At 42.1% G+C, this 72,089-nt stretch overlaps 1 protein-coding gene and 1 long non-coding RNA gene across 2 annotated transcripts; both read left to right on the top strand.

Moving 5' to 3' along the window:
- The first annotated feature begins 13,155 nt into the window (after positions 1–13,155).
- On the top strand, positions 13,156–24,309 carry LOC117523835 (cadherin-8-like). The gene is given in 4 exon segments (XM_034185453.1): positions 13,156–13,332; positions 13,335–13,441; positions 13,443–13,473; positions 22,247–24,309. Coding segments are annotated over 4 exon segments (807 nt in total). The 5' UTR covers positions 13,156–13,157; the 3' UTR covers positions 22,741–24,309.
- A 25,969-nt stretch (positions 24,310–50,278) lies between these two features.
- Positions 50,279–54,916, top strand: LOC117502124. The gene is made up of 3 exons (XR_004558189.1): positions 50,279–50,291; positions 54,238–54,251; positions 54,796–54,916. It is a non-coding gene; the product is annotated as an uncharacterized LOC117502124 (long non-coding RNA).
- The last annotated feature ends 17,173 nt before the right edge of the window (positions 54,917–72,089 follow it).

Below are 72,089 nucleotides of genomic sequence, written 5' to 3'. Positions count from 1 at the left end.
CATTAACCACTGCTTTGCTCAGAGGTAGGTTCATCTATATCAATCAAATGTATGAATTGAATCCATGAAGCATCCTGTATTGGTTCAACTGCTCCTGCAGAAAGAGAGCAACATCCAGCGTGTCAGACTGAGCTTTCTGCATAAATAATCCAATGACTTTGAAATGCCTGTGATTGTTGACATTGTTGACTAATATTAATGCCATCTTCATTTTCAAGAAAAATCAGTCTTTCCAGTGTCTCAAACCGAGAAGCTAGTAATAGCAGATACTGTGATGGTGCCATCACTGTCCACTGATTTGCAAGGATTACATGCGACAATAACTTTTGCTTCATCTTATCTTGTAATTATGAGATCCTGATCTCATATTACAAGGTCTTGTTCTCATAATTACAGATCCCGATCTCACAATTGTGAGGCTTTTCTCGTAATTACGAGATGAGGTGTCTATTTTTATTTTTGTCCAGTGCATGGCTTCCGTATCATGTAATTTCTCTTTGTAAATTGTACAGCTTTATACAGAAAAATATACAGATTGTTGTATAAAGGGATTTACATTTTTTTTTTTTTTTACTGTATTTTTTAACAGAATTATTCTGGTCACCACAGCTGCCAGATTTTTACAGTAAAACAAAAGATTTTGTTTTGGTTTTTTTACAGTGTATGGGTGTTTTCCATATCACTCAAAAGTGGAATTGTATTGGCCATTGTTTAATGTGACGGCATTTACATTGTACATTGTCACTTTGTGGTGAGTTAACTGTTCATGTGGCTCTTTGGGCCTCTTCAACAAACTCTTCAAAATGTTATCCTAATTACAGCTTCATTGCAGAGTGAAACAAAGAAGGATCTTTTTTAAGCCTAAACACATTAGATATAGCCTTGATTCTTCTCTCTACCTTCTGGCAAACTGTAGTTAAATTTTCATGTCAAATTTTTTTAAACAAAGCTTTTTTGCTGATGAAGCAACATGCACAAGTTGCACAATTCCTACTTTCTCCAATCACAGCTCCCTACAGTTGTAACTGCTTTAAATATGTCAGTTGCCTTGAAACTTCACTCACTGGTCAATTACTTTTTATAATTTTTTTTTTTATTACTATTACTCTGTTTTTGAAATGAGCCTATTCTAAGGGCCCCTTCACACATAGTGCAAATACGTATAATTCGGGCGACTCACAGCGGTAGAGCTAGTATGAGCGCACCATGAAACATCGTGCCGACGGGCAGGTGTGCACAATGCCGGTACGGCGGTGTCTTTCAAGCAGGAACACAGTGCGAGCAGCTGCAGCTGCTCGCACTGTGTTCCATGGAATGAGGTGCACCACATTGCGCTACTGATGTGGAGGAAAAATAAAATAAAAAAACAGTTCTTTCATTAGTGAATATCACTGGGTTGATATAAATAATACATGAAAGTGGACACAATACGAGAACCCCGCGACTAAATAACCCTGGTTAGAATTAAAAAAAATGCCAGTCACAGGATTTGAAACCCGCATGCTCTGATCGCTGGACAAAAACTTTACCAATGCACTACAATCACTGTCTTGTAAGAGGAGTGTGAAATGGTCAAAATCAACAAGCGTACTTTCTAAAAAAAAGAAAATGTGCTGTGATAACTGACCAAACTGCCTTTAGTATGGAGTATTTCTGCTGATATGTGACTGAAAGTGGCACACTGTTGTTGCAACTGTTGGGTTGTCCGGGTCCTGAGGTGCATTGCTCACAGCCCTCACAGCCTGACGTGTGTCTTGTCAAACGTGACATTCAGATCGCCTGCTGCATGTCCAAAATAGACTGACGGTCCATTTTTATGTATTACCACACAAGCACACACACGCGCGTGTCCATCAAAACACGGGACATGTGCTGCAGCTGGTGATGTCCAGAACTGGAGAGGTCCTCAACAGCTGTGGGCAGCCAGTCACGCCCCCTGCCCTATCAGTGCACAGACCAAGATGTCAGTTTGTGATCAGATGCGAGATTCCTCGCCTACGGGGGGTGCGAACCACACGTACACATGTTGGGGAGGCGTGAAACACACACACGTGTTGTCGGGCAGAGTGTCGGGCGCCGACACTCTGGCACACCACGTGCAACTTCACAGTCATGGAGCACTTAGACAAATTTCACAATCCAGCTCGACAATGACTGTCTGCTGACTGTTGACGGGTAAATAGTATAAATGGCCACACATTTTCTAAGTGCCAGACGAGCAGTGTTAGATGTTTTGTGTGGTCCACCTGGAATTTGGTCGACACACTAGCTGCGAGAGGGTTCAATGGCTCTCACAGGGCACCTCTGTCCTTTCAGCTGCTGGTGTGCACAAATAGTTCTAGCAACAGTGGTATGAGGCAGCTACGATTTTACATGTTTTGCACACGAATTCCTGCTTCATGCGCATTTTGTGCTCAAATCGACCACATTTGCACTATGTCTAAATATGTCACCATGTGACACTATGTCACCATAAAAGAGAATTACTGTTTTAATTGGATGTATTTGATTGAGTTGCGTGTTAACAATTGAAGTAATTTTTTTAGGGTCTTCAACAATTCTCTTTTCAGTGCCTACACTATGACAATGCTTCTACTTATTAATGACTGATATAGTAAATAATTCCAAGACAGATTAAAGAATATGCAAATGTGCTTTTTCCATTGTAATTTTTATAAAAAAACATAAATAAAGGAAGCAAAACAAACCACCTATAAAAGTGTAGTAGTGTTATATTAAAATGTATACAAGTAGTTGCAGGGAGTTTTGTTGGACTGAGGTTTCTATTTTCACAATGTTTTTAACATAGTCTTCTAAGGGCATTTGCTTTTGATTGCACAAAACAGAAACATTTACCTGTATATTTAGATAGAATCAACTATTGAGAGATGAAACATTTTCTGAATATTTCACAAAGTATATTGCACGCAGGCATACTTGCATCTCTTGAATACTGTAGGTTTATTTGCTTTATTTGTTGCTCCATTTTTGTTTTTTGTTTGTTTTTTTCAATGATGATTGATCAGTTCATTCCTTTGAGGCTTGATTACTAACAAGTTTTCAATTTAACTGAAATTCTATTTTAAAAATCTGAATTTATATTTTAGTGTTATCTCTGTGACCATAAAGGATGCAATCACAGTATTAATAAAATACAACGAATTGTTTCCTTTGTCAGAAATGGGACATAATGGGTTATAATGGGTGGTTGACCTCCTGTAGTACTGAGTCACAGCACAGCATTCCACAAACATTTTACCGAAATCCATACAGCCCTGAGTGATTCTGCCATGCGTGCGCTACAGTACATGAACCGTAGCTCCTGCAAGCAACCACAAGACAGCTTCAGCTGCTAGTGAGAAGGTGTAGGCTGAGGAAGGGATTTCACAGCTGCCATTACAGCCCTGGAGTCAGTCGTTACTGTAATACACATCACTAGTGCAGTTTGATTATGTTGGTGAATAGGATTGAAGGTGGTGAGTCAGGAGATATTCATGCATTCATTCATTATCTAAAACTAACTTTGTCCAGTTCAGGGTCATGATGAGGGCAGCAGCCTATGCCAGTGGAACATGGGCAAGAGATGGGGTACACCACGGACAGCCTGCCAATCTACTATAGGACTGAAACAATATAGACAATCACATTCAAGCACTCACACCTCGGGTCACTTTACCATACATCACATTAGCTACAAGGCAACAGCAAGTGACAGAGGCAATGTGACGACTTGCCAATTCATTTCAATCAAAGTGGACGTTCTTCATTTATTTATTAACCGTTATTTAACCAGGATAAACTCACTGAGATTAAGAATCTCTTTTCAAGAGTGTCCTGGCCAAGAGGCAGATCAGAGTTACATACACAGTTACATTTACACTGAAAACAAATACTTGAATGAGATAATACAAGCAGGTAAAACATCTACAGGTCAGAGACTTTGTTTCAAGATCCATCAAGAGTGATTTAAAAGTATTTATTGGCACTAGCTCTTTCAGCCTAAACTCATTTTGGAGTTCATTCCAAGAGTGCAGTGCTGCAAACTTAAAGGCCTTATTCCCCCATCTCTGTGTGTACTCTGGGCACAGAGAGCAAGAGAATGTCCTGGGAATGCAGCCATAGCTCCTCTGTTCAATGAGGTACCAATGTTTTAGTGTACGAAATGCCAGAGATGGCTACCCCAACCGGGCGTACATGACACAATGGTGAGTCAATGACCTCATGTTTGTAATAAAACACAGTGCCCCATGAAAAATAGTGTCCAAAGCATGCAAAGATTCAGTGGAGGTATTCATATAAATAACATCGCCATAATCAAGAACAAACATAAAGTTGCAGTGACAAGTTTCTTGCAGGCTTCAAAGATGAACAACGATTTAATATGAAAGTAAAAACCAAGTTTTAATTTCAATCTTTCAAAGCTCTCAAAGTCAATTTTTGTATGTGGAGCTTAAAAGATAAACCATCATCCATTAAAATGCCAAGATATTTATATTGTGTTACCAACTCAATTTGATGCCCAATCATGCAACGTAATGGGAGGCAAATGATTGAGAGTTGCTTTACTTTTGGAAAAAATCATGTATTTTGTTATTTTCTAATTAAAACCAATTTTAAAATGATAAAAAAATGTTCGTAGGCAATTAAAAGAACTTTGAAGTTGGTGCATGCCAGTTCTGCCTTGGGCGTTGACACATATAACACAGTGTCATCTGCATACATGTGCAGATTTACATTTGAGACCACCTTATCCAAATCATTTATATAAATATTAAAAGCAGAGGACCAAGAATTGAATCCTGCGGTACACCAGAATAGACGGTTTGAAATGTAGATTTTTGGCCCAGGACCTTTACACATTGTGTCCTTTGCATTAGCTAATTATCAAACCACCCAACAGTGTGGTTTGACAGACCAATACAGGCAATTTCTGCTTCAGCCCTGTGTGATCCACAGTGTCAAGGCTTTAGAAAGATCAATAAAGAGGGCAGCACAATATTGTTTTTCATCCAATGATTCCAGAACATCCAGTGGCCAGAACACACAATTTTGAGATTGGACGGTAATTATTTAAGTTTGAAGGGTCGCCTCCCTTCAACAAAGGTGAGACATAAGCTGATTTCCACACTTTAGGAACAGTGTTTGTGGACAAAGACAGATTAAATAAATGGGTTAATGGCGGGGGCAATTAAATGTGCCACAAGCTTTAAAAAATAAAGGTCCAACTCATCAGGGACCCGCTGATTTCGTTGGATCTAAAAGTTTAAGAGCCCTTAACACTTCTGAAATTGTAAACGGGCAAAGAGAAAAGTCTGAAGATGAGCTTTCCTTACTTACAGACTTGGGAATGTTAGGATATATTGAATACTTTGTGGGATCAACAAAGATCTAGAAATGAAAATGGTCATTAAAGCAAGAAAGCACTTTTCGTTATACAGGGCGAAGCTCAGCGCCTGTATAATTCTCGGACATGGACTTTAATTGTCTTCCAGAATTTCGCTGGATTATTCAAGTTATCTGTATTTGTTTGAGAAAATGTTCTGATTTAGCTTTCCTTACTGCCACGGTGCGTCCATAGTTTCCTATATGATAGCCAATCTGCTGCATTATCAAATTTTCTAGCTTTGGCCCATACTAATTCCTCTCGGGTAACAGGTTATCCAGGTCAGAGCTAAACCATCGATTGTTTCGACCTTTCACTTTGAAATGCCTGATTGGAGCATACTTGTTAAGCAGATTCGACATCACTTATTAAAGACATCCATTGCCAGTCAAATTCATGTAGGTCATGACAGAACACTTGCTCAGAGAATTGTTTTAAATTACATTTTATGATAACACGTGGTTTCATTTTGGGAATCTTCACATTTCTTGATGGAGCAGTGACACAATGGTCACTAATATCATTGCAAACGCAGAAGCTGCAGAATATTTGGTTGGAGCATTATGACGAATTACATCAATCAGTGGTTGATCTTTCTGGAAATTTAAGATTTGCTCTTGTGGGCACATTAACTAATTGAAAAAAGGTTAAAAGTGTCAGGATTCCGTGAACTTGTGCCACAGAAGGTGCAGGACACAAATGCAGACCCACAGACAGAGATGATGGAATAAAAAAAAAAAAAAAAAACTTTATCTGGAGGCAAATGAAGATGAGATATACTTTTATTATGCAGTGGTTCGGTACACAAGTTGGCAGGCAGCAAATGCAGAGGTACAGGCAAGCGTAAGATAAAAGGCGTGGTCAAAAAAACGAGCAGACATGTCACAACGAGCGACATTACAGTCATAAGCCGATGCAGAGAAAACGGCGCATGGTTTCAGGATATTGACAAAATAAATGTGTGCAAGAAACTTAAAATTTTAGTCCGTCTTTTACGTCCGTCTGGATCTCTTTTCTGTGGGCGAAATTGTGTAGAATGAACAGAGGTTTACAACCACATTCTTCTTTCTTTCCGTCTTTGTGTGGACTCGGCGGAGCTTGCAATAGTGTGTTTCAGCCAACTTTCAAGCCTATAAATTCTGTTCGAGCATTTGAAAACAGCACAATGCGCCCCTGTCATTATTGTATGCGTCGCTTAAGGCTTAAAGGCTTATGGTTGGATGTTAGAGACATGGGACCCGGATGTATCCGCAGTGAAAGCTAGGAGCTGGAGCTTCACTGCAGCGGGGCTGATGACTTTGAGGATTTTGTATGGTCCGATGAACCAGTCAGTAAGCTTCGGGAGTCCGTGTGCAGAGGTATGTTCTTTGTCGACAGCCAACCTCCTGCCCGGGCTGATAAGCTGGGGCCTGGGCTGGTACCCCCAAACAGACCTCAAATGACGTGATCTGGCTGTTGTGGGCGTACTCGATCCAGGCCAATGTTGACTCCAGGCCATCGGGTGCATGGAGGTAACACACTTAAAGCCTGTTCCAAGTCCTGGTTGGCCCGCTCTGCTGGACCGTTGGTCTGGGGTGGTACCCGGACAACAGGCTCTCCATGGCCCCCAGCTCCCTACAGAAACTCCTCCAGACTTGCGAGGAGAACTGAGGACCACAGTCCAATACGATGTCAGTGGGGATACCATGGAGATGCACGACGTGGTAGACCAGGAGGTCTGCAGTCTCCTGGGCAGTCGGGAGCTTCGGGAGGGCCACAAAGTGGGCCGCCTTGGAAAACCGGTCCACTATCATCAAGATGACAGTCTTCCCCTGGGACGCAGGGAGGCCCGTGATGAAGTCCAGGCTGATGTGGGACCAGGGACGATGAGGCACGGGCAACGGCTGGAGGAGCCCCTTCTCAGGTTGGTGAGCTGCCTTGCCCCTGGCACAGATGGTACAGGCCCAGACGTAGTCCCTGGTGTTGGCTTTGACTGACGCCCAACAGAACCGCTGCCGGACCACTGCCACGGTTCTTCGCACCCCCGGATGGCAGGAGAGCTTGGAACCGTGACAGAAGTCCAATACGGCAGTCCGAGCGTCTGGTGGGATGTACAGCCTGTTGGGTGGTCCACCTCCGGGATCTGGGTGTCACGTCAGGGACTCCCTGACCACTTCCTCCACGTCCCACGTGAGGGTGGCGATGACAGTGGAATCCGGAATGATGGTGTCTGGTGGATCCAACAGCCTTGCTCCAATTTCCTCTTCATGCACCCGGGACAGGGTGTCAGACCGAAGGTTTTTGGTCCCGCGATACGTGATCTTGAAATTGAAACGTCCAAAGAACAGTGACCATCGGGCTTGTCTGGGGTTCAGCCGCTTAGCGGTTTGGATGTATTCCAGGTTCCGATGGTCAGTGAGAACCACAAATGGGACCACAGCTCCCTCCAACAGATGTCTCCACTCCTCAAGGGCCTCTTTCACCGCCAGGAGTTCCCGATTGCCAACGTCATAGTTCTGCTCAGCGGGGGTTAACCTGTGGGAGAAGTAAGCACAAGGGTGGAGAACATTATCGGACTCCCTGCTCTGGGACATCACGGCTCCTATCCCTGAGTCAGAGGCATCCACTTCAACAATAAACTGGTGACTAGGATCGGGCTGCACCAGAAGTGGTGCAGTCGAAAACCGGTGTTTCAACTCCCTAAACGCGGCTTCGCACCGATCCGACCAGGTGAAGGGGACTTTTGTGACGGTCACGGCTGTAAGGGGACCAACTACCTGACTATAGCCCTTAATGAACCTCCTGTAAAAATTGGTGAACCCTAGGAACTGTTGCAGCTTCCTATGGTTTACCGGTTGGGGCCAATCTCTCACCGCCGCTACCTTAGCCGGATCAGGTGCGACGGAGTTGGAGGAGATGATAAACCCCAGGAAGGACAAAGAAGTGCGGTGGAACTCACACTTCTTGCCCTTCACACAGCCGGTTCTCCAACAACCGCTGCAGGACCTGACGGACGTGCTTAACATGAGTCTGAGAGTCCGGGGAGAAGATGAGGATATCGTCTAGATATACAAAGACGAATCGGTGCAGGAAGTCCCGCAGAACATCATTAACCAAAGCTTGGAACGTCGGGGGGCGTTGGTGAGGCCGAACGGCATGACCAGGTACTCAAAGTGACCTAAAGGGGTGTTAAATGCAGTTTTCCATTTGCCTCCCTTCCGTATCCGAACCAGATGATAAGCATTTCTGAGATCCAGTTTTGTGAAAATTTTGGCTCCATGCAGGGGCGTGAACACTGAATCCAATAGAGGTAATGGGTATCGGTTGCGAACCGTGATCTCGTTCAGCCCTCTATAATCAATGCATGGACGGAGTCCGCTGTCCTTCTTGTCCACAAAAAAGAAACCTGCACCTAACGGGGATGAAGAATTTCGGATTAGCCCGGCAGCTAAAGAGTCCCAGATGTAGGTCTCCATTGATTCGCGCTCAGGACGTGAGAGGTTGTACAGCCTGCTGGACGGATACTCAGCGCCTGGAACCAACTCAATGGCACAATCATACGGTAGGTGCGGGGCAGGGTGAGTGCCAGATCTTTGCTGAAAAAGATCATGATACTCAGCCGGCACCGTCGTGAGATTGGGGGGGACTCGGACCTTCTTTAACAGCATCGCCAGGTGGCACCGAGGATCTTAAACACTCCCGGTGGCAGGTTTCGCTCCATTGAGACGGCCAATCGATCCGGGGATTGTGCTTCACCATCCATGAAAATCCCCAAATAATCCTGGAAGTAGAAGGTGTTACAAAGAACACAATCTCCTCCCTGTGATTTCCAGAGACAACCAAAGTTAAAGGCTATGTCTGGTGTGTGATTTCTGGTAGTAGGGTGCCATCTAGTGCCCGCACCTTCAATGGTGAAGGAAAGGCCACCAGAGGGAGCCCTACCTCCTTAGCCCACCTACTGTCCAGTAGGTTCCCTTCCGACCCCGTGTCGATCAGTGCTGGAGCGGTAAGGGTTAAATCCCCACAGAGGATTGTGACTGGGAGTCGTGCGCATTTCCGTGGAATGCCCGCGTGTGTATTATGGCTCACCCTTAACCCAGTCTGTAAGGGTGAGCGTTAGAGTTTAACCATTTGGGGCAGTTTCTCTGCACATGCTCACTCAAGCCACAGTAAAAACACTCTCCATGGGCCTGTCTATCATTAGATTTCACTTTAGCCCTGCTTGTGTACATAGCTTCATCCATATGGTTTTGAAAAATAATAAGGTCGGATACTTTTCTAATAGACCTCGTATATATATATATATATATATATATATCTTGACCCCTGGGTTCAAAGGGAACCCTGATATAGATATATATATATATATAATATATATATATATATATATATATATATATATATATACGAGGTCTATTAGAAAAGAAACTGACCTTTTTATTTTTTTCAAAAACATATAATTTGAATCACATGCGATTACATCAGACATGCTTGAACCCTTGTGTGCATGCAGAGTTTTTTCACGCCTGTCGGTTGCATCATTCGCCTGTGGGCAGGCTTTGAGTGAGCACTGGTCCACCCCTCCCGTCGGAATTCCTTTGTCTGAGAACTTCCTGAGAGACTGGCGCTTTGCTTGATCAAACTTTTTTCAGAAACTGTAAGGCACATCCAAATGGACACCATTCGAGAAATTCAGACGGTTTTCGGTGAAATTTTAACGGCTGATGAGATTAAGGAGTGTTACTATCGCTTTAAGGACAGCCCATGGCGCCGGACCCACCGCGCCCGGAGCCGCCGTCGTCAGCTTGTTAGAGCTGAAAACTTCCAAATTTAAGCCTCTGTTGACCCAGGACGTCGTAAGAGCAGCAGAAGTTTCAGAAGAGGTCGGGATCAGCAGTTTATCCAGACATTCCACTGTTAAAGGAGATTTTGTAATGAAAGACGTGCGGACGGATTCACGTGTCGGCACGCAGCCGCTCATTGCACGGCGCCACAGAAAACACCTCCGTGTTGATAACCATTCGTAAGATTCAGGCGGTTTTCGATGGCTTTCAGTCAAGTGAGTATCCGAGAAATTGTTTAACAGCTGGGCATGTTCAAACTTGTCCTGTGAGACTTCCAACGGAGGTGTTTTGCTGTGGCGCTGCGCCATGAGTGGCTGGGTGCCGACGCGCAAATCCGTCCACACTCCTTTAACAGTGGAATGTCCGGATAAACTGCTGATCCCGACCTCTTGTGAAACTTCTCTGCTCTCTCACGACGTCCTGGGTCAACAGAGGCTTAAATTTGGACGTTTTCAGCTCGAAACAGGCTGACGACGGCAGCTCGGGGCGCGGCGCGCAGTCCGGCGCCGTGGGCTGTCCTTAAAGCGATAGTAACACTCCTTAATCTCTCATCAGCCATTAAAATTTTCACTGAAAACTGTCTGAATTTCTAGAATGGTGTCCACTTGGATGTGAACTACAGTTTCTGAAAAAAGTTTGATCAAGCAAAGCGGCAGTCTCTCGGGAAGTTCTCAGACAAAGGAATTCCGATGGGAGGGGTGGACCAGTGTTCACTCAAAGCCTGCCCACAGGCGAATGACGCAACACGCAGGCAATCAATCAATCAATCAATTTTTTATATAGCGCCAAATCACAACAAACAGTTGCCCCAAGGCGCTTTATATTGTAAGGCAAGGCCATACAATAATTATAAAAACCCCAACGGTCAAAACGACCCCCTGTGAGCAAGCACTTGGCTACAGTGGGAAGGAAAAACTCCCTTTTAACAGGAAAAACCTCCAGCAGAACCAGGCTCAGGGAGGGGCAGTCTTCTGCTGGGACTGGTTGGGGCTGAGGGAGAGGCATGAAAAAACTCACGCATGCGCACGAGGGTTCAAGGTTGTCTGACGCAATCACATGTGATTCAAATCCATATAGTTTTTGAAAAAAATAATAAGGTCGGATACTTTTGTAATAGACCTCATATATATATATAATATATAATATTATATATATATATATATATATATCTATATATATATATATATATATATATTATATATATATATATATTATATATATATAGTTATCTATCTTTCTTAGGTTTCAAGGCATTAAAACATAATATACTCCAATAATAATTGCCAGTAAGAAAGAGGACACTACAACAATGCACAAAAATCCCAAATAGAGGAGCGGATAATGCAGACAAAGGTATGAATTATACTCCAGTGGAACCTATTGTCTGGAAAATATAGACAATGAAATTCGGCTGACGGCAAGTTTTCAGTTTTCATTTTGCAGACAAAGTGAAGTTCTGTCAACAACAACATGTTCCAACTGTTGGTTCTTGCTGTTCATTAGATTTTTTTTTTGTATGTTTTTATAAAGTGATGTGATGAGCTGCTGCTGTTTCCAGCTGCTCGCCACTGTCTTTCGAGAATTCAGGTGTTCAGGAAATTTTCAGTCTGTTAAGTGTTACTGCTACTGTCACAACTGACATTTGTGACTCCCACATGTTAAGGTAGTTTTAATGAACATACATTAAATATAACAGTTATAACAGCATTCTTATACTCTACGAGTTCAATCTGTTTGAAGGTTATTGTCGCAACTGTCTTTCTCAGCAAGTAGCAGTTTCCTTATGTGAACAGGCTGACAGGCATGAAATCTATTTTTACCATCAAATAGTTGCCAACGAGAGTGAAACTGACCTGCATAGAGGATGAGTGCTGATATTTTGCTACTGTATAGAAAGTGGCTGAATGCTTGGGGTGCACTCTTGAATGATAAGAATGGAATTAAGTAGACATGTCAGTGCTCACAAAGCTAAATGCACTACATTGCAGATGCAACAACAAAAATTGGACGATATATATCAAGTCTGGGAGCAGCACTGGTATGACACGTTGGTGCATTCACCATAGCATGGACAGCAACCTGGATAGGAACCAACCAGATGGACACTGTTCCATCCCCACCTATCAAAAGTAACCATCTAAGTGCCATAACCAGGTGAAATGTGGGTGACTTCCTTGGCCTTTTCTAGTCACTGGGGTCCTCTGCACTAGGGCACCTACATACTGGACCATGCACTAATCATAATGGCCAGATGTCATAGCTGACATTCCCTCACAATGTAAGTGATACTTCTCATCTACATCTCCGTAGTAACGACTTGCTTGAAACAAAGTCATACCTAGTACCAAAGACATCCATCTTCCAAATACAATGTGTGCAAAGCAAATATTTCTATCATGGCACACGGCATATTTTAAGTTTACTCCAGTGTGACATTGCAACATGGCTTATTCATCTGTGCCATGTAGCTGCAGATCTGTTTCCCTATCTCTCTTTATGAACACTCAATGAGGCAAGGTTAGACACTCAGATCCGTGTATGTTTTCCATAAGATCAGCGGGAGTGGATTCTTATGGGAACGTAAGTGTTTGAGAATGTGAGTTGGGTAAGAGAGCCAGCTAATGAGCAGGCAGCTTCACAGAGGTGGCATCAAAGAACAGCTGGCACCTTTCAGGGTCGACATGTGCCATCGTCTAAGTCAGCATCACCCTGTCATGGCCCCTTCATTTCTTCAGTTTTGAAAGGGGCTGATAAAACTCAGGTTTGCCTTTCTCCTTCAGAATTCAGAAATTGAGCTGCCGAGAAATAGGAACCAGACTGAAAAACAACTTCAGTTTTATATTGTGAGATTGCTAAAAAGCCTTGTGATGACAGATGTAAAATTAGTTCACCCTCATGCCGCATCGATCTTCATGCACTGCAATAAAAGATGTTTAGTCCACTTTGACACCATGAATAATAATGTTTGGTGTGTCTTTGGAAAAATTCAAGTCTGCCTTTGCTGTTCTGTGACAGACAATTCAATCAGCGTTGTAGCCAAGCATGACACCTTCCGACGACAGAAACAAAAGATGTACTTCCTGCCAATAATTGTGACGGACAACGGCAACCCACCAATGAGCAGCACAATACCTTGACAATCCGAGTCTGTGGATGCAGCAAGGAAGGCACCGTCCAGTCCTGCAATGTGGAAGCATACGTGCTTCCAATTGGACTCAGTATGGGGGCTCTCATCCGCCATTCTGGCCTGCATTATACTACTGTTAGGTGAGGTGTTCATGGTTTGTTTTGTAACACTCTTAGCGAGCACCTCACACTAAAAACTGGCAATATAAATTTATGGAAAGAATTGAAGCTTTTTTGTTATTGTGTTTTAATGTGGAGCTAATCATCTAAAAAAAAGATATTTTATAAGACAAACATTTGGAATAATTACTACTGGCGAAGCCATCTAAGATTAACTAAAGAATATAGGATCAGCATATATTATTTACTCACAAAGAAGTGCTTTTTCAAGCTGCCCACATGCTATCCTGTCAAAATGGCTGGTTTTGCCAGACACTACAGTGATTTGGCAAGCACAGCAAGCTTGCTAGCCAAAGCAGTTGTGGCCTAGATAATAATACAAGTGTCAGCTGAAAAATTCCGCCTCCTACATGATTATTTCAATAACAAGCAAGATAATCGCATATCTGCTTAAAGTCTGGAATGGAGTCAGGTAGTGTAATTACTTTTTCACATAGTCACCTTCCATTTCCACACACATACACAAACGTCTTCCATTTGTTGCATCTTTGTGAGAAAATCGGGTGTCTTCTCGTGGTACCACTGATGCAAAGCTGCTTGCACCTCTGCATCATTAGTGTAACAGTGTCCCTTCAGGTGTTCTATTATCCTAGGAGAAAGGAAAAAGTCACAGAGTGCAAGCACCAAGCTATGGTGGTTTGAGAAGATTTTGTCAAATTTGAGCAGCTGCAGTGCATCCTGTGTTTGTCTACTTGCGTGTGGATGAGCAGTGTCATGCTGAAGAATCAAATCAATTTTATTTATATAGCGCCAAATCACAACAACCAGTTGCCCCAAGGCGCTTTATATTGCCATGCAAAGCCATACAATAATTACGGAAAAACCCCAACGGTCAAAACGACCCCCTGTGAGCAAGCACTTGGAGACAGTGGGAAGGAAAAACTCCCTTTTAACAGGAAGAAACCTCCAGCAGAACCAGGCTCAGGGAGGGGCAGTCTTCTGCTGGGACTGGTTGGGGCTGAGGGAGAGAACCAGGAAAAAGACATGCTGTGGAGGGGAGCAGAGATCAATCACTAATGATTAATGCAGAGTGGTGCATACAGAGCAAAAAGTGAAAGAAACACTCAGTGCATCATGGGAACCCCCCAGCAGTCTAAGTCTATAGCAGCATAACTAAGGGATGGTTCAGGGTCACCTGATCCAGCCCTAACTATCAGCTTTAGCAAAAAGGAAAGTTTTAAGCCTAATCTTAAAAGTAGAGAGGGTGTCTGTCTCCCTGACCTGAATTGGGAGCTGGTTCCACAGGAGAGGAGCCTGAAAGCTGAAGGCTCTGCCTCCCATTCTACTCTTACAAACCCTAGGAACTACAAGTAAGCCTGCAGTCTGAGAGCGAAGTGCTCTATTGGGGTGATATGGTACTATGAGGTCCCTAAGATAAGATGGGACCTGATTATTCAAAACCGTATAAGTATGAAGAAGAATTTTAAATTCTATTCTAGAATTAACAGGAAGCCAATGAAGAGAGGCCAATATGGGTGAGATGTGCTCTCTCCTTCTAGTCCCTGTCAGTACTCTAGCTGCAGCATTTTGAATTAACTGAAGGCTTTTCATGGAACTTTAGGACAACCTGATAATAATGAATTACAATAGTCCAGCCTAGAGGAAATAAATGCATGAATTAGTTTTTCAGCATCACTCTGAGACAAGACTTTTCTAATTTTAGAGATATTGCGCAAATGCAAAAAAGCAGTCCTACATATTTGTTTAATATGCGCATTGATGACATATCCTGATCAAAATGACTCCAAGATTTCTCACAGTATTACTGTATTACAGTAGTATTACAGTTTAAAAGCAGGAAATTAGAGGTCATCCATGTCTTTGTCTGTAAGACAATCCTGCAGTTTAGCTAATTGGTGTGTGTCCTCTGGCTTCATGGATAGATAAAGCTGGGTATCATCTGCGTAACAATGAAAATTTAAGCAATGCTGTCTAATAATACTGCCTAAGGGAAGCATGTATAAAGTGAATAAAATTGGTCCTAACACAGAACCTTGTGGAACTCCATAATTAACCTTAGTCTGTGAAGAAGATTCCCCATTTACATGAACAAATTGTAATCTATTAGATAAATATGACTCAAACCACCGCAGCGCAGTGCCTTTAATACCTATGGCATGCTCTAATCTCTGTAATAAAATTTTATGGTCAACAGTATCAAAAGCAGCACTGAGGTCTAACAGAACAAGCACAGAGATGAGTCCACTGTCTGAGGCCATAAGAAGATCATTTGTAACCTTCACTAATGCTGTTTCTGTACTATGATGAATTCTAAACCCTGACTGAAACTCTTCAAATAGACCATTCCTCTGCAGATGATCAGTTAGCTGTTTTACAACTACCCTTTCAAGAATTTTTGAGAGAAAAGGAAGGTTGGAGATTGGCCTATAATTAGCTAAGATAGCTGGGTCAAGTGATGGCTTTTTAAGTAATGGTTTAATTACTGCCACCTTAAAAGCCTGTGGTACATAGCCAACTAATAAAGATAGATTGATCATATTTAAGATCGAAGCATTAATTAATGGTAGGGCTTCCTTGAGCAGCCTGGTAGCATCTTTTCCAGGCTGAACCTGCTTCAGGCATGCCTGCAGCTTTAGCAGAGAGTCCATATATTGGTCAGAGTTTACAGTGTCGCCTTGTTCCAAAAATTCTGCTGGGACAATGCCATCACACCCACACTTGGTGCTGTGCATTTGTAACGGTTATGGATTGCCCACTATGGGCCTGGTCATGCAGCCTTGTTGTGACTGGGTTTTCTTCTTTAAAACTCTTGCCCACCTTCTGACCTCTAACATCCAGACTTTCGTTGCCATTGACAACTCTGATTCCTCAGTGAATGTCCATGTACATTATTTCAAATGCATATTCATGTACTTCACACATTTTTTTACAGACTACTGTGCACGTCTTAGGTTGAAGGCAGTTCTGTGGGTGCCTGAAATTCCAGCTAAAAAACATTTTGTGTAGTGATAGTCAACAAGTAAAAGATTTTTCTGGTACCAATTTCCCGTTAATAATTTCCTTGTTATCGAAATAATCACACAGGAGGCAGATATTTTCAGCCAACCCTTAAGAAATGTATATGTACAGTTGTGGTCAGATGTGTAAATATACTCATCTCACCATAATGTTGCACTTTCATAGATTTATATTTCTGGGGCAGAATGACTGGATAGCACACCTCACTCACTCATCTTCAACCGCTTAGTCCAATTAAGGGTCACGGTGGGCTGCTGGAGCCTATCCCAGCAGTTGACTGGATAGATTGAGCTTCAATTAAAAAAAAAATAATTGCATACACACACACACACACACACACACACACACACACACACACGTATATATGTATATACTCTCTCTCTCTCTCTCTCTCTCTCTCTCTATATATATATATATATAGTCAAAATTATACATGCAGGATCAAGAATAAATGGGTATCCATTTAAATATTGGTTAGTGGTGCTGAAAGTTCTGACTGGTCTTATAACTTGCACAGTCCTCATAACTTCATATTCGTGGTTATGATTGGCAACAGCTGGTAGCTTGTCTGTGACAACAAAACAGTTTTTTTTTTGTTGTTGTTTGTTTTTTTGACAGCACTCATTGGACTGACGCAATACACAAATTTATTGGGAAACTCCAAGTTGTTCAGTGCATATGTGAATGAACACCCTAGTTGTCCACAAGTCAGGAATGTATCTTGGAGCCTTTTCTAAATAACTGCAGATTGCAAGATTATCATTTCAACAAAAGTTCAGATTATCACTAGGTGTATCCACATAACATCTACAAGATCTCCTAAGAACTGCAGAAGACATGTTTTCAACCTCAGATGTAAATGAGTTGGTTTGGATGGTCAGGAGAAACACTGGAGCCATGAAGGCAGGCCAGATAGCATCACGCTGAGTCATTGCACAAAGCGAGTGAGATAATAAATATTATATAAACAAGGGTTAACTCAGAATTCTTCAGCAAAACCTCAAATCATCAGCTAGATAGTTGAAATGTAGAGAATACTGCCCCCCCCCCCCCCCCCCCCCACACACACACACACACACACACACACACAAACAAGACAGCTGGTTGTACAATGCATAAAATAGGCTAACATTAAGTTTTTTGAATACCTCGCCAAAGTCCAGACCTCAACCCTATTGATATCTGGGTTGTATTTAAAGTCAGGCTCATGCCAGGAAGCCAATACATTTAACTGAACTCTGCTAATTCTGCCAAGAACAGAGGTCAAACATTGAACTAGAATTATGCCAGAAGCTTGTTGATTGCTGTTATAAGCATCTGGTCAAGGTGATACCTGCTAAGGGTAGTCAACCAAATATTTAATGTGCTATATCCATTTCTATCATGATTGGAAAGGTTACATTGAGCATGAGTGAGAGTATAGAATGAGTTTGTCTGTCTACAATGTAATGACCCTATGATGGACCTATCTAGGGCATAGCCTGCCTCTCTTCAAGTGACTGCTGGGATTTGCTATACCCCCCTGCCCTGACCCTTAACTGGATTAAGTGGGTTTAGAAAATGACTGGATTGTATGTGTGGGAGCAAACAATGTTGAAAATAGTAATGATAGTAATCATACTACATAGCAGTCACACATAGACCATTTGGAAGAAATCTACTTGACTGAAGTAGAGAAGCTTGAAGTGCCTGTGGACCTCAGTCTGCAGTTCATCTCCACCTTAAAGACACTAACCACACGTTTGAGGACAAGGAAGTTAAAATCTTAGCCAGAGAAAAGAAATGGTTTGAGAGGGAGTGAAGGAGCATTGTATGTGAAACAGTTGAAACCGAGCCTTAACCGGCTGGTCCCCTGTTTACAATAGGGGTACTCAGGTCTAAAGCAGTTTCAGGTCTTTTGTTCATGGTAATGAGTCATTCACGTCATCAGGAGAGTTGTCAGGAGAGCCGTCAGGAGAGTTGTCAGTCCCATCGTTAGGAGGGACAGCTACCCTGTCATTAGGAGGGTGCTAACTAGTGCACAATAGCTGCTAATTAGAGCAATTGTTTAGTCACTAGCCAATAGCAGTCTACCTCTCGGTAGGAGGGGTCTGGTTAGGTTTAATACTCCAGCTTTTGTAGCTTCTGTTATTCTTCTCTACAAGAGTCAAGACAGAAGTCAGACTACCAGAGCAAGAATTTTAGCTGAGGAAGCTTCTGTGATTTGAAAAATGTCCTCATGTCAAGCAACCCAGTCCATTCGAAGATTCAAGCTTCTCTACTATGGAAACCACCTGGACAACTGAGAGCCTTCACAGAAATACTTGACTGTAGCCTACAATATTGAGAAAACAAGTTGAAATATTTTGCATTCTTCGTAAGACTGGGCTTGTTAGTACAGTTACACTCAGTCATCATGGATATTAATGTCATGGCAGTCTTGGGCTTTCTGTGGTTTCTGTGCATATGCAGTCAGAAAAACCTTACTCCCCCAATGCCAAGACACTCTAGCAACAGATGCTAGGGCCCATGGGTTTTACGCTTATGGTTAGAGTGCCTGCCTCACATCTGGAAAACTGTGAGTTTGCACCCCAAGGGGTAACACAGTGCAGAGGTTAAACCTACAGTGTTCTTTTTCTTGGGCAGTATGACTGCACATCATACTGTTGAGGAAATTTTTCTCTTGATGCCAGCTGTGAAAATGAGACCAGCAATGACATAACTGCAGACACTGGGTGGCTGGACACAAATGCAGGACTACCAGACACATGTATAGGGTGGGCCAATAAAATGTTACCACTTTTTGATTGTACACAAGTTTTTGAATTGAGAACTTATTCAAAAATTTTATTCGAAAATTTTATTTACAGACTTTACAGAAGCATCAAATTAACAATTGATACCAGAGGTTTCCCACTTTGTCTCTTGTTTTCCACACAGTTCAGTAACTGATGACATGTTCAATCCACACACCTCCTCTTTGGATTACAGCTGCAACACGCACACTGAAGTTTGTGATGACATTGCCACACATCTCAAGAGGGATTCTCTGAATTTCCTGACAGATGTTGAAAATGTTGAAAATGAAAAAGAAATCTTTGTTATTTTGGAAATTGTACAAATTAAAAAAGTGGTAACATTTTATTGGCCCACCCTGTATATAAGAAAAAAGGCTTTATCCAAAAATCACTGATTAAGGTACAGTACACAGATAGGCAGTCAGTGTGGCAATGGTACAGACAATGATGAGCAGGCTGGGACGTGGTCATTCAACAAGCAAAGGTCATCAAAACATGGCGTCACGGTGGTCAGAGGGCAAGACAAAGGCTAGGTCTAAAAAACGAAGCAGAGTCAAACACAGGCTGGCAATCAGGCAAAGCAAAAACAGAGCTGGGCAAGATAAGGAGGGACAACACAAGGTGGAGTGATGACAAGACAGAGATATATGAACAGGTGCCAAGAGAGTGAGTGAAGGAAAAACAAAGCAGAGAGCATAAAGGTGGGAGACAAAGACACGAGGCAGGTGCAGTGAGAACATAACGGATGGACGGATAGTGAACACAAACAAATGGGATGCGGGAAACTGAGCACAAGGAGGGAAACAGAAAGCGAGGATGGAATAAAAGTTACTAGAACCACACATGAGAACTAAAAAGCAACCATCAGTTAATAAGTATTAAAGAAAACTACATAAGAACAGCTCAGAGAGCAATGAGAGAATAAACACTAAAGCACTACTAACTGGAACTGAGAAAGAAAACAAAGCGGTTAAACAAACTATAAGTAAAACAGATTACATGATACCAGAAAACAAAACCCGACATTAAAGCCAACAGATAATTACAAATGAAAAAAAGCAAAATAAACTAGAAGCGCTGGGAGAGCGCAAACCTCCGCCAAGGCCATAGCGTCACTGATGTCACATGGAATACCCTTTGGCAAAGAGACTTATTCACGTCATTTCACGCATCTACCGTCATGTCTCAGATTCAGTGGTTAACCCTCTGGGGTCCGAGGGCAATTTTTTGGACAGTTCACTCGCCTGGCATAAATGTTTTTATTATTGCTGTTAACAGCTCTCCCTGCATCCCACAATCAAGTTTTATGTTTCTATTTTTTTTCCAGGACAACCTGTACTTTCAAAATATATATGCTATAGTTGTGTTTTATAAGTGTAATAAAAGTTTACAATCAGAAATAAGAAAGGAAAAAGTAAAGCGGGAAATTACTTTCCACGCACATTTATTCAAACACACAACAAACTATAATAAAATAGTAACACATCACTCCTAACAACAATCTTTGGTGTGTCACTGAGGTGAATCTGCCCTACAATTGGATTTTGAAAACCATGTGACGGTGAACCAATTCCGATTGGACACTCACATTGCTCAGATCATCACACAGCTTCTATGAGGAGTACAAAGATGGTGGACGGTGGATCGAAAGGTCCGCGGAGTTAACTTTTCAGCAAAAAAAGTACGTTTCTATCTCATATCATTAAAAAGTTATTTATAATTAGTAAAGCTTGGTCTCAGTCGTTGTATACGACGGCGTCGGCCCCGAGGGTTAAACCTGTAGATCTTCAGCAAATGTATTTATAAGGAAACGCATGAACTACATGTTTTTTTAAATTTTCTAATAAGTTTATTCAATGAGGAGAAACAAATGCTAAATTATTGTTGTGTCGTACCTTAATTTTGTTCATCCTTTGTGACCCATCTTCATGAAGTTAGATGCAAAATGTTGAAATTGCCCTATCCTGCAATAATAAAGAATCCTTAAAAAATTACTGGATCCGATTGTGTTCCGGATGATTACCAAAATTTAATGACTTCTAAGTTAGGCCAAGATACACCCCTGGTCAAAATGTCTTTGAAATCTGTTGAGGATTTTTTGAGTAATCGTGCTAACAACCAATCAACCAACCAAGAAACAAACGGACGCGACCGAAAACATAACCTCCTTGGCGGTGGTAATAAGTGATAAACTAATGATCAACAGTGAACACACAAACCGACAAACAAACCTAGAATGGAACAACTGCCAAAATAACAAAGCAAAATGGAATAGGAAATAAGCACATGATGAAAATAAAATAACTAGTAAATCAAAGCTGGAGCAGAATTGGTGGAAAAACGAAAGATGGAAAAAAATGGAATTGAAGCCCCAGTTAGGGCCAAATCCTGAAAGCAAAAGCAAGGAGCACCAGGATTCAGTTCATACGATGCAGAGAAATTTACTCACAGTTGAAGCAGAAAACAGGTGCCCCTATAGGAGGAGGAGTCTGGGCCATGATCAGATGATTAGTCACAAAGACAAGCAGGCAAGGGATGAACCCTAGCCCAGCATGCTGTCCCTTCAGACATGGGGAAACAGCATTTTTTTTTTCACCCACCTTTTATTGTGGCCAGCCTAAGGCACACCTGTGCAATAATGCGGTTGAATCAGCATTTGATATGCCACACTTGTGAGGTGGGATGGATTATCTCTGCAAAAGAGAAGTGCTCACTAATTCAGATTTATACAGATTTATGAACAACATTGGAGAGAAATAAGTCTTTTGGTGCAAATAGAAAATGTTTTTAGATCTTTGAGTTCAGCTCATTAAAAATGGGAGCAAAAACAAGTGTTGCTTTCATATTTTTCTTCGGTTGTGCAAAAAGATTTATCAAAGCATTGACCGAGCCACTCTCTCCTCTCTCCTTCTTTCTGTCTGTCTGTCTGTCTGTCTATCTATCTATCTATCTATCATTTCTGTCTTGTTTTTGTCTAGTAATAGTAGTACTGTTTGTGACATTGAGGAGACACAAGAATGAGCCTCTGATTATCAAGGATGATGAAGATGTGAGGGAGAACATAATCCGTTACGATGATGAGGGAGGTGGTGAAGAGGACACTGAAGCTTTTGACATCGCCACGCTGCAGAACCCTGATGGCATCAATGGCTACCTGCCACGCAAGGACATCAAGCCTGACCTACAGTTTATGCCCAGGGCAGGCCAGCATTCAGGCCCCAATGGTGTGGACGTGGATGAATTCATCAATGTACGTCTCCATGAGGCAGACAATGATCCCACAGCACCACCTTATGACTCCATCCAGATCTATGGATACGAGGGCCGGGGCTCGATTGCTGGCTCTCTGAGCTCACTGGAGACAGCATCATCAGACTCGGATCAGAACTATGACTATCTCAGTGAGTGGGGCCCACGCTTCAGAAGACTTGGGGAGCTTTACTCTGTGGGTGAGAGTGATCGCGAGACCTGACCTTTGGTTTGTTATATAAAAGACCTTTGATTTTTTTTTGTTTGCTCTCCGCATACTTGTGTTTTAAATACTAGGAGGGCGAGGGGTTCGTTGGCTTTTAGAAACAGGTGTTTTAAAAATAAAAAGTGAATAAAAATGGATTCCACCTTTTTGTATTCTTCTTAGAGTCATCATCCACTATGTCAATCGCATTGTAATCGTCAAGCCAAACAATGTTTTTGTTAGGAGATCTGATTCTTGTGGAGTGTTACTTAGATTCTGTTGTGGAGTGTCTAGCAGTACTTTGGGTGTTAGTCATTTGCTGTGACTGCCAGTGGTAATGTTGCTGGTAGTTGCCCAGTGAAAGGAAACAATGTTGTTGTTGGGTTCTCTGAAGCTTGAATGGACATCATACTCCATGGACAACAAGATGGACTGCAGAAGCTGCAGACAGGCTCTTGTTTCTTATCTCCTTAAGCCACCAAGCTACCCGATGATCTGAAACAACATGGAAATGTAAAAGCAATATATGGTCTACGTTACAATGATGAATGTATTGTATGATTAAAAAAAAAATTGCAAAAAGATGAACTACTCTTGGCATTAAGGTGAATTTGTTATCATTTGATATGGTCTCTGGTGGCCACATTTGTAAACTATCTGAAGCCCAGAAGGCTCGCTTTATACAACTCTTTGTATTTACATGCTACAGGTGTGGGTCGCAAGTGTTATTAGCCTATAAAAGACTGAAGACAAAAAAGAAAAATGTAGAAACTCTGAGGCCTTCTTTTTACAGAAGCAACATTAAATACAGTTGTAATCAGTTGTTTTCTTTACTTTTTTGACAAGAAACCTGTTGATTCATCATTGCTTTGAGTTTTTTGGAAATCTGCTTTTAAAACCATCCTTTCTCTGTGCTGACAATTTGAAGTGAATGTGTGTAGATTTTTCACTTGCAGCTGTTTTATTAAACCACTTGCACATTGTTGCATATCAGCCAAACCTTAACATAACTTTACTGCAGTTGATGACCTAGACTAGATGTGAGCAGGAAAGCTCAAAGTCACCATGTAGTAACAATAATGATATAATAATCAGGAGTACAGCAATGTGAAACATGCTAATTCTGTGTAAAATATATCTCATAATATGTTTTGAGGAGCACAATAGTTCCCTCAAAATGTCAAATTTCATTTAGGAAGTACAGCTCGCATTAGCCCAGGAAGCTCAACTCAAGAAATCCAGATCGTGTGTCTCGTGCTTACACTGTATGATAAATAATTTTAAAAAAGTAATGTACATAGAGTTACTGCTAACATCATTAGCTTTCAATGAGGTGTAGGTTTTGTCTCTGCACGTTAGCTCTTGCACATTAAGAGAAATTCAATGGGACTACAGCTGCGTGCATAGTGTTATGGCAGTTATCGGTAGACTAAACAATATATATGGAATAGTCCTACATGCAGACCATATTTTTTACTGTGCTTTAATGCTTATAAATGTGTATGTTCAATTATTTACTCTCTGTACTGTAATCTAAGAAACCCTGTATTGTTTCCTACTTTGTGAAATATATTTTTATAAATATCACTGAATGGGTGTGGTTTTCTTATGTTCATGAGAGATTATTGATAATAAGCCAACAGCAAAAAGCAGCTATGTCACTAACGGGGGTTGGCAAAGGATGGTTGAACTCTGAGGAATAAAGAGGAGTAAACTGGGAGGTGATGGTCTAGTGGTTAAGCAGGGTTGCCAACTTTGTGATTTTGGCTGGAGAGAGACTCTGCGTGTGTGCTGAAAATTTTTGGTAGCCCTAATCCCAATTAAAAAAAACAAACAAACAAAAAAAAAAAACAGTCCTTTGTTTACCAATAAGATAATAAAAAGGGCACTCGGCTTGATTTGCCTCCTCTCCACATCCATTCTCCTTCATTTTTCAGCAAGGTCATCTCCATGTATGTGAGAGGGAAAAAAGGGGATAAAATAGCTGGGGCCAAGAGGACCGTGGCTAGAGGGTTTTAGCCATGCCAATGCTCCCCAGAACCATTTTCTGCAGTGAATCTGCAAGGACATATAGGGGGAATGGAGACAGTTGTTAATCCAATTCTTTACAAGCTGGAAAAAAAATCTATCTTCATATGCCACCAACTTCTGTGCCGTGTGACAGGGGCTTCTCCAAAACTGGGGAGAAAAAGAACAGATTTCAGCCTAACACCACTGAAATGATCTTATTTTCAAATAAAAACCATTGAAGCCCCCAAATCCCCTCCATTTTGTACAACTATGGTTATAACAGTCCCTAGTTGCACAAGCATTTCACAATTTATATCTCTATTACATACAGTATGTCATGATGGCACAATCACATTATAACACAAGTATATAATTAATATCTTTAAATGAAAATCTAGCCAAAAATTTTAAGACGCACATAGAACCTGTACTATTTAATATACATAACAGTGACTGACTGTTTTATTGTTCCTTGCAAGTCCTAAGTTAAAGATTTGCCAGCAGATCTCACCATATTTAATTGTATGAAATGCTTCGAAACACTGAACCATTTCAACACATTTGCTTCATATTGATTCAGTGGTTCAAAACGCTTTGGTTTATCCATCACAAATAATTACCAATAACATGCATAAGCGGCCCCTAATTTTTAGTGCATGCACACGGCTAGTCTGACAATCAATTTTTCAATTCATTTTCAATTAAATCAGCTTATAAAGCACCAAATCACAACAAAAGCTGTTGCAAGGTGCCTCACACAGAACAGTTCAACATAAAAATTTGAATAAATAAATAAAATTAAAAAAATTCAAATACATAATTAAAAACAGAGGAAAAAGAATAAAACAGATAAAAAAATATTCATAAGAAAGAGAATAAAAATAGGTTTTAATGTATTTAATGTAATTTCATCTATTTTCTTCTCAAAGTAATCTAAAAAAAAATCTTGGGCTGTATTGCTACCATGTCCAACAGGAACTTTGAATTATGCCTGTTTTTACTGATCAAATCATAGCAGTAGGCCTGCTTTGTAGCCAGTAGTGCATGCTTATAGTCTGCAATCACATCGTGACATATGAGGTGGAATATTTCTAGTTTTGAACTACAACCTCAATTCAAATGAAGTTGGGACATTGTGTAAAACGTAAATAAAAACTGAATAAAATGATTTGTAAATCCTCTTCAACCTATATTCAATTGAATACACCACAAAGACAAGATATTTAATGCTCAAACTGATAAACTTTATTGTTTTTGTGCAAATATTTGCTCATTTTGAAATGGATGCCTGCAACACGTTTCAAAAAAGCTGGGACAGTAGTATGTTTACCACTGTGTTACATCACCTTTCCTCCTAACAACACTCAATAAGTGTTTGGGAACTGAGGACACTCATGAATGGGTATAAAAGGAGCATCTCCAAAAGTCTCAGCCATTCACAAGCAATGATGGGGTGAGGATCACCACTTTGTGAACAAATGCATGGAAAAATAGTCCAACAGTTTAAGAACAATGTTTCTCAACGTTTAATTGTAAGGAATTTAGGGATTCCATCATCTACAGTCCATAATATAATCAGAAAATTCAGAGAATCCGGAGAACTTTCTACACGTAAGTGGCAAGACCAAAAACCAACATTGAATGCCCGTGACCTTTGATCCCTCAGGTGGCACTGCATTAAAAACCAACATCATTGTGTAAAGGCTCTTACCGCATGGGCTCAGGAACACTTCAGAAAACTGTTGTCAACAGACAGAAACGCCGCTGCCTTCTCTGGGCCCGAGCTCATTTGAAATGGACAGATGCAAAGTGGAAAAGTGTGCTATGGTCTGATGAGTCCACATTTCAAATTGTTTTTGGATATCATGGACCTCGTGTCCTCCAGACAAAAGAGGACTAAGACCATCCAGATTGTTACCAGTGAAAAGTTCAAAGCCAGCATCTGTGATGGTATGGGGGTGTGTTTGTGCCCATGACATGGGCAACTTACACATCTGTGACGCCACCATCAATGCTGAAAGGTACATCCAGGTTTTGGAGCAACACATGCTGCCATCCAAGCAATGTGTTTTCCAGCAAGATAATGCCAAGCCACAACAGCATGGCTTCATAGCAATGATGAGCAATGATTCATGAAAAATAATTATTTAAAAATCATACAATGTGATTTTTTTTTAGATTCTGTCTCTCACAGTTGAAGTGTACCTACGATAAAAATACAGACCTCTCCATTCTTTGTTGGTGGAAAAACCTGCAAAATTGTCAGTGGATCAAATACTTATTTCCCCCACTGTATGCTCGAACTCTCTCTGAACTTTTTATGTGCAGCTGACATAACAAATGCAAGGTTTTCAATGAATCAGTGATGAGAATACTGCAGTAAGAACGTTGTAAACAGATGTTAACAGCTGCTTCGGGTATAAGACTTAAACTCCTCTCCTTTCATGAAGAAATAATGCGCTGCGGTCTGGTCTGGTCTAATCTAGACATCAACAGAAAATTAATGGGATACATTTTTATTTTGCTGTGACATTTCTTGCTTGTGCATGAGAGCATGAGATTCATGCTGAAAGCATGAGTGTCACACCAGATGCATGAGAGCTGGCATCCCTGGTTTAAGCGGTGGGCTTGAGACCAGATGATCCGCAGTTCAAACCCTTGTCAGGCTGGAAAATGACTACAGTAAAAGCCTTTGGGGCAGGGTTTTAATCCCCAAATTGCTCCCAGTGTGTAGTGAGCACCTTGGATAGCAACACCCTGACATTAGTGAATGGGTGAATATAAGGCATCAATGTAAACCACTTTGAGCTTCTATTTCAAATGGAAAAGCACTATATTAATGCAGCTGATTTACCCTTGAAATGTAGTTTTTGAGTATATTACACCTTAAAATTAGTTTAATATTCAGGGACTAACTTTTTCTGATTCCTAGAGGGAGTCAGCGTCTTTGTAGAAACAGAAAATATACACTTTACATTGTGAAAAACAAACAAACAAATAAATAAATAAATCTCTTGGTTTATGGAAAAGAAATGACAGCTGTAGTTGCCAGTATAATTCTGTAGAACAAATAGTCAAAAATATGTAAATACTTTTGCAGTAAATACTGAAATGTTTGCTGTATAAATGTGTAATAATTAAATAAAAAAATTAATAAGGAGGAGGTAAAAGCAGCCTTGAGATGGGAATATTCTGTTTTGGAAACACACAAACTAACTAGTGCGTGACTATTTTACCGCATGATGTGAGTTAATCTGAAAATGTAATGAACTGTGTAATTTGTTTTATCTGTTTAGAAATTCAGCCTGCTCAGTTCTACTCAGACGTGATTTTTCAGAACTCCTCATGTATTAACATACTTTGTATAAATGCAGTCAAAATATGTAAATATGCCATTGTGACATACATTTCATTATATTTTCAGAGTACCGTATTTTCCGGACTATAAGTCGCACCGGAGTATAAGTCGCACCAGCCACTTTATCCATTATAAAGAAAAACAAACCATAAATAAGTCGCACCGGAGTATAAGTCGCACCAGCCACTTTATCCATTATAAAGAAAAATAAACCATAAATAAGGTCCACTGGACTATAAGTCCCATGGACATACAGGTATGTTAACATGAAAAGTTCAGATGATAATATTGTGACGGCTACCATTTTCGGATGCATATTTCACCAGTCGCAACTTGTAATCTGCAGAGTATGATTTTCTTTTTGGTGGCATTTTTTCGGGCCTTCTCCGTTGTTTTGTTAAGTTATCAGTAACGTTAAAATTTTTATATTTCTATGGTAGTCAGAAGTCGCAGGAACAGTCACACAAGCCTCGAGTGCCCTCTCGTGAGCTGCATTTTACCTACGGATATGTTTGTATTTTGCGGACCACATTGCGAGCCGAACCATGCAGCGCCTACCTGCGCAGCTCATGACCTCCCAGCGGTGTCGATCCAGCTCCTTCCAAGTGGAGACGCTAATCCTCCGCCGTCACTCAGTGCTCCCATGCAGCTCTCAGCGTCAACTCTGCTCACACTGATATCCAAGGGTTGAAGCTGTCTTGTTAGCCGTCCCGGAATAAACACCATGTTCGTCTGCTTCAAACGCTTTTCACAATCATCGACGCCAGCTCCTTCCAAGTGCACACGCTAATCCTCCGCCGTCGCTCACCCAATGCTCCCACGCAGCTCTCAGCGTCAACTTAAACACTCTGCTCACATTGATATCCAAGGGTTGAAGCTGTTCTGTTCGCCATGCCGGAATAACAGCAAGCACCGAGTTCGTCAGCTTCACACGCTGTGGGTGAGGTGAGGAATACGCATCCAAAGTTCTGTTATCTGATTGGTTATCGCGACCAGCGTGAACTATAGGATGGCCGTCATACTACAGTGCCCATGATGCATTGCATTTCCTTTTCCGGTGGCCATTTTAAAACATAGATCGACTCTGTCACGTAAAATTGTTTTGTTACAGTAAATTAATTGAGATCCTACCGGTATATTTTTCATTTATAAGTCGCACCGGAGTATAGGTCGCACCCCCGGCCAAAACATGTAAAAAAGTGCGACTTATAGTCCGGAAAATACGGTAGTTCCTATTGTGTAACAGCAAAGTGGCACAAAAAGTAAGCGTGCTGACTTTCAAAGTAAGATATCTCAGATTCAGGGCTGCCCTGGGCCCATTCTCCTTATACAGCTATATACAGTGGTGTAGTCTACATTTTTGAAGTGGGTAGACTGTGTTTTTTGCCCGTCATCAAGCCCGTGCGTATGTGCCCCCGGTTATTAACATTTTTAACACCATAACAACATATAGATCTATACTTTCCATCTGATCATTTATATTCTATATTTGCTACTATAAATGTGAGAAATGTGTCAGAATGTAAGTAAGTAATTTGCACCAATTGCAGAATACAGTATACAACAGTAAATCTAAAAGAGTGATTAAAAAATACAAAGATCAAATACATTTATTTTTTGGCATCTGAAAACCTAATTTAACAAAGAAATTTAATCAGGTCATAAACCAGGAATAAACAATGTTTAAATCCAGCCAAAAGTATCATATGCAAGCTACTGTGTATTGTTTAACAGTAAATAAGACAACTTTAAGTCACAGTCACTTTTTTTTTAGTGACTGTGACTCCTTGTTATTAAGAAAGAAAAGTTCTCTTAACAATAATAAGGAGCAGATTATTGCCTCCCAACTAAGTATATTGCAAGAGTTCACTTTTCCTCCCTCTATTTAGTATCGGATATGAGCCTGTACTGTCAAATTCAGCAGCTGCAAGATTCACTCTTCATATAATCCGCATGGCCCCACGTTGTTTGTGTACAGTTTAGACGCATAAACAAAAACAAAACAGAACACACCTGTCTACATGAGCATGCACTGGCTGCATAAACTCACGCCTCCTACCACAATCTCTGTTGAAGTTGACAGTCCATCATCACGTCCAGATGGGGGACTGGAACCTGTAGGCTTTGTGGTCCATAAGGAAACCTACCCAGTATAAACAAGCTAGTATTAGTATATGTTAAGTTACATTACACAGCAGCTAGGCTGAAGGACAGAAGCTAGCTCCCAGAAAATTCAAAACAAATAAAAATATGGTAGATGCTTTACTTTGCAGAAACCTTTTCAACCCATGACAGAAACATTGTAGGCCAAATCAGTGGCACAAAAGTATAGTATGAAGACAACCATGCAACTAATACCTGAGAGTATGCCACTTACCAATTCTAGTCATTTTAAAACTACACTATCCAACAGCCAATGGGACTCAAGCTCAAGAGACATCTGTAGATTACTGGCAAAACTCTATTATTTTTTTAAAAAAGCTGTTTCATTTTATATTTTAACAATGAATGAACGGATCATTAAAAATGTCCACGAATCAAAGTCAAAAGACATTTGCACAAGTAGAAGCTCTCCACTTATTGTGCTCAAATTCATATTTTAGAAATGACTCTGTCCTGATAACAACATTAAAGGCAATTACATATTTTGGCCAAATTACAAGTTGAAATGACCATTAAAAAATTCATCATGAGGTTTATGTCACAGAAATCCTACTTTACAATCACTGTTAAATGATTTCCTGTTGCATTTATAATAAACATTTGTATTTATTTACAGAGTCTGTTTTTCTGGTTGAAATGAGATATAAATAATCTACTAGACTTTAAAAAAATGTACAAATTTCCATGTTATTTTGTCTAAAAATAAATGTCCAAGGTTCCTTATGGTAAACAAGAAATTATCTAATCTGAAATAACAGGGGGTTTTAATTTACAGATGAAAGGTTTCTAAAGAACCATTTATTGATTTATTTAGCTATTTTAATTACAAATGTTCTAAACTTTTTTTTAACAGTAATCAGAAATTCTGAGGTAACAAACAATAACAAAAAACATTTCCAAGGATTTTTCTTCAGAAAACTGCTCCATAAATGAGCAGTCCTGTGACACATTTGTTTTGTACAGATCAGTGGTTTCTGTACCAATCCATTTTGTAGAGATCACTGGTTTCTGCCATGGAAATATAGACTGGAATGGACGTGCGCACCTCAATCTATTAGTGTCGCTCAGGACAGGAAAGTGCCATTACTAAGGGTGGAGATGTGCCGATAAACAATAATAAATGGACCGCTTTTTTTGCACTAGCGTAGTTATTTCTTAAAGGATTTTAATAAATGTAGGCTTGTTTTAAAGCCATTTGAAAGCTCTTTCCAATGAACCTATGCATGTGTGGGTGAAAAAAAACTTGTATGTAAAATGCAAAAATTTGGGGAAATTATGACAAACTGTGCTGCTTTTCTCTCTCTATTGTCACTATTTGTTAACAGATTTTAATAAAAGTAGGCTTGTTTTAAAGCCCTTTAATTGCTCTTTCTAATGAACCCATATATGTCTGGGTAGAAAAAAATGTTTTAGGTAAAGTGTGGAAATTTGGGGAAAATATGCCATTCTGTTCATTTACTGTGATGTTTTTTTCCCTGTCATCATAATTCTCGATGGATTTTTATAAATGAAGCCTTGTAAGTTGTATTCAAGCTGATTAAAAGCTCTAACGAACCCATACATGCCTGGATAAAAAAATCTTAATGTATTAAAATATAAATCTGAAGTATGTCTTGCCATTGTGCTCATTTACCTTGCTGCTTTTTCCACTGTAATATTATTGCTCGTCTTTTAATGACAACAACATATATATGATTTTTACTAACATTTTATTACAAGTAGATATAAAGCCATTCAGAATTTATAACTTTTGACCCTCAGTCAGGGTAAAAAGTACAGTCACTTGCCCAGTTCCGGATCAGTGCTGTAGTTTTTGCGCTGCCGTTTCTCGTAATCAGCATAAATAACCTAATACTTGGTATCAATGGAAAGATTGATGTTTTGTCTACAAATCCAGCCATCCTTGTGATCAGCAGAGGAATCAAAACATCCTGGTGTCTGCGGTGTGCGCGCTTTTTCTCACTCACTCATTCCTGCAAGTTTAAAAGTAACAATCTCTAAAACGTAGCAAAGGTGAGTTAGCCATTTGGTGTTTTTGGTTCTAGAGTGGGAAAATATTTACTTACTTGGGTAGAAAATGTCAGTGTGTTATGTCTTGCTGTTTAATTGCTGAGCACATTTATCTCCAACGTGAAAATTTGCCGGTTGCGGATCACTGAAGCAGCAGCCTCGTGTCTGTAGTTGTGACTCATGTGGACTTTGGGGGTCATCTCAACATCACGAATGGGCGTGAATGTGGGGGCTTTTACTTTTTAATTCGGGAGAAATCTCACCTCCACACTTCATTTTTTGCTCCTAAAATTGTATAACAGCGCTTTTTGAAACTAAGTAAATTCTCATTTAATAAGTATAATTTCTGTCATTTTGTGTTCAAAACACATTCTCGGGCACAGTGTGTATCATTCTGCATTAGAAGGGCTCCAGCCAGATGCCAGGAATGACCCCAGAGTGACACAGAGTGTCGTGATCCGGAACCGGCAAAAGTGATCCATTTCTGGCAAATGTTTGCACCACACATAATGTGGCTTCACACTTTAAGTAGAAGCACTACTCCACCCAGACTTTTTCAGCTAAATAACATCCAAATACCCAATACAACAATACACAATTAAAGGACATTCAGTTGCATTATGGCTCCATATAGCGGGACTTTAAAAAAGGTGATCCACTGTTCTGTCGAGATGAGGTGCACCATTGAGGTGAGGTGCCACGCACAGATAAGTCTGTCGAGATGAGGTTCCTCGCTTAGTGTGCACTGAAAAAAAATTACTTGATGAAGTTCGTTTATTTTGATGGGCAAGTAAATGTATAAATTGCTCATCTGAACGTAGTAATGTATAAAATCTACTCACTATAAAACGATAAGTATTTTTAACCTGGAGTTAGCTTATTTCGACAGGCAAAATATACATATACATACATTTATGCTCCTAACGTAAAATACAGAAAATGTTTTACTTACTAGGCTATGAATACACTGAATACAATTAATAAAAATAAAAAAAAAACTTTGACGGAAAAAACAAAAACAAAAAAAACAAAATGTGAATGCGCAGTTGCACGTCGAGTGAGTTGCATCATCTCCCCATGTGCAGTTGCGCGAGGCACCTCATCTTGACGGGTGACGTCTTCAAGTCCGGGGTAGAGCGATGTGCATGCGCAGTAGCGCGACGCACCTTATCTCGACGTTCACCTCGTCTCGACAGGACACCGGAACTGGGCAACTGTCTGTACCTGCTCCATCCGCTCCAACCACACTGTTAAAATTTAAATGCCGCCTGTGACCACCATGTACATATCATATTAAACAACAACTGCAAGTATATAGACATAAATATATTTAAACATTTTTGTTTTCATATCTGTATGCATGTGAATGCAGCTTAATGAAAAGAACTTAGGCATTGAGTTATAGTCTCAGTATACTGATATTAAATTGTGACATAACGACTTTAAAATAGACATTTGTTTTACATAATTACATTAAGGCTATTGCACGGTTCATTTTAGTATTGGAGAATTTGTTTTTGTAGTTGGTGCAGTTGATGGTGAAGCACTGGCTGCCTTTTTTCCCTTCATTTCAATTCTGTTTAACAGGTGCCTCAACAGGCTCAAGGCACTCTGTCCACCCTCAGTAATGGCCGGCATGCGACACGCCACTAGTCACGTGACGTCCATTCCAGTCTCTATTTCCATGGTTTCTTCCATGGAACTATAGACCTGGAATGGATGTGCGTGCCTCAATCTATTAGCATCGCTCAGGACAGGAAGGCGCCATTACTAAGGGCCCTGTCCCACTGGCGTTTAGGAGGATTTGCGGATGGAATGTGCACAAAAGTGGCACACATCCGCCAAACAACCGCAATAACCGTGTAACATTCCTGTATGAGTCGGCCGCCATCCGAACACGTCCGTGATCATCCGCAGAGGCACGCATGTCCACAGCCAGGATTTTTGAGCGGCTCAAAAATCCTGCTGCGGATGAGATCCACATCACTGCCTGAACACATACTGAAGACATACGCAGGACATACACAACCAACGTGCCGCATATCCCCTGTCATCTGCTGATATCCGCAACCGACGGGTTGGTGCATCTTGGCGGCGGACCGGGACAGCGTGCAAAACAGATATGACGCGTGCCCAGCACGGCCACATCACGGTCGCAAATGGTATGTCGCGCATGCAGACAGAGTGGGCACGGATGAAGCGAGTGCATCACGGCCGCTGTGCCCCTCATGGGGGCGCCTCCGCGGTAGCCTTTGCTTCTGTTCCCTGTTATATCTGCTTTTCTTCCTCATGTATTTGCTGATCCACCCCGGGACATTTGTCATTTCCGCCCACCTTTGTTGCGGACGCTCAGCTTTTGTCTCCTCATTTCATGCGCAAATCCTCCTAAAGGCCAGTGGGACAGGGTGGAGATGTGCAGATCATTAATAATAAACTGACCGCTTTTTTTTTTGCACTAGCGTCGCTATTTCTCAACAGATTTTAATAAATGTAGGCTTGTTTTAAAGCCATTTGAAAGCCCTTTCCAATGAACCTATGCACGTGTGTGGACATCAGCCATTTTCTGGCAGATTTCACTTTTAACAAGAGATTTTGTCATGGAAAGCCGCGCAGAGGCTTCGCACATCAGGACCGATTCGCTGATCGAGCGAGACAAAGGAACACCTCCGTTTCGGAGTGCCAGGGGACAAGTTGGGACATGCCTATCTCGGCTTTCAATGCTTACCAGCCCAGTGAGTATAACATTAATTGTGGAGAGCTGGGCATGTCCCAACTTGTCCCCTGGCACTCCGAAACGGAGGTGTTCCTATATATATATATATATATATATATATATATATATATATGTGTGTGTGTGTGTGTGTGTGTGTGTATATATATATATATACACACACAGTTGTGTTTGGAAAAACATAACTGTGGATCCCTTGCCAAACCTCATGTGGTGGCCCTCAGTAAAATAGGAGCAGCACAGAAAAATCTCACTGAATATGATTCATTGCAGAAATAATTTGTTTAAAAACAACATATTAATATTAATTTACTAAACAAAACCAAAAAAAAATGTGTATTCACTGGTTTGTAATGTTACAGATGTGCATTGCATTCACTGGATAAAAAAATTTACTCCTTGTAATTATGAGAAAAGATCTCGTAATTACAAGATAACAATGTCAAAGTTATGACATTAGGATCTCGTAATTATGAGAAAAGATCTCTAAATTATGAGATGAGGTGCCACATTAACCACTGCTTTGCTCAGAGGTAGGTTCATCTATATCAATCAAATGTATGAATTTGAATCCATGAAGCATCCTGTATTGGTTCAACTGCTCCTGCAGAAAGAGAGCAACATCCAGCGTGTCAGACTGAGCTTTCTGCATAAATAATCCCAATGACTTGAAATGCCTGTGGATTGTTGACATTGTTGACTAATATTAATGCCATCTTCATTTTCAAGAAAAATCAGTCTTTCCAGTGTCTCAAACCGAGAAGCTAGTAATAGCAGATTAACTGTGATGGTGCCATCACTGTCCACTGATTTGCAAGGATTTACATGCGACAAGAACTTTTTCTTCATCTTATCTTGTAATTATGAGATCCTGATCTCATAATTACAAGGTCTTTTCTCATAATTACAAGATCCCGATCTCACAATTGTGAGAGCTTTTCTCGTAATTACGAGATGAGGTGTCTATTTTTATTTTTGTCCAGTGCATGGCTTCCGTATCATGTAATTTCTCTTTGTAAATTGTAACAGCTTTATACAGAAAAATATACAGATTGTTGTATAAAGGTATTTACATTTTTTTTTTTTTTTTACTGTATTTTTTAACAGAATTATTCTGGTCACCACAGCTGCCAGATTTTTACAGTTAAAAACAAAAGATTTTGTTTTGGTTTTTTTTACAGTGTATGGTGTGTTTTCCATATCATCTCAAAAGTGGAATTGTATTGCATTGTTAATGTGACGGCATTTACATTGTACATTGTCACTTGTGGGTGATTTAACTGTTCATGTGGCTCTTTGGGCCTCTTCAACAAACTCTTCAAAATGTTATCCTAATTACAGCTTCATTGCAGAGTGAAACAAAGAAGGATCTTTTTTAAGCCTAAACACATTAGATATAGCCTTGATTCTTCTCTCTACCTTCTGGCAAACTGTAGTTAAATTTTCATGTCAAATTTTTTTTAAACAAAGCTTTTTTGCTGATGAAGCAACATGCACAAGTTGCACAATTCCTACATTTCTCCAATCACAGCTCCCTACAGTTGTAACTGCTTTAAATATGTCAGTTGCCTTGAAACTTCACTCACTGGTCAATTACTTTTTATAATTTTATTTTTTTATTACTATTACTCTGTTTTTGAAATGAGCCTATTCTAAGGGCCCCTTCACACATAGTGCAAATACGTATAATTCGGGCGACTCACAGCGGTAGAGCTAGTATGAGCGCACCATGAAACATCGTGCCGACGGGCAGGTGTGCACAATGCCGGTACGGCGGTGTCTTTCAAGCAGGAACACAGTGCGAGCAGCTGCAGCTGCTCGCACTGTGTTCCATGGAATGAGGTGCACCACATTGCGCTACTGATGTGGAGGAAAATAAAATAAAAACCAGTTCTTTCATTAGTGAATATCACTGGGTTGATATAAATAATACATGAAAGTGGACACAATACAGAACCCCGCGACTAAATAACCCTGGTTAAATTAAAAAAAAATGCCAGTCACAGGATTTGAACCCGCATGCTCTGATCGCTGGACAAAAACTTTACCAATGCACTACAATCACTGTCTTGTAAGAGGAGTGTGAAATGGTCAAAATCAACAAGCGTACTTTCTAAAAAAAAGAAAATGTGCTGTGATAACTGACCAAACTGCCTTTAGTATGGAGTATTTCTGCTGATATGTGACTGAAAGTGGCACACTGTTGTTGCACTGTTGGGTTGTCCTGGTCCTGAGGTGCATTGCTCACAGCCCTCACAGCCTGACGTGTGTCTTGTCAAACGTGACATTCAGATCGCCTGCTGCATGTCCAAATAGACTGACGGTCCATTTTTATGTATTACCACACAAGCACACACACGCGCGTGTCCATCAAAACACGGGACATGTGCTGCAGCTGTGATGTCCAGAACTGGAGATGTCTCAACAGCTGTGGGCAGCCAGTCACGCCCCCTGCCCTATCAGTGCACAGACCAAGATGTCAGTTTGTGATCAGATGCGAGATTCCTCGCCTACGGGGGGTGCGAACCACACGTACACATGTTGGGGAGGCGTGAAACACACACACGTGTTGTCGGGCAGAGTGTCGGGCGCCGACACTCTGGCACACCACGTGCAACTTCACAGTCATGGAGCACTTAGACAAATTTCACATCCAGCTCGACAATGACTGTCTGCTGACTGTTGACGTGTAAATAGTATAAATGGCCACACATTTTCTAAGTGCCAGACGAGCAGTGTTAGATGTTTGTGTGTGTCACCTGGAATTTGGTCGACACCTGCTGCGAGAGGGTTCAATGGGCTCTCACAGGGCACACTCTGTCTTTCAGCTGCTGGTGTGCACAAATAGTTCTAGCAACAGGTGTATGAGGCAGCTACGATTTTACATGTTTTGCACACGATTCCTGCTTCATGCGCATTTTGTGCTCAAATCGACCACATTTGCACTATGTCTAAATATGTCACCATGTGACACTATGTCACCATAAAAGAGAATTACTGTTTTAATTGGATGTATTTGATTGAGTTGCGTGTTAACAATTGAAGTAATTTTTTTTAGGGTCTTCAACAATTCTCTTTTTCAGTGCCTACACTATGACAATGCTTCTACTTATTAATGACTGATATAGTAAATAAATTCCAAGACATATTAAAGAATATGCAAATGTGCTTTTTCCATTGTAATTTTTATAAAAAAAACATAAATAAAGGAAAGCAAAACAGAAACCACCTATAAAAGTGTAGTAAGTGTTATATTAAAATGTATACAGAGTAGTTGCAGGGAGTTTTGTTGGACTGAGTTTCTATTTTCACATGTTTTTAACATAGTCTTTCTAAGGCATTTGCTTTTGATTGCACAAAACAGGAAACTTTACCTGTATATTTAGATAGAATCCAACTATTGAGAGATGAAACATTTCTGAATAATTTCACAAAGTAATATTGCACGCAGGCATACTTGCATCTCTTGAATACTGTAGGTTATTTGCTTTATTTTGTTGCTCCATTTTGTTTTTTGTTTGTTTTTTTCAAATGATGATTGATCAGTTCATTCCTTTTGAGGCTTGATTACTAACAGTTTTCAATTTAACTGAAATTCTATTTTAAAAAATCTGAATTTATATTTTATTGTTAATCTCTGTGAACCATAAAGATGCAATCACAGTATTAATAAAATACAACGAATTGTTTCCTTTGTCAGAAATGGGACATAATGGGTTATAATGGGTGGTTGACTCCTGTAGTACTGAAGTCACAGCACAGCATTCCACAAACATTTTACCGAAATCCATACAGCCCTGAGGATTCTGCCATGCGTGCGCTACAGTACATGAACCGTAGCTCCTGCAAGCAACCACAAGACAGCTTCAGCTGCATAGTGAGAAGGTGTAGGCTGAGGAAGGGATTTCACAGCTGCCATTACAGCCCTGGAAGTCAGTCGTTACTGTAAATACACAGTCACTAGTGCAGTTTGATTATGTTGGTGAATAGGATTGAAGGTGGTGAGTCAGGAGGTATTCATGCATTCATTCATTATCTAAAACTACTTTGTCCAGTTCAGGGTCATGATGAGGGCAGCAGCCTATGCCAGTGGAACATGGGCAAGAGATGGGGTACACCACGGACAGCCTGCCAATCTACTATAGGACTGAAACAATATAGACAATCACATTCAAGCACTCACACCTCGGGTCACTTTACCATACAGTCACATTAGCTACAAGCAACAGCAAGTGACAGAGGCAATGTGACGACTTGCCAATCATTTTCAATCAAAGTGGACGTTCTTCATTTATTTATTTAACCTTTATTTAACCAGGATAAACTCACTGAGATTAAGAATCTCTTTTTCAAGAGTGTCCTGGCCAAGAGGCAGATCAGAGTTACATACACAGTTACATTTACACTGAAAACAAATACTTGAATGAGATAATACAAGCAGGTAAAACATCTACAGGTCAGAGACTTTGTTTCAAGATCCATCAAGAGTGATTTAAAAGTATTTATTGGCACTAGCTCTTTCAGCCTAAACTCATTTTGGAGTTCATTCCAAGAGTGCAGTGCTGCAAACTTAAAGGCCTTATTCCCCCATCTCTGTGTGTACTCTGGGCACAGAGAGCAAGAGAATGTCCTGGGAATGCAGCCATAGCTCCTCTGTTCAATGAGGTACCAATGTTTTAGTGTACGAAATGCCAGAGATGGCTACCCCAACCGGGCGTACATGACACAATGGTGAGTCAATGACCTCATGTTTGTAATAAAACACAGTGCCCCATGAAAAATAGTGTCCAAAGCATGCAAAGATTCAGTGGAGGTATTCATATAAATAACATCGCCATAATCAAGAACAAACATAAAAGTTGCAGTGACAAGTTTCTTGCAGGCTTCAAAAGATGAACACGATTTAATATGAAAGTAAAAACCAAGTTTTAATTTCAATCTTTCAAATCTCTCAAAGTCAATTTTTGTATGTGGAGCTTAAAAGATAAACCATCATCCATTAAAATGCCAAGATATTTATATTGTGTTACCAACTCAATTTGATGCCCAATCATGCAACGTAATGGGAGGCAAATGATTGAGAGTTGCTTTACTTTTGGAAAAAATCATGTATTTTGTTATTTTCTAAATTAAAACCAATTTTAAATGATAAAAAAATGTTTCGTAGGCAATTAAAAGAACTTTGAAGTTGGTGCATGGCCAGTTCTGCCTTGGGCGTTGACACATATAACACAGTGTCATCTGCATACATGTGCAGATTTACATTTGAGACCACCTTATCCAAATCATTTATATAAATATTAAAAGCAGAGGACCAAGAATTGAATCCTGCGGTACACCAGAATAGACGGTTTGAAATGTAGATTTTTGGCCCAGGACCTTTACACATTGTGTCCTTTGCATTAGCTAATTATCAAACCACCCAACAGTGTGGTTTGACAGACCAATACAGGGCAATTTCTGCTTCAGCACTGTGTGATCCACAGTGTCAAAGGCTTTAGAAAGATCAATAAAGAGGGCAGCACAATATTGTTTTTCATCCAATGATTCCAGAACATCCAGTGGCCAGAACACACAATTTTGAGATTGGACGGTAATTATTTAAGTTTGAAGGGTCGCCTCCCTTCAACAAAGGTGAGACATAAGCTGATTTCCACACTTTAGGAACAGTGTTTGTGGACAAAGACAGATTAAATAAATGGGTTAATGGCGGGGCAATTAAATGTGCCACAAGCTTTAAAAAATAAAGGTCCAACTCATCAGGACCCGCTGATTTCGTTGGATCTAAAAGTTTAAGAGCCCTTAACACTTCTGAAATTGTAAACGGGCAAAGAGAAAAGTCTGAAGATGAGCTTTCCTTACTTACAGACTTGGGAATGTTAGGTATATTTGAATACTTTGTGGGATCAAACAAAGATCTAGAAATGAAATGGTCATTAAAGCAAGAAAGCACTTTTCGTTATACAGGGCGGAAGCTCAGCGCCTGTATAATTCTCGGACATGGACTTTATTGTCTTCCAGAATTTCGCTGGATTATTCAAGTTATCTGTAGTTTGTTTGAGAAAATGTTCTGATTTAGCTTTCCTTACTGCCACGGTGCGTCCATAGTTTCCTATATGATAGCCAATCTGCTGCATTATCAAATTTTCTAGCTTTTGCCCATACTAAATTCCTCTCGGGTAACAGGTTATCCAGGTCAGAGCTAAACCATCGATTGTTTCGACCTTTCACTTTGAAATGCCTGATTGGAGCATACTTGTTAAGCAGATTCGACATCACTTATTAAAGACATCCATTGCCAGTCAAATTCATGTAGGTCATGACAGAACACTTGCTCAGAGAATTGTTTTAAATTACATTTTATGATAACACGTGGTTTCATTTTGGGAATCTTCACATTTCTTGATGGAGCAGTGACACAATGGTCACTAATATCATGTGCAAACGCAGAAGCTGCAGAATATTTGGTTGGAGCATTTATACGAATTACATCAATCAGTGTTGATCTTTCTGGAAATTTAAGATTTGCTCTTGTGGGCACATTAACTAATTGAAAAAGGTTAAAAGTGTCAGGATTCGTGAACTTGTGCCACAGAAGGTGCAGGACACAAATGCAGACCCACAGACAGAGATGATGGAATAAAAAAAAAAAAAAAACTTTATCTGGAGGCAAATGAGATGAGATATACTTTATTATGCAGTGGTTCGGTACACAAGTTGGCAGGCAGCAAATGCAGAGGTACAGGCAAGCGTAAGATAAAAGGCGTGGTCAAAAAACGAGCAGACATGTCACAACGAGCGACATTACAGTCATAAGCCGATGCAAGAAAACGGCGGCATGGTTTCAGGATATTGACAAAATAAATGTGTGCAAGAAACTTAAAATTTTAGTCCGTCTTTTACGTCCGTCTGGATCTCTTTTCTGTGGCGAAATTGTGTAGAATGAACAGAGGTTTACAACCACATTTCTTCTTCTTTCCGTCTTTGTGTGGACTCGGCGGAGCTTTGCAATAGTGTGTTTTCAGCCAACTTTCAAGCCTATAAATTCTGTTCGAGCATTTGAAAACAGCACAATGCGCCCCTGTCATTATTGTATGCGTCGCTTAAGGCTTAAAGGCTTATGGTTTGATGTTAGAGACATGGGACACCGGATGTATCCGCAGTGAAGCTAGGAGCTGGAGCTTCACTGCAGCGGGGCTGATGACTTTGAGGATTTTGTATGGTCCGATGAACCAGTCAGTAAGCTTCGGGGAGTCCGTGTGCAGAGGTATGTTCTTTGTCGACAGCCAAACCTCCTGCCCGGGCTGATAAGCTGGGGCCTGGGCTGGTACCCCAAACAGACCTCAAATGACGTGATCTGGCTGTTGTGGGCGTACTCGATCCAGGCCAGATGTTGACTCCAGGCCATCGGGTGCATGGAGGTAACACACCTTAAAGCCTGTTCCAAGTCCTGGTTGGCCCGCTCTGCTGGACCGTTGGTCTGGGGGTGGTACCCGGACAACAGGCTCTCCATGGCCCCCAGCTCCCTACAGAAACTCCTCCAGACTTGCGAGGAGAACTGAGGACCACAGTCCAATACGATGTCAGTGGGGATACCATGGAGATGCACGACGTGGTAGACCAGGAGGTCTGCAGTCTCCTGGGCAGTCGGGAGCTTCGGGAGGGCCACAAAGTGGGCCGCCTTGGAAAACCGGTCCACTATCATCAAGATGACAGTCTTCCCCTGGGACGCAGGGAGGCCCGTGATGAAGTCCAGGCTGATGTGGGACCAGGGACGATGAGGCACGGGCAACGGCTGGAGGAGCCCCTTCTCAGGTTGGTGAGCTGCCTTGCCCCTGGCACAGATGGTACAGGCCCAGACGTAGTCCCTGGTGTTGGCTTTGACTGACGCCCAACAGAACCGCTGCCGGACCACTGCCACGGTTCTTCGCACCCCCGGATGGCAGGAGAGCTTGGAACCGTGACAGAAGTCCAATACGGCAGTCCGAGCGTCTGGTGGGATGTACAGCCTGTTGGGTGGTCCACCTCCGGGATCTGGGTGTCACGTCAGGGACTCCCTGACCACTTCCTCCACGTCCCACGTGAGGGTGGCGATGACAGTGGAATCCGGAATGATGGTGTCTGGTGGATCCAACAGCCTTGCTCCAATTTCCTCTTCATGCACCCGGGACAGGGTGTCAGACCGAAGGTTTTTGGTCCCGCGATACGTGATCTTGAAATTGAAACGTCCAAAGAACAGTGACCATCGGGCTTGTCTGGGGTTCAGCCGCTTAGCGGTTTGGATGTATTCCAGGTTCCGATGGTCAGTGAGAACCACAAATGGGACCACAGCTCCCTCCAACAGATGTCTCCACTCCTCAAGGGCCTCTTTCACCGCCAGGAGTTCCCGATTGCCAACGTCATAGTTCTGCTCAGCGGGGGTTAACCTGTGGGAGAAGTAAGCACAAGGGTGGAGAACATTATCGGACTCCCTGCTCTGGGACATCACGGCTCCTATCCCTGAGTCAGAGGCATCCACTTCAACAATAAACTGGTGACTAGGATCGGGCTGCACCAGAAGTGGTGCAGTCGAAAACCGGTGTTTCAACTCCCTAAACGCGGCTTCGCACCGATCCGACCAGGTGAAGGGGACTTTTGTGACGGTCACGGCTGTAAGGGGACCAACTACCTGACTATAGCCCTTAATGAACCTCCTGTAAAAATTGGTGAACCCTAGGAACTGTTGCAGCTTCCTATGGTTTACCGGTTGGGGCCAATCTCTCACCGCCGCTACCTTAGCCGGATCAGGTGCGACGGAGTTGGAGGAGATGATAAACCCCAGGAAGGACAAAGAAGTGCGGTGGAACTCACACTTCTTGCCCTTCACACACAGCCGGTTCTCCAACAACCGCTGCAGGACCTGACGGACGTGCTTAACATGAGTCTGAGAGTCCGGGGAGAAGATGAGGATATCGTCTAGATATACAAAGACGAATCGGTGCAGGAAGTCCCGCAGAACATCATTAACCAAAGCTTGGAACGTCGCGGGGGCGTTGGTGAGGCCGAACGGCATGACCAGGTACTCAAAGTGACCTAAAGGGGTGTTAAATGCAGTTTTCCATTTGCCTCCCTTCCGTATCCGAACCAGATGATAAGCATTTCTGAGATCCAGTTTTGTGAAAATTTTGGCTCCATGCAGGGGCGTGAACACTGAATCCAATAGAGGTAATGGGTATCGGTTGCGAACCGTGATCTCGTTCAGCCCTCTATAATCAATGCATGGACGGAGTCCGCTGTCCTTCTTGTCCACAAAAAAGAAACCTGCACCTAACGGGGATGAAGAATTTCGGATTAGCCCGGCAGCTAAAGAGTCCCAGATGTAGGTCTCCATTGATTCGCGCTCAGGACGTGAGAGGTTGTACAGCCTGCTGGACGGATACTCAGCGCCTGGAACCAACTCAATGGCACAATCATACGGTAGGTGCGGGGGCAGGGTGAGTGCCAGATCTTTGCTGAAAAAGATCATGATACTCAGCCGGCACCGTCGTGAGATTGGGGGGGACTCGGACCTCTTCTTTAACAGCATCGCCAGGTGGCACCGAGGATCTTAAACACTCCCGGTGGCAGGTTTCGCTCCATTGAGACGGCCAATCGATCCGGGGATTGTGCTTCACCATCCATGAAAATCCCCAAATAATCCTGGAAGTAGAAGGTGTTACAAAGAACACAATCTCCTCCCTGTGATTTCCAGAGACAACCAAAGTTAAAGGCTATGTCTGGTGTGTGATTTCTGGTAGTAGGGTGCCATCTAGTGCCCGCACCTTCAATGGTGAAGGAAAGGCCACCAGAGGGAGCCCTACCTCCTTAGCCCACCTACTGTCCAGTAGGTTCCCTTCCGACCCCGTGTCGATCAGTGCTGGAGCGGTAAGGGTTAAATCCCCACAGAGGATTGTGACTGGGAGTCGTGCGCATTTCCGTGGAATGCCCGCGTGTGTATTATGGCTCACCCTTAACCCAGTCTGTAAGGGTGAGCGTTAGAGTTTAACCATTTGGGGCAGTTTCTCTGCACATGCTCACTCAAGCCACAGTAAAAACACTCTCCATGGGCCTGTCTATCATTAGATTTCACTTTAGCCCTGCTTGTGTACATAGCTTCGTCAGCAGGGGGAGCTGGTGCTACGCGGAAAGCCCTGGCTTTGGAGCGGGTGAGGACGGCGCTGCTTCAGACCTGGAAGGGAGAAGGATGACACGCGCCCGCCCACGTCCTTCGTCTCGCTCCCATTTATGTTCCTCTAACCGATTGTCTAAACGGATAACCAGATCTATCAGCCCATCTAAATCCCGCGGCTGATCCTTAGCCACCAGATGCTCCTTTAGGGCCTGAGACAGCCCATTTACAAAGGCGGCGTGGCGCACTACTGAATTCCAACCGGCTCTCACTGCCGCAACACGAAAGTCAACTGCGTATTCAGCCGCGCTCCGGTGTCCCTGTCTTATCGACAGCAGCATATTTGAAGCGGATTCGCCTCTATTGGGATGATCGAACACATGTCGAAATTCCCTGATAAACCCCAGTATAAGTCGAAAGGAGCCGTGAGTCCTGCTCCCAGGGCGCCATAGCCCAGGCGCGTGCCTCGCCTCGAAGCAAATTTATTACATAAGCCACCCGGCTGTGGTCTGACGCGTACATCATGGGGCGTTGTGCAAAGATGAGTGAGCACTGCATCAAGAAGTCTGCGCACATCTCGACACAACCCACGTATGGTTCCGGGGGGCTAATGTAAGCTTCAGGTGACGGGGGGGCCCATTGAACGACCACTGGATTTTCCCTGTTTAGCGACAGGTCTGCAGGAGGAGTGACTGCAGCCGCGCATGGCGCGCACCTCCACCTGAGCGGTAAGAGCCTCCATCCTACGGCTGAGGTGAATATTCTGCTCGGTTAATAAATCCAACCAAGCAGTGAGGTTGGTGAGAATGTGCTGCAGCTCACCCAATGCACCTCCTGCTGGAGCCTGCGCATCTTGCATCTCCTTTGGCTGTTCACTCGGTGGTAAACGCCCCTCGGAGTCCATGACGTGGCCGAGTTATCCTGTTGAGAAAGTGAATACACGGACCCACGCCGGGGGCATAAATGAACGGTCAATAGGAATTCCAAATAAATAACAATTTATTCTGCAAATGTGCAACAACACTTAAATATGCTTTTAGACAGTCAATCCAAAACGGTGACGCGTGGGCAGGCCCGAGGGTAGGAGACGCCTATCCAGAGAAGAGCCAGAACCCACGAAGTTCCACCGCCAATGGAGACCCGCAATACACCAGAGCCGCCAAGTCCTGATTCCCCAGGTGGCCACCGCTCCAGGCTGTCAGACCCGGTACTGCTGGCAGGAACAAAACAGGTTAAGGTGGGTGTGTGTACACCCAGCAAACAGTCAGTAACTCACAGATATCGTCTTGTAGGAATAAATCCAAATACGCCCAGAGTGCAGAGGAAAAACTGGAGGACGTGCAGTGTCAATTGTTATACTTAGTAAGTCAGAAGTGAGGAGTGGAGACGCCAACTCCTCCAACTTCCACAAACTCGGCTACAAGCTGCAAGTATAAGTCACAACTGCAAAGACTTCAGTTACAATGAATGTGCAAATGGCACAAAGCGGCTGAGATAGTTTACCTGTATGGTAAGCTGATAACTCGGCAGAGTAGTGGTGTCTCTCCCAGGCTTTTATAGATGAGATGATGATGAGTTTAGATGACTGACAGCTGATACGGTGCACCTGGTGGATCCACCTGGCCAGTGCGCCCTCTGGTGCCTGAAACCTGCCAACAGGCAGGGCGCCCTCTGGTGGTGGGCCAGCAGTACCTCCTCTTCGGTGGCCCACACAACAGCAGTGTTGTGAGTTTGGGAGCTGGAATTTTTGCCCCCGTTTGATCCACGCATGCACAGATGCGATGCGCACTTCGCTTATTATCGCAATGAACTGGCGAGGTGGTGCTGAACTCAAAAGACTTAAATAAGACAGGTGATAAATTAGAGAATGAGACACAGGTGTGGGAGCACAATCTGGAAGGGGGGTGTGGCAAACAGAAGGACCATGACCAGTGGTGGGCACAGTTCAGCTAATCCGATAGATAATTATCAAAGGTAATGTTTTTGATATCGAATTAGCTTTTCAGATAAGTTTTAAAACCATCATCGGACCAATTATCTTCCAATAAATTTATTTCCGATAACTTTCAGTCCGATAACATTTTCTTTGCTGGTAAAGTTTAACAGTCAAAAACATTTGTAAACCCTAAAATCAAACATTTTAGTCCGTTTGTTGTGTGTTTATAGCCACGGAGCAGACTGGCTTCCTGTCACTTGCTGATGATGTCATTAAGTCCAAAACGTGATTGGCCGGTTGACGCAGAGAGCATTGTGGGTAGTGTAGTTCAGGTTCACTTTGGATGTTTCAGTGACTTGTCCACTTGACACAAAAACAAAACAGACTCATTTTAACGTTATTTTATTTCTTTTTGGCTGTAATTTAATCGCCAAGACTCGGTGTGGCAGAGGAGCTCTCATGGCGCAGCTGTGTGTGCAGAAGGTGGGAATATTCTTCACGTTTAGACATTGTTTTGCATTTTAAAAAAGGATGCTTTATGTGGATTATTTATTCAGCTGACTCCCACTGAAACTAACAGGTAAGACCTCATATTTACTACATGTATTTTACTCTGCCAATCAATGCATTAATGGATGTATTTCGGTTGTTTAAGCTGCAAGGTTCAAAGCGTGTGAAAAAAAGCGGCAGCTTTTAGCTCGTAAATAATGGTGTATCTAATACAGAGATAAACTGTGAGTTGTAATACTGTGTTTTACTGCTTTTGAAAGATGATCACAGTGTTTGGGGTTTTATTTTTTTTATTTATTCATTTTTCATGTGTTCTTTGTGTTTGTGATCCTTGAATTTACCCAGCAGCCCCTGCTGTGCATAAAGTGAAACTGGTTTATCAGAAGCCAACAATGTAATCTGATTGTGGCCGCGTCCAAATCAGTGCTAATAGTTATCGGTTATCTGTAATAAAGATAACTTTTTAGCAGTTTATCGGTTTATCGTTATAAAAGATAACTTTTCAGTTATCTGATTAATGGCTATTGAAGCTAACTTTTTGGTTATCTGTGCCCACCATTGACCATGACACACGCAAACCAAACCCTGAACACCAGACAAGAGTGTGTAGTCAGACAAAATCAAAGTGAAGAAGACCCAACTAAATGATGAACCTAAAACTACAGTGATCCAAATAAAAATACCAAAACCAACATTGAACAAAACCCAAGTTATAATAAATAACAACTAAAACTAGGACTGCAAGCCCTCGTTCCCTGCAACTGCCTACCCAGGCCAGTGGGTGCCCTTGTGACAACATGTCACACAGTTAAAATTTTAAACAAATCACACAATGCATCAAGGAGTTATGACATGTTGATTGTGCATCCACTAGGGGGCGCTCAGTGTACAAACAGAGGGGCTGGGTGTGTTCAGGGGACAACGGTCATCATACATGTGAAGTTTCAAGTCAATCAGGCAAAGCATGAAGGAGTTATCATGACTTGATGCTCCATGGCAAAGGGTCAAAATGGCGGCACCATAGCGGCCACACCCTTCAACATAGAGAAAAGCTTTCGATAACTTTTGGCCAGTATCATCTTTGGATGCTGTCAAAGAAATTTGAAGTGCACTGGACAAAATCCCTAGGAGGAGTTCGTTCAAATACAGCATGTGGAAATAATTTCAAAATGAGAAGAAAATTCAAAATGGCCGACTTCCTGTTTGGAGTAGACTCATGGTGCAAGAGACTTTTTTGTACGTCTATGCAAGTCACACATGTGTCCCAATTTTCATCTCCCTACTCCAAAAAAAAAAAAAAAAAACCCTATGGGGAGGGGTTTTTGAAATTTTCAAGGTGGCGCTATTGAGGCACTTTGCGCCGCCCATGGGCGAGGCCCCTATGAATTGTAGGAGGTTGTCATGCTTGACCTGTGTATCAATTTTCATGATGATATGACAAAATTAAAGCCGTCAAAAGGAAGAACGTAATTTCATGGCGAAGGGGCGATATTAAGACACCACCACACAGAAGCCGTTACGCGTAAGTTCACGGGGATCATCGCCTATGTTCAGCAACTTGTTCTGCATGTTTTAGAAGTGGAAGGAAGTTGATGTTGTTAAGTATGTGACATCAGTACCTGTTTAAGTATAATGTTCCATGGCGAAGGGTCAAAATGGCGGCGCCATAGCGGCCACACCCTCTGACATAAAGAAAAGCTTTCGATAACTTTTGGTAAGTATCGTCTGTGGGTGATGTGGAAGAAATTTGAAGTGCATTGGACAAAATCCCTAGGAGGAGTTTGTTCAAATACAACGTGGAAATAACGCCAAAATGAGAAGAAAATTCAAAATGGCCGACTTCCTGTTTGGAGTAGAACAATGGTACAAGAGACTTTTTTTGTACGTCTATGCAAGTCACACGTGTACCAATTTTCATCTCCCTAATCCAAAAAAACCCCTATGGGGAGGGGTTTTTGAAAGTTTCAAGGGGGCGCTATTGAGGCATTTTGCCCCACCTATGGGTGACGCCCCTTTGAATTGTAAGAGGTTGTCGTGCTCGACCTGTGTATCAATTTTCATGATGATATTACAAAATTAAAGCCGTCAAAAGGAAGAACGTAATTTAATGGCGAATGGGCAATATTCGGCACGCCTCCACACAGATGCCGTTACTCGTAACTTTACGGCGATCATCGCCTACGTTCACCAAGGTGTTCTGCATGTTTTAGAAGTGGAAGGAAGTTGATGGGGTTAAAGATGTGACTTCAGTACCTGTTTAAGTATAATGTTCCATGGCGAAGGGTCAAAATGGCGGCACCATAGCAGCCACACCCTTCGACATACAGAAAAGCTTTCGATAACTTTTGGTCAGTATCGTCTCTGGGTGATCTGTAAGAAATTTGAAGTGCATTGGACAAAATCCCTAGGAGGAGTTCGTTCAAATACAACATGTGGAAATCACACCAAAATGAGAAGAAAATTCAAAATGGCCGACTTCCTGTTTGGAGTAGACCCATGGTGCAAGAGACTTTTTTGTACATCTATGCACGTCACACATGTGTACCAATTTTCATCTCCCTACTCAAAAAAAAACCCTATGGGGAGGGGTTTTTGAAAGTTTCAAGGGGGCGCTATTGAGGCACTTTGCCCCGCCCATGGGCGACGCCCCTACAGATTGTAAGAGGTTGTCGTGCTCGACCTGAGTATCAATTTTCATGATGATGTGACAAAATTAAAGCCGTCAAAAGGAAGAACGTAATTTCATGGCGAATGGGCAATATTCGTCACGCCGCCACACGGACGCCGTTACTCGTAACTTCACGCCGTTCATCGCCTACGTTCACCAATTTGTTCTGCAGGTTTTAGAAGTAGAATGAAGTTGAATGGGTTAAGCATGTGACATCAGGACCTCTTAAAGTAAAAATAGGACATTTCCCACCACCACCGGGGGGCGCTATGGCACAGGTGGGAACTTAAGATACGTAGACATTCAGGGCGGAGCCCTCATCATTTTCAGCAAGTTTGAAGTATCTACGATGAAGTATGTGGGCGTGACAGCCGTTCGAAGTGAAAGGGCGTGCTCCAAAAAGCTCGCCAAAGTTTGACGACCCCTAGCAGCCACGCCTTTTGACATAATTAGAATCTTTTGATAACTTTTGATCACCATTGTGTTGTGATGATTTTGACCAAATTTGAAGACGATCGGATGAAATCCCTAGGACGAGTTCGTTCAAATGTAAGTAGTGGAAATGGCCAAAAATGGCAAGAATGATCATCCTGGCATGGTAAATATATGTACCGAATTTCGTGAGGCTACGATGAAAAAAGCCCAATGCGGAGGGTTTTTTGAAAATCTCTCGGGGGCGCTATTTTGCGATTTTTCTGCGACCATGTGCGACGCCCCCAAAATATCGAATTTTGGATCCGGCCGGATGACTTTGGAAAGTTTGGTGAGTTTTTGAGCATGGGAAGAGGCTGAAATTTCGATTTCAAAAGTGGCAATAATAATAATAATAATAATAATAATAAACAGCGCAATTACAATAGGGTCCTCGTACGACGTTGCCTACTTGGGCCCTAATAAATAATAATAATAATAATAATAAAAAATAGCGCAATTACAATAGGGTCCTCGTAGGATGTTGCCTACTCGGGCTCTAATAATAATAAATAATAATAATAATAATAATAAACAGCGAAATTACAATACGGTCCTCGTAGGATGTTGCCTACTCGGGCCCTAACAAACAGCGCAATTACAATAGGGTCCTCGTAGGACGTTGCCTACTCGGGCCCTAATAAACAGTGCAATTACAATAGGGTCCTCGTAGGACGTTGCCTACTCGGGCCCTATTAATAAACAGCGCAATTACAATAGGGTCCTCGTAGGACGTTGCCTACTTGGGCCCTAATAATAAACAGCGCAATTGCAATAGGGTCCTCGTAGGTCGTTGCCTACTCGGGCCCTAATAAAGACCAAGCATGAAAGAACAAAGACTTAACCAGAAAGCAAGTGTAAGAACTGAAAAGAGATCATCACATAAATAAAGGCTAAGACTAAACTACAATGGACCTTACGAATGGCAAAAGTAAAATAAACAGATAATTCAACCTATGACAACAGTAAACAAACGTGATTCAACTAATTTTTACACAATGGAAAATACAAGGTCTGGGCAGAAACTAGAGTCATGACTAAAGTATGATTAACAGAAAATAACTGAGAAAACAAAACCAGAGACTAAAGTAGCACAAACAGATGATCACAGAAAGTACCAAAAGGGATCAGAGAAGGGAGGACAAACACAGGCAGGATACACAGCACAATACAGGCCTGGGCAGGGGCAAACCATGACAAAAAGAGCCACAGAGGGACTTGAATTCATCATAGACGGGCTGCAACCAATTCCAGTTGAGATCCCTAATATGACAACTTCCTTATAATTTAAGGAGGACAAATGTTCCATTAAAGGGAGAGCACAGCAATCAGCAGACTGTGATCTGTAGCAACCAACTACAGTGATATGTAAGGAATTTGAGATACCCAATTCAAGAGCTAGAAATCCAAAATTCTTTGCCATTGAGTGTGATTTAAGAACTCTTGTATTGAACTTAGTTTTAACATATATGGCTATGCCTCCACCCCTGGGTGGCCGGTCAGCCCTGAATACATTATAGCATTTATGTGTGTGTCAGAATCTGTCACCGACTTTTTTAGTCTCAGACAAGGCTATCACGTCTGCATCAGTTGAGGTTGCCCAAATACGTATCATATCCATCTTCGGCAGTATATTTCTTATATTCAAGTGGATAAAACCAAGATCAGACTGGGATTTAAACTCTTCAGGAGTATTCAAATATGAGCTGTCTGACCAAGGGTTGGGTGGAACGTTCCCAGAAATTAGTAAGAGCAAGGAGATAAGACTTCTTAAAACTTGAGGATTCCGACATGATGCATTTTCAGGATTTAATGATGGGAATATTTTTGTCCAGATATTAGGATTTGTGAAGTTGTGCTGAAGAATTTTTACACTGCCAAGGTGCAATACTTCACTTATTTTCTCTGAAGGACACTCAAAGGAATACAACTGATGTGATTCATAAGTAAAAATCTTTGTACCACCCCATGGAGCAGAACATAACAGACTCACTGGACAGGCATCATGTGCTTCACAAAGTGCAACGCCCAAATCCACAAGATATAAAATAGACAGGGCAAGCAAGATCAGCAAAGAAATTATTGTAAGGCATGACATTGTTGCAAAGTCCGCGAATAAGGCTTAAATACTATAAGTTCTTAATGGAGGGACTGGGAGCAATAAAAGCAGTCTTAAGAATCCGGTCCGTAGTACACCACCGACTCTCTGTGTTCTCTCCCTGGTGCTCCTCGGTGACGTCACACATAAACAGGAAGAGATACCGTGTTTGCAGCTGTGGGCAACAGTGTGTATTAATGCCCTATTTACGTCTTAAAAGTAAAACTTCCACATCATTCACTACGAGAATTAATCACTTTTCCTGTACGCGATGACAGCGCACTCATCAAGCAGTCAAACCGGCCGCTACTCTGCCTCGGGACAGGAAGTGGAATACTGCATTATAAAGAGTGGAGAGGAAAATCACCACCAACCAGCCTCACCAACCAGGGATGCAAACTATTACAAGAGCAACTAAGGAAATAAATTCAGACTTCCCTTAATCGATAAAAGACCAGGCTCATCAAACAGACATATCAAGCCAGGAGTCCAGGGTTCCAGCGATGGTCTCTCCAGTGTAAACATCTCCTATTTAGAAGCCAGGATCACCAAGTGTCATCACCGAAAAGTAAGCTTCCCACTTTTAAAACCAAGCTTAAGAAGAGGCAGTAGTTTATAAAGTGTAAGAGTGTCCATTTCCATTTAGCTCCACTGGTATGGATGTTAAGCCCACATGCTCAATCCTCAGATAAACATAAAAGTATTGACTACATCTAAGATGCACACTTTGTTTAAGAGCTGAATGGGAATTTACAAAGTCCTTGACACTTCTAGATGTGTTACACAGAGTGTAATATCTTAACATTCATTCAAAAGTCATTCATTCACTGCGACATTTAGACCGACAGAGTGACGTGCTGCCATCTTGGATTCGAAAACTCATTGTCATAGAAAAGTCATGGGCAAGAGACAGCAATTGCTCTGCTGATGGGGATAAAATAGACCAGAAGTCTATTAATTTTTCCACTTCTTTATTAAAACCCCCAAAATTGGGGAAAATACCATCTGCATAAACAAGAGTAAAATGCAACAATAAAAATGTACCGTAAAAACTATGATAGAATTAAAACAACAGAGTAAGTAAATTGACAAGAGTAAACTCAGCAGACCATGGTTTTACAAAATTAATGTGGAATAGGAGATATCTTAAAGAATCAGTGGTGCCATTACATTGAAATTCAATATATAATTTTCTAAAATTCAATGGATACATTTCTAAAATTATAAAAACAATCCAATGGCTTATCACCCTGCAACTTAAATTTATCAAGTAGTGTGTTCTTAATGATCTCACCATTTAAAATATAAAGATCTAGACTGGATTTGTTGAACAGGAGATCTAATAGACAAGGCTCTATGATAAAAGCTGTATGTATTCTTTCTTATAATATCAACCACTGTAGGAATTTTTAGTGTGTTTAACAAATGTGGATGATGGTGCCTTTTACTTAGACCCGTAACATTTTTAATTATGATACCCTAGATTTTAATGAAGCAATATCCAGTGGTGGGCACAGCTAACCAAAAAGTTAGCTTTGATAACTGTATAGCGTCCCCGGTTGAAAAGATGGTCTCTCGAACTGATGGTTCACAATCCTTTTATTGAACAGCCTTGTATTGTGAACACACCGTAAGAGCTACACAAATACACAACACACTATCATTAGTAACTCAAACAGTATGTTTTTACCTTACTTCTTTCCCTTAATTTATAACCTATTTATCCTTAACAATCACTACCTTGAGTGCAAATTACCATATATATATATATATATATATATATATATATATATATATATATATATATATATATATATATATATATATATATATATATATATATACACTTATTAAACCCTTTTAACATTGTCCTTTAACCATTTGTCTGTTTCATGAATTAAAACATATTTTGATTGTCTGTGTCCTTTCATTACAAAGGCGAATCAACCATGAGAATATATTTTACCAAAGTGCACTAGCACCCTCTAGTGGGTGTTAACTAGTAAGCATCACCCTGAGAAGCAAACGACAAACTTCGTGTAATATAGCAAAGTTATATGTACAAAACAGAACTATCATACCAACCTTGTTCCCTCATCAACCAGCTGCTATGGGACCATTTTGCAACTTAAAATTGCACCTTAAAATTAGCTTTTAGTCGTGTCAATCACAGAGCACATTTTCTCTCTGCACCTGTCTGCGCTGCTGCAGTTTTTCAGCACTCGCAACCGATTTACTACACCTTGCTGTTTCTGACCTTTCAAAATAAGAGCATTAGGCGTACTGGTGTTGAAACAGAATAATAAAAGCTTGTGAACTAATTTTGTGATAAGAAAACTGAAGCAAGGTCATTTACACTCCCACCAAATCATTAGCGCTTAACTGGTAACTAAATTCAGCAATAATGATTTCCAAATGAAGAAATGACCTGTGACCTTTAAAGCTTATAAAATACATAGTCCATATGAAAGAATAAACCTTTAGCTGAAGAAAGTGTTTAAACAGTCTCTAGGAGCAGAACTAATTTCTGCACTGGGCGTTCCACAATGGAAGGCTTTCTGGAACACTGTCCTTTCTCAAACTTCTTTTCTCCAAAGAGAAGCTTTACCTTTCTCACAAGTCCATCGTTGTCAGTTATTGCGTCCATTACACGTGCTAATCTCCATTCATAGCGGGGTAAATCATCCATCTTCTCCATAACAACATCTCCAACTTTCAAGTTTCTTCTTGGAGTGTGCCATTTTTGCCTTGTTGCGATATTGGATAGATACTACTTTTTCCAACGTGACCAAAACTGTTCTGATAAGTACTGCACCTGCCGCCACCTTTTACGTGCATAAATGTCCTTGCTGATGAATTTACCTGGAGGGGCCATAGCTGCCTTTGACTTCATAGTAAGCAGGTGATTTGGTGTCAGTGGCTTGGGGCTGTTTGGGTCACTTAAGTTGTCCACCATCAGAGGTCTGCTGTTCACAATTGCCATCGCTTCATAAAAGAATGTCCTCAATGATGCATCGTCCATTCTGCCTGATGAAAGTGAAGCTGTTGAGTGCAGAATACTTCAAACTGTCCTGATCTGTCTTTCCCACACGCCTCCTGTATGGCTTGAATGAGGAGTGTGCATTTTGAAGTCACATTGTTTTTCAGCAAGAAAAGCAGTGATACGGTTTGAGTCCATTTGCTTTAAAGCTACTTGCAGTTCATTTCTCACTCCGACAAAGTTACTTCCTTGATCGCATCTTAACTCACAGACTGCTCCTCTTATGGCTATAAAACAACGAAGTGCATTAATAAAGGCGTCTGTAGTCATATCATCCAACATTTCTATATGCACTGCTCTGCAGCAAAGGCAGGTAAAAAGAAGTCCGTAACGCTTGTGCACTTTGCGAGCTTGTTTGGTTAGAAAGGGACCAAAACAGTCCATTCCGCAAAATGTAAACGGTGGAAGTGGATCTAAACGTTGTGTTGGGAGATCAGACATTTTCTGTTCCTCTGTGCCTCTCCTGAGTTTGCGACACTTTACACACTGGTGCACAAAGTTTGCCACGGCTTTGTTGATGCCTGAAATCCAAAATCCATTTGATCTGATCTCATTGATTGTCAGTCCTTTCCCTTGGTGTTGCACTTTGCTCTGGAAATGAGCTATTATCAGCTGAGTGACATGGTGACCTTTTGGAACTATCACGGGATGTTTCAATGCGGAGGAAAACAATGCATTTTTGAGCCTTCCTCCCACCTTAAGGAGTCCATCAGTGTCAAGGAATGTGTCCATTTGAAACAGTTTGCTTTTGTGAGGAAGTGCCTTTCCATTTTTGAGCATCTTTATCTCCTCTGCATATTCACTTGTTTGTACATCCTTTAAAATAACCCACTGTGCATTTTGCCTTTCTTGTACTGTGCTGTGGCCTGTTGTTTTATCTCTCTTGGCACAACGAATGAGACGAGCTATGGCTTGGGTGGCTCTGTACCATGAGGAAAACTTTGTTAATTTGTCTGATAAACCTTTCTTTTCTGTTCTGAGCGTGTTCAGTGCGTGTACCGTTTTAACTTCTGGATCTCCAAGTGGTACGTTTGTGTCAATGTCTGCAGCTGGGGGTATCTCTTTGTCCCATAGAAATTGTGGCCCATTGAACCAGTCCGATGTGATGAGCTCAGCTACACTTGAACCTCGAGAGGCAGTGTCTGCAGGATTTTGCTCAGAAGGGACATACCTCTACTGCTGGGGGGAGCTGTTGAGTCTTTCCTCTGCGTTACCCTTTTCTATAACTTCACTCATAAACGTCACATATTGTTCCTTGTACTTTTGGTCCTTTGACAGTTTGTTTTTGAGGCCTTGAAGTCGCACAGTGGCCATTTGTTTATTGTCCGGTAAGAGTGGTCTCTCCTTAAATGGAAGTGGCATTTCATAATGTCCTTCAGTGTTTTTGTAAATGCCTTCCTTCAACATGTTCAGAAAGAGAATGTCATCTTGAGACACTGACTTATTATCCTTGTTATCATCCTTGAAGTCTGACTCGAGAACCTTGAGTGCGTCAGCTGGAGTCACTAGGGGGAGCTCTTTGGCTGTAATTTTGTGGCACACAGTAAACATGCTGAAAGAGTCATTGTGAGTTGATGTGGGGCCTACAATACTCCAGCCCAACGCTGTGTGGACTGCGTAGGGTTAGTTCTCACCTCCTAAGATTACCTGCTTTGGAGCCAATGCCTTAGAGCAATTGTAGCCAATTAACAAGCCAACTTCACATTCTAGCTGCGTGGGAATCTCATTCACTATTTCCTAAAGATGATTCCATTGCCTTGCTGTTTCACTGGAAGGAATGTGAGAGCGGTTCACTGGTATGCAGTCTTTAGTGTAAGCAGGAGGGAGTTCAATTGTTTCTAAGGAGTTGTAGCCTCTCACTTTGAGACCTGAGACACGTTCACTTGGCACAACGGTATCTTTACCAAGCATTGTAGTAAGCCTTAACTTTATTGGGGTAGACTTAGCTTTGAGACTATTAGACACATCTTGGTCAATGAACACTGTGTCACTTTGTGTGTCCAAGAGTGCATAGACAAGCTTTTCTGTACCTGGATGTTGCTCTGTAGAAAGCCATACTGGTACAATCATGGAAGTGCTTATGCATTATTCATTGGTTTCTGCATTGAGAGACAGGGTAGTTGCAGCCTGTTCTCTGTTGCTCTGGATCGGGTTTGTGGCTGATTTGTCATATTGTCATAGTTGAAGTCATGCAGACAGGTACTGTGTTTCTTTGTACATATTTCACATACAAGTCTGTAGCGACAGTCCTTTGCACTGTGTCCGGGTTTGAGACAGCCATAACAAAGTTTTTTCTCTTTTATGTACTTTCTTCGTTCCTCAAGTGATTTGCCTTTAAACTGTGGGCAACCGTGAAGTTTGTGTCTGTCGTCTTGACAGAGCATAGATGGTGGTTTAACACTGGACTTTTGTGTTTTCCGTCTCTGTTACTGTCTGTGTGTGGAGAACACTGGAGATTGGCCTTTTTTCCTTTTGGTAACTTTTACCAGTGACTGTGGTGAAGTCTGCAGAGTGGAGAGCCTGAAATGATGTGATTGAGTTGCACACAATCTCTGCTTCAGAAGACATGAACTCAGCAAAAACCTTTAAATTTGGAAACTTCCCACTTTGTTTCATGAATTGAGTAGCTTCACGATTCCACCATGCAGCTGCCCAGTCCTGTAACTTTTGAACAAGCTTTTGGTTCTCCTCACAATCGTTGAGAATGATTAAGCCATCGATGTGGGGCAAAGCCTCGTGACGTTTGAATAAAATCAGCAAAGACTCTAAACCCTATAGAGTCCTTTGTTTGTATCTTTGGCCATTTTGCCAGCCTTTCTCTAAAAGCTTTCTGGATAACAAATGAATGTCCATACCTTTGGTTAAGGCGTTCCCATGCATCCCTGTATGTATCGCTGTCATTTCTGTAGAAGATACCATCAAGTGTCTTTTGAGCTGGACCGCCCACATATTTCTTTAAGTAGTGCAGTTTGTCAGCAGGTGAGATATTGTTTTTATCAATGAGTGCAGTAAATGAAGCTTTCCACTCGATGAATTGTATTGGGTCCCCTGTGAATGTGGAGGGCTCAGGCATTGGCTGTCTGTTCATGGCGATACTGTCCTGTAGTGCTTGCGCTAAGTAAAGGACATCGGCTTGTGGAGGTGAGTTGGACACAATACCGTTATGGACTTGCATTGGAGCAGAAACCATAGAGACTTTCTGAGCTGGTCTGCTTAAGTCAACAGCTTAAACACTGTTCTCACTTTTTATCTCTTGATCATAAGTCATTAGTCTAGCTCGTGCAGCCTTTAACTCCTTTTCAGCCTTTAGTCTCTCTAACTCACGTTTTTGAGAGTAACTCAAGCTCCTTTCTTTGCCTTTCCTCTAAAAGTCGAATCTTTTCCTTTTGTTTTTCTTCTTCCAATAAAACTTCATACTCTGCTTCTTTGGCTGCTAACTCTGCTTTCATTGCAGCTACTACTGAGTTCACAGAGCATGACTTACTGGCAGAAGAGTGCGTGACTGAGGAACTGTAAATGGATTTAGCATAGTCTGCTTCACAAAGCTCACGGAGACAGATCTTTACTTTGTTGCTATCATAGTCATCTATACCTGAGAGTCTTTCATGTGCAACCTTAATAATGTCTCTGGTAACTGCTTCACATGCATCTATGAGGCGCCTTGTGTCATTGGAGGGAGTCATGTGATCCCTGATTTCCATATACAACTTTATGACACTATCCCTTACCTTCTCTAAGATGTCCATGAGTGAAGTGATTTGACTTTGTGACATGTCTCCCTTTAACTGCTCTCTTGTTGTACGCACTTGCTTTTTCCATGCATCATACGCTTTGAGAAGCCGTCTTTCCTTTCTACGGGCCTCCTCCTCCTGATATGCTTGCATCTTTTCTGTAGGCCTCCTTTGACGACTGGAGCACGGAAGCTCCTCCTCCTCATTGACCTGGAGGTCCTCTGTGTACTCTGTTTCCTCTTCAGATGCTTCCATGTTGAGGATGAGATGATGTCATTGACCATCAGATCCCAGATGACCTTGATTGGAGCCGTGGACCTTGAAGTGACTCTCGCTGGGATGTCGGTGCTGAGTGTGGAACGAGCCCTTTATCCTTCCTTCCTTGGGGGGCACTCCTCTCAGCTTGGGGCAAGCTCTTACTATAGCGTCCCCGGTTGAAAAGATGGTCTCTCGAACTGATGGTTCACAATCCTTTTATTAAACAGCCTTGTATTGTGAACACACCGTAAGAGCTACACAAATACACAACACACTATCATTAGTAACTCAAACAGTATGTTTTTACCTTACTTCTTTCCCTTAATTTATAACCTATTCATCCTTAACAATCTCTACCTTGAGTGCAGATTACCATATATGTACGAGGGCTGTCAATAAAGTATAGGTCCTTTTTATTTTTTTCAAAAACTATATGGACTTCATTCATATGTTTTTACGTCAGACATGCTTGAACCCTCGTGCGCATGCGTGAGTTTTTCCACGCCTGTCGGTGACATCATTCGCCTGTGAGCACTCCTTGTGGGAGGAGTCGTCCAGCCCCTCGTCGGAATTCCTTTGTCTGAGAAGTTGCTGAGAGACTGGCGCTTTGTTTGATCAAAATTTTTTCTAAACCTGTGAGACACATCGAAGTGGACACAGTTCGAAAAATTAAGCTGGTTTTCGGTGAAAATTTTAACGGCTGATGAGAGATTTTGAGGTGATACTGTCACTTTAAGGACTTCCCACGGTGCGAGACGTCGCGCAGCGGTCCCAGGCGCCGTCGTCAGCCTGTTCCAAGCTGAAAACCTCCACATTTCAGGCTCTATTGATCCAGGACATCGTGAGAGAACAGAGAAGTTTCAGAAGAAGTCGGTTTCAGCATTTTATCCTGATATTCCACTGTTAAAGGAGATTTTTTTAATGAAAGACATGCGGACGGGTCCGCGCGTCGGGATGCAGCCGGCGCAGTGCGGCGGCACAGGAAAAACACCTCCGTGTTGATAACCATTTGTAAAATCCAGGTGGCTTTTGATGGCTTTCAGTGGAGTGAGTATATGAGAAATTGTTTAACAGCTGGACATGTTCCAACTTGTCCTTAAGGCTTCCAACAGAGGTGTTTTTCCTGTGGCGGAGCGTCGCAGCGGCTGCGAGCCGACACTGCAATCCGTCCACACGTCTTTCATTAAAAAAATCTCCTTTAACGGTGGAATATCTGGATAAAATGCTGAAACCGACTTCTTCTGAAACTTCTCTGTTCTCTCACGACGTCCTGGATCAATAGAGCCTGAAATGTGGAGGTTTTCAGCTTGAAACAGGCTGACGACGGTGCCTGAGAGCGCTGCGCGACGTCTCGCACCGTGGGAAGTCCTTAAAGCGACAGTATCACCTCAAAATCTCTCATCAGCCGTTAAAATTTTCACCGAAAACCAGCTTAATTTTTCGAACCGTGTCCACTTCGATGTGTCTCACAGGTTTAGAAAAAATTTTAATCAAACAAAGCGCCAGTCTCTCAGCAACTTCTCAGACAAAGGAATTCCGACGAGGGGCTGGACAACTCCTCCCACAAGGAGTGCTCACAGGCGAATGACGTCACCGACAGGCGTGGAAAAACTCACGCATGCGCACGAGGGTTCAAGCATGTCTGATGTAAAAACATATGAATGAAATCCATATAGTTTTTGAAAAAAATAAAAAGGACCTATACTTTATTGACAGACCTCGTATACTTATTAAACCCTTTTAACATTGTCCTTTAACCATTTGTCTGTTTCATGAATTAAAATAAAACATATTTTGATTGTCTGTGTCCTTTCATTACAAAGGCAAATCAACCATGAGAATATATTTTACCAAAGTGCACTAGCACCCTCTAGTGGGTGTTAACTACTAACCATCACCCTGAGAAGCAAACGACAAACTTCGTGTAATATAGCAAAGTTATATGTACAAAACAGAACTATCATACTAACATTGTTCCCTCATCAACCAGCTGCTATGGGACCGTTTTGCAACTTAAAATTGCACCTTAAAATTAGATTTTAGCCGTGTCAATCACAGAGCACATTTTTTCTCTGCACCTCAGTCCGCGCTGCTGCAGTTTTTCAGCAGTCGCAACTGATTTACTACACCTTGCTGTTTCTGACCTTTCAAAATAACAGCATTAGGCGTACTGGTGTTGAAACAGAATAATTAAAGCTTGTGAACTAATTTTGTGATAAGAAAACTGAAGCAAGGTCATTTACAAACTGCTAATCCACTAAGTGAAAAGTTAACTTTTATAATGCTAAACCGATAAACCACTAAACCGCTAAAAAGTTAGTGGTTAGCTACAGCTAATCGCTAACTTTTAGTATTGACTCGAGTACTGTCATGGGTATTGACTTTTAGTATTGACTCCGATACACTGTCAGCTACTGACAAGCCAGTTTTGAGTTTAAGCACCACCAACGCTTCTGAATAGAATCATATGCAATCACAAATCCAACACAAACAACGAGTTACAGGTTCTGTCGTTGTGCACCCTTCCCACTGCGCTAAGGAAGTGGCATTTACATTCAATATACAGTGTCTCAGACGTGTGGCAGAAGACATCAAATGCAAAACAGTTTTCACTTATGGTTTTGATTTATAAAGAAAACTCATTCCGGACAGTTTATCTACATTAATGTCAATTCTCTCATTTTTACAAACTGAAAATATAACACATATCTTTTAGTTTTAAAGTAATGCCCTAATCCTGAACATTTGAGCTTAACACATGTAGAGGCCATGATGGGAAAATGAGCCTCACCCAACACACATGTTACTGTAACGTGTGTTGGTTTTTACAAATAAATGTGTATTTGTTTTCAATTTCAATTTATTTTCATTTATATAACGTCATATCACAACAAAGTTGCCTCAAGGCACTTCACACAGGTAAGGTCTAACCTTACCAACCCCCAGAGCAACAGTGGTAAGGAAAAACTCCCTCTAAAGGAAAAGAAATGCTCCTTCTGCCGGCACTTATCCTATTATTTACATGGCTGGTGTACTTGCCCACAGACTCAAACTTGACACCAAGGATCTCCATATAAGCTTGTATGTGAGTTTCACTTGACTTTAGGTTAAACTTAGGAGGGGTTTAGTAGGATTTTTCCTACAATACAAAGTTGAGTTTTCTTTATATGTGAATGCTGAGCGATGCTACATAGTGACTGCCAATCTGTGTGACTAGGCACTGGCTTAACCAAAATAATTCAACATGGCAGAATATGGTCTCAAAGAGCTGTACGTCTGTAGCAATCCAGTATGTTTGTCATATGTTTTGTAATGTTTAGCAAGAAATAAACACTTCTAAATCTAAAAACACTGTTTTTGTAACAAGGTAAAACCTCTGAAGTGATTTACTAGACATCTTATGGAGATATTAGCATGCATGCCTTGGAGAGACCTATCAAGTACAAAGCTGACTGCTTGTCACTGTCATTTGTATCTAATGTGACTGTAAGGTTGAGATTAACCAATTCACCTAACCTGCATATCTTTGGAGGTGGAAGGAAGCTGGAGCACCCATGACAGAACCCACACAAACATGGGGAGTATGTGCAAACACCACATGGAAAGGACCAGGCTGGAAGTGAACCAGGGATGTTCTCACTAGGCAACACTGCAAATTATTGAAATATGAATGGACTGATAATTTATGGTACAAGTTAGAAAAAAAAAATGACTGAAATTATTAAGGCAGCTGATATTTTAAAACACAAATGAAGAAGCAAGTGCAGACCAACCAACAAGAGGTAATTCTGGTCCTCTGCTTGAAGATAAGAAGTAAGTTGTTGGTGCACCATGATTCATGTTATCTGGTGCATGTACCCAGATGTCATATTGTGAAGTGGATGTAAATCTACAACTCCCCCTGGATGCCATCACACCACAGGTTACTTCCACAGCCAAAGTTGGTACCCATTTACAAGGGTACAGGTGAACTTTCTAAGTCCTATATACCCTGTGGAGCTCTTTTGGTAATGTCACAGCTGAATATTTGACTGTAAGTGATTTGATCTACTCAGTGTTTGCCCTAAATGAATATTAAATGAAGCAAAACTCTGTAATTATTACTAATGGACATACACTATAACCAGGACAACTCGGCAACAGCTGTTCTGTGGCAAACTACAACAAGGCATGCAGGCAATCCAGGTCAGAGAAAGCACTGCAAACACTCACATGCAACATGGTCCATCTGCATGGGTGATGCCCAGTTCATAGTCCATCTGACACTTCACGCAGTGGAAGTGTCATGCAACAGATGTGTTAAAAGATACTCTATTCATATGTGTTAATCCATCTGTCGCAACAACTTGCAACATTATGTGTTTTTGCTGGCTGATTTTTGCATAGCAGAAACTACTCACGCACTCACTCACTTGATTTAATTTGCACCCTTTCAATATTATAGTGGTGTGTGCTGTGCATTTGAATTTGACAGATGACTCTCTGACTGGATTAAGTTCATGACATGTCTAAAAAAAACCCCATGAGTAATGAACTGGATCCATGCTGCATCCACCTGTGTACTCAGTTTCCATGCCCTGTTAATTAGTTAGACATGTTAGATATATTTGTGTGCTAAATTATTCTTTGCTTTATTTGTATTGATATTAATTATTTTACTTAGGATTGTGTCCTTAGTTTCATATACTTTTCTCTGTTATCTGTTGGAATGTGCATCTGCTGGAATGTGTGTGTCGAACTGGATTTAGCCACTTTTACCACTTAGGACAAAGAGATTCAGATTACATTATAAATCATACATGTCCCGTTATTGTGCAGGTCAGGGTCAGGGGCTGGGACCTCCCTCGAATGCCCACGAGGACCAATAAGGGAAGGATTTTGCGAAATAAGGTCTGCCTTTATTATGCCCATGGAGTGTTTCATAAAACTGTTTTTATCCATTGTTCTTGGTTCTGAATGGGTGGATCGCATGCATGACAGAAGTTCTTCAGAAACCAGGCCCGATTTCCATTGTGACTTTGATTAAATTTAAAAGTGTGGAATACTTTGAGTTTGTACTTTGTGAGGGGCCGTATTACAGAAAGAGCCGGGGGAAATAACAGATAGGGGGTTGGAAAATGCCAATAGTATGCTCACATTTTACCTGACTATGGAAGACAGATAGTTACTTTTGAGAAATAGGGTTATCTGCCTGAGTGACAGAAGGTGGCTCCTTGGTGTTGTGGATGCAAAGAAGCGCCACACCAATGCATGCTCCGAGCTCATGACAAGGACTTGGATACATGCCAACTGGATTTGCATTCTACATTTTAGACCCTCATGAAAAGTCTCTCAATTTTCAAATTTGTCATAATTTAAGAATAATAATATCTTTTTTAATAAAGTCATTTTAATCAGATTAATATAAGAGCTGCATGGATCCTTGTCATTTGATTGGTACTTTGTATGTCAGGTGACATGTATTATTCGTCCCATTTGTGTTGCATTGCATTTAGCATGAAAATTTGGTTCCAGTTACTGTGCAATTTGGTTCCATACATTTTGTACCATTGTACGCTATGAACCCAGCCAATGCACAAACCAGTGGGGGCAGTGTTTAACTAAACATGGCGGAGTTTGTTTTGCTGACAGACGACAACTTGAATGAGCTAATTGATGGCGCTAATTCTTCTAACACACACACACACACACACACATACACACACACACACAAAAACAAATCCAATTTTGGACTCCTGTTTCATTGTATAATGTCAAAGTGCAATATAAAAACACATTCAAACACACAAGCTTTAGAAATATAAAATAAAAAAAATCAGCGATTTTACACAACGTCAAATCCTACAATTTCACTGTCTTACAAAGCCCACCATTTACATGCAGACTCATAGTGGGTCAGACAAAGCAGCACGTTCCCATTCAGAGGCAACAAATAGTCATACATTTTTGGCGTTATCATCAATGCTTCCCCTATTAATACAAATTGTTTCATTACAATTTAAATAGCTCTGATACGGTTAGAACTGGAGTGGAACGGTGAACCCAAATGCAGGGAGCAGAAAAGAGAGTTGAAGGAATCAGAAAACTGATTTATTGACAAAATAAATGTGCAGCATGTTGAGAAGTTTGGTTGTGGCAGAAGCCTGTAGAGTGGAGACATGGCCCGCACAGCATTGGAAGTAGGGAACTCTTGTTCCAACCAGAGTTGGAACAAGAGTGAAGAGTGGATGATGAGTACCAGGTGATGCAGTGATGGAGATGTGGTTCCGGGAGCCAGGTGGCCGTCTGCAAGCTGTCGACGTGAGTTCTGGAGAGGACAAACAGGTGAGTGGCGTGCACAGCATGCGAACCCAGTAACAGTTCCTGAATGCAGAATCAAGTTCAATGTTAATGGCCCCTTCACACATAGTGCAAAGTTTGGATGGCGTTTGGATGAAAACGGTGAAACAGCGTGAAACATTTCAAAATTAGTGCATGAAACATTGCGCCGATGGACAGGCGTGCACGAATCCGGTGCAAGAGTTGGTGCACACACCAGTGTCTTTCGAGCAGGAACAGTGCCACGTGCAGCACATGGCAACACTTATGTGGCATAATTAAAAAAAAAAAAAACTATCCGGTACCTGTGGAACCACATCGCACCGCTTAAGTGGAATAATTAAAAAAAAAAGAGAAAAACACACCACCCACTGGACGCAAACCTGCGCCGCCCAACAGCTCTAATTACCAGTCAGAGACTTTACCACTGAGCTACGGAGCTGTTCTTTGAAAGCTGCGGGAATCTGCCTCATATCAGGAAGGACATGGAAGTATTACAAAAAAAAAAAAAAAAAACTAAAATCACACACCATATAAAAGCACCACATCTATCAAGCGAGCAATACAAATTATGATCCGTCTGTTCCTCTGGTGATGACCCATGGCCACAGACACACAGTCATGAAATGACATGAATGAGAATCAGTTCAGTCGTCTCATTCATGTCCACATCTGCTGAAGTGTCTCCAACCAGCTGCGTGCGCGTCTTGCGAACGATGCACCGCAGGACACCGCATCATGTGGAACAGAGCTCACGTGGGTGACGAGACAGTGAGATCGCCTCCAGCGTGGTCCGTTTCAATCTGGGAGCAGCCTGTCCATGTGTGCACCGTGCGCGCTTGCTGGCTGCAGCCCATGATATATGTTTTTTATTTATGTCCACTTAATAACAGCAAACAGACATATGCACATCACAGTGGGCAGTTATTTGTCCATGTCCGTCCAAACACAGTATGTGGTGTCCAGCTGGAAGGTCCAGATCCACAGATTTCCACAGCCGCTTCAGTGGGAGGACACACCTCCTGTCATCTCAGCGTACACACCAAACCCACACTCGTGTGGGACATAGGCAAATTTCTCTGCGAGTATGACAGTGGTCATTTGCAATCTCTTGTCATGCCAAGAGTGTGACTGGCCACACATTTTCTAAGTGCCATGCAAGCTGTGTTAGATGTTCATGCGTGTCACCTGGAATTTGGCCAGCACCTGCCGTGAGAGGGTGCGATGGGTTCGCACAGCGCACACTTTGTCTTTCAGGCGCTTGTGTGCGCAAATAGTTGTAACAACAGGTGTACGAGGCGTTGGAGGCGGGGACAACGTTACAAGGTTTGCACACGATTCCTGCATCATGTGCACTCAGTGTGCACTTCGTCCGAACTTTGCACTATGTGCGAAGGGGCCCTAAGCATCAGATGTGCGTGAAGCATGAATAAGCAAAAAGGGTCTTTAGCAGAAGTAAAAATACACAGAGCGTGCTGACAGCTGGAATGTCAGACCAAAAGGTGCTGAGCATGGAAGCCCAGAAACAAAGCTGCAGGAAATTACTGTGCACAAATCACTGAGCATGGAAGCTCGGAACAATAGCTGCATAGAAACACACAAAACTCTGAGCAATCAGAGAGGCCAGGTTACCGTGTGAGGTTCACTGAGTTTCAGGCCACGATGACGTGAAGAGACGGGGTTTAAATGCAGAAGTTTGAGACGAGCAGCAAGTGTGTCGATCTTGAGGCGCGCCACCTGTGCAGAAGAGAGAGACAGAGACCAGCAGCAGAGACCAAGGCAACCCACAACTAGCTTGAAACAGACAACAAACAAATGAACAAGAAAAAAAAATAATAACAGACTGAAGGCAACCCACACAAACATGGATGGCTGAACTGAATCATGTGCGTGCGTCACCCAGCGTGCGCTAAGAAAGAAGCAGCCCTGTAGCATTATATCATTCGAAGATGCCTTTTCACTTAGTCACTGAGTCTATTCTTGCTTTCTTTGACAGCTCTGAAAGTCGGCCAGTCTCTTTAACATTCCCGATGTTGCAGAAAGCAAAAATGGACTTTTGACCTGCTCGACTCAAGAGTCTATCATCACGGTGTTGGACTCTGAACCCACAACAAAAAAATGGCAAGAAGACAGGAAAACACATTGATGGAAAAATGTCGAATGCTTATCATTTCCCCTTCTGGCAGCTTTTCCTTGGCTCGGGAATGTTTGTGATGTTGAAGTAACCTTTCATACTTCAAAGTTAACATTTTGGTTGTTTGCAGACTTTACTGTTTTAAGGATGTGCTTTTTTCTGTTGACATTATGAAGATGAATGGAACGTGGCTATCAGTTTTTACAAAAATCTGGCTTTACAAAAATAATATACTTACCTGCTATAGCTTGGAAAATTAGGTTTACCATTTTGTTATTGTGCTTGGGTTTATGCACTGTTGCTTGTTTGGTTGTGTTTCAAAATTCTGGTGCACTGTCTGAGTTATTTTGTTTGTGCACATTTCTTTTGTATTGTTGTCATGAGTATATATACGAGGTCTCTTAGATAATAAACCGACCCTTTTATTTTTTTTTTTAACTATATGGATTTGAATGACATGCGATTACACCAATCATGCTTGAACCCTCGTGCGCATGCGTGAGTTTTTTCACGCGTGTCGGTGACGTCATTTCCCTGTGGGCAGGCCTTGAGTGAGATGTGGTCCCGCCCTCTCGGCTGAATTCCTTTGTTTCACACGCTGCTCGAGACGGCGCGCGTTGCTTTATCAAAATTTTTTCTGGACCTGTGAGGAATATCCGAGTGGACACTATTCGAGAAATTAAGCTGGTTTTCTGTGAAAAGTTTAACGGCTGATGAGAGATTATGGGGTGTTTCTGTCGGTGTAAGGACTTCCCACGGAGCGGGACGTCGCGCAGCGCTCCCAGGCGACGTTGTCTGGCTGTTTCGAGCTGAAATCATCCTAATTTAAGGTTCTGTTGACCCAGGACGTCGTGAGAGAACAGAGAAGATTCAGAAGAGGCCGGCATGAGTTTATGTGGACATTCCACTGTTAAAGGTCATTTTGTAATGAAAGAACGTGCGCGCAAATTCGCAGAGTCGTTTCTGTGACGACGACGCAAATCTGTGTGCGCCGCGACAGGAAAAACACCTCCATGTTGAAAACCATTTGTAAAATTCAGGCGGCTTTTGATGGCTTTCAACAAGTGAGTAACTGAGAAATTGTTTAACAGCTTGGGCATGTTCCAACTTGCCCGTTAAGATTTCCAACGGAGGTGTTTTTCCTGCCGCGACCCCCCGCGGTCGGGTCCAGCCCGACATGCGACTCTGCCCGCACGTTCTTTCATTACAAAATGACCGTTAACAATGGAATGTCCGAATAAACTCCTCATGCCGACTTCTTCTGAAAGTTCTCTGTTCTCTGACGACTTACTGCGTCAACAGAGCCTGAAATGTGGAAGTTTTCAACTTGAAACGGCGAGACGCTGCCGCCTCGAAGCGCAGATCGCCGTCAGGCGCCGTGGACCGTCCTTAAAGCGACACTACCAGACCAAAATCTCTCATCAGCCGTTAAAATTTTTACTGAAAACCAGCTGAATTTATTGAATGGTGTCCACTCAGTTGTGCCTTACAGTTTTGAAAAATTTTTATCAAACAAAGCAACAGTCTCTGAGCCATTCCTAAACAATGAAAAAAATCGACGAGCGGGTGGACGACTCCTCACTCAAAGACTGCCCACATGCGAATGACGTAACCGACAGGCATGAAAAAACTCTCGCATGCCCACGAGGGTTCAAGCATGTCTGATGTAATCACACGTGATTCAAATCCATATGGTTTTTGAAAAAAATAATAAGGTCGGATACTTTTCTAATAGACCTCGTATTTATACATGTAGACATTCTTTACTTTATTTTTTATGGTATAAGGGGAGGGTATCTATAAGCTTTGCTTCTGCCTTCACCCTTTCAGCCACACAGGTTCATTGCACGTTGTTCTTTTTATGCGTGTGTTATTGTCTGTGTTGTTATTCTGTGTGCCAAATAAATTCAAATTCAAAATTCAAAAAAAAAAAAAATGTGGCCACAGATGAATGCCAGCATTTAAGTGTATTTTTTGTCATTGTAACACCATATATTGTTATAGACATTATATAATACCATATGTATAATCAACTACAAGGTCACTGAGAGAATGCGTACCTCCAGCATGGTCCAAATGCCTTGTTTCCATAGTCTCTGTTGACAGTTTACTTTCTTTGATCCTGATCACTAACCTTTGATCCTGAATGCTGACCTTTGATCTGACTTGCTGACCTTTGATCCTGGTCAGGGAGGCCCTGACGCGACATCCGGATCCCGGAGGTGGTCCTCCCAACAGGCTGTACGTCCCACCAGATGCTCGGACTGCCGTGTTGGACTTCTGCCATGGTTCCAAGCTCTCCTGCCATCCGGGGGTGCGAAGAACCGTAGCAGTGGTCCGGCAGCAGTTCTGGTGTGCGTCAGTTGAAGCCGACACCAGGGACTACATCCGGGCTCGCACCACCTGCGCCAGGGGCAAGGCAACCCATCAACCAGAGAAGGGGCTCCTCCAGCCATTGCCTGTGCCTCATCGCCCCTGGTCTCACATCGGTCTGGACTTCGTCATGGGTCTTCCTGCCTCCCAGGGGAAGACAGTCATCCTGACGATAGTGGACCGGTTCTCCAAGGCGGCCCACTTCGTGGCCCTCCCGATCAGGAGACTGCAGACCTCCTGGTCTACCATGTCGTGCGTCTGCATGGTATCCCCACGGACATCGTCTCAGATCGTGGTCCTCAGTTCTCCTCGCAGGTCTGGAAGAGCTTTTGCAAGGAGCTGGGGGCCACGGTGAGCCTGTTGTCTGGGTACCACCCTCAGACTAACGGTCAAGCGGAGCGGGCTAACCAAGATCTGGAACAAGCCCTCCGATGTGTCACATCTGTGCACCTGACGGCCTGGAGCCACCACCTGGCTTGGATCGAGTACGCACATAATAGCCAAGTCTCATCCGGTACCGGCCTCTCCCCGTTCGAGTTCTGTTTGGGGTACCAGCCCCCAATGTTTCCAGCTGTCGAGGGAGAGGTCGAGGTGCCCTTGGTCCAGGCCCATCTCAGGAGATACCGTTGGGTGTGGAAGAAAGCCCGCTCTGCTCTCCTGAAAGACCGGACATGGGCTAAGGACCATGCGGACCGCCGACGAGCCCTGGCCCCTGCTTACTAGCCAGGGCAGGAGGTTTGCTATCTACCAAGAACATTCCTCTACACACAGACTCCCCAAAACTGACTGACCGTTTCATTGGACCATATAGGATCATCAAGGTGATCAGCCCCGCTGCAGTGAAGCTCAAAGTCCCTGCTTCACTGCGGATTCACCCGGTGTTCCATGTTTCCCGCATCAAGCCGTACCACACCTCAGTCATCTGCATCCCCGGACCGTTTTGTTGTTAACTGGACTCAGTATATTTGGTTTTGTGTTGCACTTTTGCATAATAAATTGTCATTTATTTGTAATCCTATTGACCGTTCATTTACACCCCCTAGCGTGGGTCCGTGCATTCACTTTCCCAACAGTGGCAACACTGCTGCTATGGCATTTTGGCTATGGGGTGCCATTCTCAGCATTCAGGTGCATCAGTGTTATTGACCCCAATAGCTGGATAAGGGATGTTTAATATTACTGCGGGTGATAGATTGACCTTTTTGCTGTTTTAAATTTATTGTATGTGTGTTTTATTTTTGTGAATCTGTGTTTTATTTTTACTGTTAAGCACTTTTGACACCATGTGGTGCTGTGAAGCGTTTTATAAATAAATGCTGATTGACTGATTGATTGATTTGGGGTTGGCCCGGTCGCGTGACTGGCTTGTTGGAGTCTCGGATCCAGGGCAGTTCTGTGGTGCACTTCAGGT

Source organism: Thalassophryne amazonica, chromosome 2, assembly GCF_902500255.1.
Source record: "Thalassophryne amazonica chromosome 2, fThaAma1.1, whole genome shotgun sequence".
In the NCBI taxonomy this organism is placed as follows: domain Eukaryota; kingdom Metazoa; phylum Chordata; class Actinopteri; order Batrachoidiformes; family Batrachoididae; genus Thalassophryne; species Thalassophryne amazonica.
This window is presented reverse-complemented; position numbering and strand designations above follow the sequence as displayed.